The sequence below is a fragment of the Brienomyrus brachyistius genome, chromosome 11, assembly GCF_023856365.1.
Source record: "Brienomyrus brachyistius isolate T26 chromosome 11, BBRACH_0.4, whole genome shotgun sequence".
NCBI lineage: Eukaryota > Metazoa > Chordata > Actinopteri > Osteoglossiformes > Mormyridae > Brienomyrus > Brienomyrus brachyistius.
In genome coordinates this window covers 9,851,101-9,922,373 of record NC_064543.1, presented here as the reverse complement: position 1 = coordinate 9,922,373, position 71,273 = coordinate 9,851,101, and the positions used below count along the sequence as shown (strand labels likewise).

General features: G+C 43.5%; 4 protein-coding genes and 1 long non-coding RNA gene across 12 annotated transcripts in view; 2 read left to right on the top strand and 3 right to left on the bottom strand.

Annotated features, from left to right (window-relative positions):
* Positions 1–31,771: 31,771 nt before the first annotated feature.
* Positions 31,772–33,345, bottom strand: LOC125751832 (uncharacterized). The gene is made up of 2 exons (XR_007400796.1): positions 33,134–33,345; positions 31,772–32,525 (listed from the first exon to the last, which is right to left on the bottom strand). It is a non-coding gene; the product is annotated as an uncharacterized LOC125751832 (long non-coding RNA).
* A 7,193-nt stretch (positions 33,346–40,538) lies between these two features.
* LOC125751944 (interferon regulatory factor 8-like) lies at positions 40,539–46,080 on the bottom strand. Of its 8 annotated transcripts, none has more exons than XR_007400818.1 (11): positions 45,880–46,079; positions 45,352–45,525; positions 43,988–44,171; positions 43,785–43,882; positions 43,543–43,651; positions 42,919–42,966; positions 42,382–42,768; positions 42,088–42,203; positions 41,721–41,951; positions 41,601–41,660; positions 40,539–41,540 (listed from the first exon to the last, which is right to left on the bottom strand). XR_007400818.1 is itself a non-coding variant. In XM_049031396.1 (10 exons), the coding sequence occupies exons 2-9, from the start codon at positions 45,523–45,525 to the stop codon at positions 41,763–41,765; spliced, it is 1,305 nt and encodes a 434-aa protein (XP_048887353.1). In that variant the 5' UTR covers positions 45,880–46,079; the 3' UTR covers positions 40,539–41,660; positions 41,721–41,762. The 8 variants fall into 8 exon arrangements, 4 of the variants coding, with proteins under 4 accessions (XP_048887353.1, XP_048887354.1, XP_048887355.1 ...); XR_007400821.1 differs by having other exon boundaries at positions 40,539–41,300; XR_007400820.1 differs by lacking the exon at positions 41,601–41,660 and having other exon boundaries at positions 40,539–41,360; positions 41,481–41,540.
* A 16,788-nt stretch (positions 46,081–62,868) lies between these two features.
* LOC125704060 (cytochrome c oxidase subunit 4 isoform 1, mitochondrial) lies at positions 62,869–67,216 on the bottom strand. The gene is made up of 5 exons (XM_048969350.1): positions 67,135–67,216; positions 65,490–65,566; positions 64,962–65,126; positions 64,440–64,571; positions 62,869–63,134 (listed from the first exon to the last, which is right to left on the bottom strand). The coding sequence occupies exons 2-5, from the start codon at positions 65,563–65,565 to the stop codon at positions 62,998–63,000; spliced, it is 510 nt and encodes a 169-aa protein (XP_048825307.1). The 5' UTR covers position 65,566; positions 67,135–67,216; the 3' UTR covers positions 62,869–62,997.
* Positions 67,217–68,213: 997 nt separating this feature from the next.
* On the top strand, positions 68,214–70,440 carry emc8 (ER membrane protein complex subunit 8). The gene is made up of 5 exons (XM_048969348.1): positions 68,214–68,735; positions 68,979–69,055; positions 69,139–69,208; positions 69,294–69,388; positions 69,638–70,440. The coding sequence occupies exons 1-5, from the start codon at positions 68,523–68,525 to the stop codon at positions 69,795–69,797; spliced, it is 615 nt and encodes a 204-aa protein (XP_048825305.1). The 5' UTR covers positions 68,214–68,522; the 3' UTR covers positions 69,798–70,440.
* Positions 70,441–71,251: 811 nt separating this feature from the next.
* The window catches only part of gins2 (GINS complex subunit 2), a 2,743-nt gene continuing 2,721 nt past the window's right edge, over positions 71,252–71,273 (top strand). Inside the window, exon 1 of the mRNA XM_048969349.1 lies at positions 71,252–71,273. This exon is cut by the window's right edge and continues 159 nt beyond it. The gene's annotated coding sequence lies outside the window, so the exon portion shown is untranslated.

Below are 71,273 nucleotides of genomic sequence, written 5' to 3'. Positions count from 1 at the left end.
ATGCGTGGAGTCAGTATGAGGCCGTTTGATGGTTCGTTTGGGGCGCGTTGGGGTGCTCTCTCCCAAGGGGGGGGCCGTGAGCTGGGGGGAGGAGAGAAGGATTACTAGGCCTCTGTGAACTTTTCCTCTAAGCGGTTGGGGGAATACAAAATAACGAAGACTCTATCCTGACAAAGTGCCGCTCTGATTGCATTACCATGGTATGATGACCGGACAGGTAGTACCGCTTGTCGAAGGGCAGGGCGCCGCTTACAGGTGGCTCTTTGATCAATGACTTTTCGTGCCAATTCCTCGAGGCTCGGAAAAACGCTTCAGCGTGTTTTTTTGTTTTTTTTTGTTTTCTTTTTAATATTTTGGCTCAATTTCCTTGCGCTTTTCAGTGAAAACCCAGAATTTACGGAGCAGGGGGAGCAGATTGGACCCACACGCACACTCATTTCCATTCAGCCCACCTTCGAAAAATTTGTGATTCATGGAAAGAGAATACGCTGCCTTGAGTCATGTCCTTGATTACCCCTAATTACTTTGGGAAATGGGCAACACGGCCATTACCTCCAAAACGAGCTCTCTGAAATATGGGGGGGTGGGGGTGGGATGAAAGGAGGTGATGAGAGATCGTCAGGCCCGCGGAACGTGCCAGGCAAAATAGAACAAGACTGTTTACATAAGTTCGCGTTTCCTGTCCGTGAGTGTGACGGGATCGTACGCGGGTGAGCACAGGCCGAAGCGTGCCCTAATTGGAAGTTGACTCGAAATTCACGCCGGTCAGTTCCGGCACAGATGTCATGTGACCGTCGTCTTGCGTGTGGTGACGCCGCCTCTGAGCCCCAGCCTGCTCCCCCTCTCACTGGCCTCCACACAGAGGGGAAGTGGTAGGGAGTGAAATCCCCTTTGTCCTGAGTGTTTTGGGGGGTGTCACTGAGAGGCGCAGAGGACACTAATGCCCCACTGAGTCATTTGTGCATCTATGTGTATATAAACAGTATTGGCAGTGAAAAAAAAAACCTTACATCTGTTTATCTGGGCAGTATGTATATATTTGCTCAGAAATAAACACCATTTAACATTAAAACATATGCAAATGCACAGCAACACAATAAAAAACAAACAAGAATTTCTGCCGTTCTCCAAAAAGTTGCTGATATGTTGTTGGATGGCTAGACAAACAGCCTTGGGTCCCAAACCTGGCCTCAGGGGCCCCTCAGCCGGCCTGAGGGGCCCCTCAGCCATTCAACCCAACCAGCTCCATTAATTGATTTAATTAGTTTAAGAAGTCAGTGAGATATTGATGAGCCAAACATGGTGTGCTAGTGGTCGAGTCAACAAATACTTGGATACTGGACAGTTGTTGCAACTGCTGGTGTGAGTTTAGGAGAGGTTACCAAATTGCTGGCACACTTTGACGGACGTAAGAACACAGTTTTACTCCAGCGTGAAGATTATTTAGACATCGTTCTCTTTGACCGTCTGTGTGTGTGAGATGTTGCCCGCTGAGCAATATGGACTCTGCGTCTCTTCACATCCTGAGATGTCAGCTTGCTGTCCTACTCCGGTGCTGCCTGCATTTGTTCTATTTCCATCTTGTTTGTACCTCTTAACTATGCAGGACGGACAGTGGTGGGGGTGGGGGGGGATCTCTGAGGCTGTGTTTGCTGAGCCTCTCCTCATCACGCTCTACCTCACATGTTTTCATTTATAACTATATGACATGGCATCTTGCTGATTACTCGTAAAATTACCTACACTACAGTAATGCAGATTCCCAGGGTATGTATTCATTAACACAGCTATATTATTATGATCAGAAAGTTAAGAAACGAATGGAACTGGGGAATAGTTTCATGCAGGTCACCACTGGTTATTTGCTCACAAGAAAAATGGAATTGTGGGGGGGGGGGGGGGGGGGGGGGGTAGTCGGCTTGATTGGTCCATGGCAGAAGTGGGCGTGAAATAGATCAAGGTGAGGCTGACCCGTATCCCAGTCTGCCACCTGGTCCAGTGGAGACAGGATAAACTGAAGGCGGGTCTGCATTTCGGGCAAAGAGCCCAGCCATCGATCCTAATGCGAACCATGTTGCCACTGGCGACGGAGGGCTAGTCTGTCCCTTCTCTACTTGCTGAGCTCCCAGGAGGCAGCTGGAGATTGGGGCTGAGGAAACAGGAATGGGGGGGGGGGTTATAAAGGAGGGGGGCTCAACACGGAGCATCAGGCGCCCCTCCTCCCACCCGTGGCTAAGACGAGACCTCCTTCAGGTTGGGGGGTCACGGGGTTAACACAAGCCAATTACCCAAACGGTTAAGAAGGAGACAGGAAGCACAATATTTACTCCATGAATGCCAAAATGATATACCACACACGAGAAAAGTCTTGACTTAAAGAGCCATTGTGCTTTCCCTTTCACCGGGTCTGCATTCCCCTACCCTGTTAGGCTATGGTGTAGACGCAGATCGAGACAGATACTAATTTTATTCTCAGTGATATATTTACGTTCAACGGCCAGCCAGTCTTCTGAAGTGCGGCTGTCAATCACTCCGGAGGTCGTCCCTGTTTCCTGTGTATCGTCTAATGGTTTACCCCCACGGAACCCCCTGACCCGGCGGCCGAGTCCGCGTCTTGCCTGTCAGCTGCCATGGGTCGTGATGACACGACCAGTCGTGACCCTCCTCAACCCCGGCTCCGGCTTCCCAAACTAGGAGGTTGTCGTGCACGTGTGCGTTTAGCTGAGGAGGACAGGACCCATCAGAAAGTTAAAATGTGACTGATGAACTAACTCACTAACTCACTAACTCAGTTTGTGTTAATGTTCGACCCGAGATATTGAGCAGATTTCAGTCCCTCATTAAGACTCTTCTCATGTGTGCCGTTTGTTCCTGGACAAACCCCAATTACCATAGGTTATGAGAAAAGAGACAGACGTTTGCAATTAACTTTACATTGACAAGAATAATTATTATTTAACATATGGATAGGGACTGGCATTTAATAGTATTTAGTATTAATCAAACTAACAATTCCCATATATTTATCTACAGTTACTTGTTTTGGAATTTACTCAGTGATATTTGGCAGTATTACGTATTCCTGCACGGATATACGGCATTACAAGAATGTCATTAATCTGTTATCATGCACAAGGGAAATCATGACAGGTAATTTGTACCCTTCTAAAAGAATTAGGCTGGGGTGGCCCTGGATCAGTTGATAGAGACCCTTGCTCTCACGCATCACTGTTTGACCTCCGACCTCTGTTTCCCTGGTCGGCTTGTACGGGTTTAATGGCGGGTGCTTCAGGAGCATGAGAGAAACTGGGGCAATTTGTTCAGCCTGGGAAAAGCTTTAGAGTGGATCTCCTGCTGTCTCTCTGATGTCTCGCAAGCCCCTAAATCACGCTTGTGCATGGAGATAGGGGCGTTGGGGAGGCATGGCTGCGCTGTGCTATCATTAGAGCACTCTGTGGATGACAGTGGGTTAGGGTTTAGATGCAGGGTCATGATGGAGGTTGGGGGGTAGGGGGGTGTTGTTGCTCGTAATAAATGCACTAAATAATGCAACAAAGATTTAGAGCCCATATTGTCTCCAGGCAGCAGTATCTTGTCTCCCGGAATCTGTACGGCCGGCTTTCTTATAGCGTCTGGCAGGTCAGAGCAGTCAGAAGCTGAGCGAGGGACGGCCCAGCACAGGACGAAGCCTCACCCTCAGCGTCTCCCTCTCCCGGGACACAAACCCCCCCCTTTACCTCTGCCATGCTTTTTTCCAGCAGAGGGCTCGGGATGGAGATGAATGCTGTTTAGACAGCCTGGCGGGCGTGGGTGGTCGCCCGGGCCGGAGTGTGCGGCTGCAAAGTTTATAGAGTCTGGGCACAAATGAACTGTTGAAGACCAATGGGAAGCCTGAGCGCAATCACAACACAGGCCCGAAATATGAAAGGCCAGAAAAGGGAATAGGGAGCAGGGGGGGACGCCCCAGAGGGGCCGGGTTCAGGGAACTGTGTCATCAGGACGCATCCCTCCACAAAGCCCCTTATTCAGGAGCAGGACACATACCGGCCCGTTTATGCATTATAAACTTTTAATAGATTTAAATGGTTCCACTCCATGAGCCCCTGCATGCCGCAGAGCTCAGCCAGACGTCTGTCTCCCTGGCACTTCCACAGCATCTTCTGCCGTGTGTCTCCCCCCCCCCCCCCCGTCTCCTCCGAGAATAATGGGCCTCCTCTCGACTTCTCAGAAAAGGGAAAAGTATCACCGTCGACGGGGGGGGGAACTGATTCCAGTATTGTTTTGGCGCCTGGTCACGTGGTTTCTCGTAGCTGTTTGAGATTCCGGTTTGTATCTTCCCCCGGTGCCACCCTCTCTCTTTTGGAGGTTAGATGCCATGTGCCTTGGACACCCACCTGTTCCTCTTCAGGATGGCAGTGACTGGGAGACTGGCAGTGACTGGGAGACTGGCACGCATCTCATTGGCTCACACAGAACCATCGCAGCACCAACATGTGGCCAGCTGACCCGACAGCAGTGTACTTACCAACACTGAGTGACTGGGGTTTCTCACTATGTCACATTGTACTAAATCAGCCCCAGGCAATTTTATACTTCTCATAGGTATCAAGTCTCACACAGTGAGGCCCGGATTAAATGTATTAAGTCACATGATATCATATTAGAAAGGAAAGGAATTGATTGGTAGCTCACAAAATTCAGAAATGTACAAAAAAATTAACATTAGCTTTTCATATTTCATATGTGTGCCATATTAAAAGAACAATATACAGTCAACCCCCCTGCATAGAGATTCCCCCCCCCCCACCCCATTGCAGTTTCAATATATTGCCGAGTCGGCATAAGAAATTAAATGGGATCTTTTTGGTAGTTTTTCAGTGTTTTGCAAAAGCCGCAAATGAAATGCAAAGACCAGCAGACGACACACAAAAAGTCTACTAACTCATAAATGCATAAGATGTGTGGGGCAGTGCTGGTTTGGTGGGTCCCAAGTGTGCTGGTTTGGAGGGTCCCAAGTGTGCTGGTTTGGAGGGTCCCAAGTGAGCTGGTTTGGAGGGTCCCAAGTGAGCTGGTTTGGAGGGTCCCAAGTGAGCTGGTTTGGAGGGTCCCAAGTGTGTTTTTTTTCGGCTTACTGTTGCACTAGTTTTTTAACCACCCATCTCACTGTTTTCATTGCTGCTAGGGTGCCATGCCTGATGTCTCTATCAGTGCCTTGGTAAATGGGATTAATGTCATTTTCCATACGAGGGGAGGCCCCTGGGGAATGTGACGGCCTTATTTGCATCCCCTCTGCTTTCAGGAGCGGTCCCTGCCCAGGACGGTAGGGGCATCGCTGGAAGTGATCACAGCGGTAATCCATCAGCGCGTCTGCAGCGGGTCAAGAGAGGGTTATCTGGACAAGGTACCAACCGAGATGACCCCGTCCTCAAGCCGTGAAATATGAAGTGGCGAGGTGGGTGGGGGGGGGGGGGGGGGCGGTCAGGACAGATAGTAGAGCCCAGGTTCCCAATGGAGAGTCCCGAGCATGGCGCTCAGACGGTGCCGACTGCAATCCCAGAGTCCCATCGCCCAGATAAGGAGGCCAGCCCCGACCCACTCGTCTTTTGACACTGGGGGGCAATCAGAAAAAATTCAAGACATATGGGTATTCTCCCTTCATGTTGGGCTCCTTCTCTATAGATTTCATGTTTATATTTTACAAAGAGAAATTCAATCTATTCTACAGGTTGAGGGTCATTCCTGTGCACCTTGACTTGATATTAAACATTTCTGAAACAGCACGCTGCAAAATCCCCTCATTCCATGTGCTTTTTTTCACTCAAGAAAGTTTGCATACACATTTAATTACAGTCATCATAGGCAGTGCCTGTTTTTTAGTTTACTTAGATCCTGGAGACGACAGACATCAAAACGCTAGCAGTCCAGAGCGGTATCTTCAGGTTTCTTGCTGCCTCTAGGGTTCTGTTAATATGTGCAGCATTTTCTTCCCAATAATTTCACAGGGAAGGTCTCTTCTGTCCTCGCAGTGCCTAGAGCAGCAGCGATAGGCATCTGGCCCCAGTTGTGCAGTTTTCTGTGGGTCAGAGGTAATATGTGTTCATGAGATGGAAAGAAAGGACCAGACAGGACAGGAGCTCTCATCTGCTGAGAGACGGACCACATTCTTTTTAGAGCTGCCGTCCGCCTCAGGGGCAGAAGCAAACGGACTGCTCCTGTGGCCCCCCGGAGGGGTGCTGTGCCTCCCCAACAGAGTCCACAGGAGCACAAGGGCCCTAGTGTTCGGGACCATCGCCATAGTCCATTGAGGAGTCACTGAGCTAGCAAAGCGGGCTATCCCGGACAGGTATGGGTCACGGGTAGCAATCATTCCCATGGCCGCCTTCCGTGTGTCTTATAATGGTTGGTTTGTGATGCCATTGCTGGGAAAACACAAGAGAGACGTAACGCACACTCTTCGAGGGGGGGTGGGGGGGGGTGGGATCCATGTGGAAACAATGGTATCTTACCAGTGAGAAGCATTTGAGGCCTCATTTCTGTAGTGACCATGAAGGTATTTTGAGCTTACATACATCCTCGAAGACTATCAGTGCTGGTATGCAGCACTCCATGGTGGTAAAGTCAAGTGCAAAAAGTAAAAATCCAGACTTGGATTTTTTGGACTATGCTAGCACTCCTCATCCCCTCTCTGACCGTGTTTTTTGGATGTATTTCAAGGCACAGGCATGTTACGCGTAGAGTAAGAGAAAAATGAGAAGGAACAATTCGGGTTTGTGATTCAGTTGGATGTGGCGTCCAAGCAGAACTGGGCCCAGCTCCTTCTCGGAGAAGGTGGCATGGACTCCTGATAAGATCTGTTGATGAAGAGGCATGGCAGTACAAATCTATTTGGATGAAGTGTAACTGCAGAAAAACCAGCTCAGAAGATTTGCAGGTCATCCAGTACTAGATGTTCCCTCTAGAGTTGTTAGAAATAAGTTCTTCGTGTTCATTGAAGACTCATGTTGCAGCTGAACAACGCAGATTAATTTCGCGATTTCTGTCCAGTCCTTGCACCTGACTCTGCCCTACTTATTACAAAATATTAACCTTACCCATCATCAGTGTGTGGTTGGAAATAAACCAGCAGATTGGCAAGGAGAGACAACTACAGAGCCAACCTTCTGTCAGCAGATCTGTGACTGTTTTTTCTGGTTGTGCAACCATGCCAGCGAGGCATGACTATATATTGTTCTGTACTGTGCATTCTAAGAAACTGCATCACATAAACCTGTTTACATGAGAGCAGTTACTACAGAACCAAGAAATGAAACAGCTGGTTTGATTTTTCCTCCCAAAATCCTTATCTCCGCTCCCCTTCTGTGAAGATAGGGTTCGCTGTAGCTATCTGCCAAAGTTGTTTTATGGGGTTTTACTGGATGCTCAGACAGTTAGGATCATTCTGCTCCAGTTTACTAAACACCTTTTACAGAATCTGAATCATTAATTTGCCCTCCGCGGAATGTAAGTTTGGCTGTATCTACTAACCAAATGACTGTGTTGTCTGTCATTTTTTTTGTTTTTGGTCACACTTGAGTAATAAACTAGCAATTATGTTCCCAGACATTTCAAAAGCGCGTCATTCAGAGTGTGTGCAAATAGACGGAAAGCACAGACTTATGTTAACCTGAAGTGCCGTAGATTAACGTCAGCCTCTTTTTACCCATGTCATACTTTCTGTTATCTTTCCGATTCATTGGGGTGAGGAAGTGTGGACAGTTCCACCAATGGGCCACATCACATCTGAGCAGATGTGCCGGCGTCAGTACTGGATGTGAGGGACACTGGTGCGAGAGGTGAAAGTCGGCAATGCTAACCACTGTGCCACCCACAAGTGCCACTTCTCTTATTTTGTAAAAAAATGATTTATGTGAATTTACAATGGTTGCCAAATAGTTTACACTTCTTGCGGTATGTTGTGTGTAGCTAACACGGGATTCGTGAGTTTAAGTTTGTCGCATATTGGTGTGGACTCATTTATTTGTTTGTGGTGTCGCTAAATGCTATTCCAAGGTGGGGTGACGTGTAGGACAATAAAGAAAATGAACAGTATAAATAAAGCAGCTAAATTCAGGATGAAATAACAGCACAGCTCAGCGTGCAGCATACGGTCAGTTTTAGAAGACGGACACAAGTTTTTCTGTCAGTTCAGTCGTACAAGTTCAGAAAACAACTCCAGCCTCGGAACTTGGACTTTTAGCTATTAGTGTTTTGAATCTGGGTCTCAGTCTGTCCTTCTGTTGTCATACTAGACCTCATGTCTCCACTGTGCCCCTCCAATATGAATTGCTTCCTTTGACTTTATGACCGTTTAAGTGTCAAAATTAAAGCCCATTTAGATGATAAAGACTGTCCATGCTAGTCAATAGTTCTTCTTCACTTGTGAGGTTACCAGGATGCACGAGGTATTACAATATATTTCACGGGAGTCTTAAGTAGTCTGTTAAGTCGTCCGCATGCTACCTCCATTGGTGCAGACGTATGTGACATTATCTCGGCCAAGGAGACCACCTGCATGGGGACGGAGGTCAATGTGAGCCCCCTCTGCGAGGTGTCCTGGTGACTCCTGACCTTGCCACTCCATTATCAGCCACCAGATGTTATCTTTCTAACTCCGGGGAGGGTACTCAGGTTTTACATAACATTTTACTCCATCAAATCTGGACCTTAGAGTGATTAACATGGTAAGACCTGAGAGTGGTATCGCTCGACGCTGCATTAAACACATCATTTGTCATTCCTACCCTCCCGGACAGTGTAGGTGGCTAAAAGGAAGACATTTGTCTTTCCTGGCACCCTGGCTCACCCGCACCATCCCTCCATATCCACCCACCCACCCCCCCCTCATACAAGATGGTTTCACCCGCTGCCCTTGCAAGTTCCACAGAAAGGCCCGGTCCAGACCAAACCTCACTGGAGCAGGGAAGCGTGACAAAGGCCAGCTGTGAGGCACAGGGTGACCGTGAGTCATTTCATCCACGGTCCATCCCTGGAACTTCGAGGTGCGCTCCGCAGTCACCGCACCCGCCCCCGGGATCCGGGCGATACATTAAGATGTTTTGACCTCACCCTTATCTGGAATCAATAACTGCTTCACAAAGGACTGTTCTCTGATGCTCTGCATGATTGCCGGAGCTGATGCTGCCTTTGTTTTATAGTGAGGAAATAAATAACCATTAAAAGAGGATTTGTTTTCCATAAGTAAGAAATTCAGTAGATGGGGCATCCCTATGTCACCCATCCGAAGCCCGATCATCAGAGCAGGTGCCTTCTTATTGTGCCATCTAGTATGGCCAGGATCTCAGTGCCCCCATGGTCTCCGTCACCTGAGTGTGATTTTGTGTTCCGCTACGCTTCCTGTCCGGCTGCTGAACGCCTGCATTCTGCATGCCTCCCAGGGATCACGGCTGGGATTCACAAGTACAACGGATGCCTGTTACTCATCTGGCCTCAGATGTTCTGTTCGGTTGAAATTACAGTCAGCAGGAAGTGGATCTTGGGGTTTTTGTCCAGAGCAGGAAAATATAAAAAGGACTGGCTCTGCACCCGCTGTGTTAACAGAGGCCAAGTTGGAGGGGGCGGGGGGCAAGTTTTAATGGAAAATGCAGGGGTCACAAGGCAAGTCGTAATGACAGAAAAAAAATAGGTTATTCCTAAAACACCTATTGAGAAGGTGAAAGACAGCTGGGGGACCTCAGGCAAGGGGTTGGGGGGCACCTCAGACCATCTCATTGTGGCTGTCAGGTTAACTGGACTCCAGGTCCCCCCCCAGCCCCCAATCCTAGCCTGCCTGTGTTGTGGGCTAAGCAGGACATCGTCCCCTCGTTAGAAGAACACCAGCACTTGTGCGGCCGTCTGGTTGTCATTTCGACGCAGCCGCGGTGTGTCATAGCCCCCGAAATAGAGCCAGATTTGTTCCGTCGATTCCTCCAGAAAGGTTCGGTTTTAAAGATGCTCGCTGGTGACCTTTAAATCGCGTACAGCTGCATTATCCAGAGGATGCCAGAAACTCCAGACCTACCCCTTATTTCATGCTGAATGCTGAATAAATACATGCTATAAATACCATTTGTTGAAATGTCTTTTGTACAGTGCTCTACACGTGGGTATATACCTAATAAGAATATTTAGGAGATGCACATAAAATCTATGGCAGGATTGGGTCTGATTTGATTGGCTGGTGCAGCCGGAGGGGAGCTGGGTACCTGGCGGGGAAACTTGGACCACTGGAGCTTTGCGGTCGTCATGGCGATCCAGTATCAGTGGCTGCACCAAGAAAGAGGGGTACCTGTCATCAGTACTGGAGAGACTTAGCATCTATACAGACGTTTTAATTAGCTTCAGTCCTCAGTCACAGACTCGACCTCTGTTTCTCATACTGCAGTGACCATCTACTTTCTAAGTAATTAATGAAAATTCCAAATATTTTGTTTGATAGCAACAGGCTCAGACATGAATATGAAAGTATTCCTTATTTTTTGGCTTTTGTTCATGTAGCAGTCAATGCCTTTTTACAGTAAATATGCAGCCTTCTCAGGCAGTCAATAAACATCACAGATAGAAATATTCGTGTGTGTGTGTGTGTGTGTGTGAGAGAGAGAGAGAGAGAGAGAGAGAAAGAGAGAGAGAGAGAGCGGGTATACCTATCCTTATGGGGACACAATGTCCCCATAACGTGATAAATATCTGTTTTTTTCCCTTATGAGGAGCGGTTTCCTGGTCTCCATAAGGGAAAACTCTATTTTATAAAAATCAGTGACTGCTATGAAAAAGTTAAAAATGCAAAAACTCTTGTACTTTGCTTGGTTACTTATGGTTATAGTTAGGGCAGGGTGGGGGTTAAGGTTGTCATAGTTAGCGTTAGCATTTTTCCCATAGAAGTGAATGATCGGTCCCCATAAGGATAGGTATACCCTACATGTGTGTGTGCGTGTGTGTGTGTGTGTGTGATCATTTTATGATTTTGTATAATGCCTGCAGTGTAAATATTTTAACATTCACAATATCTTTTTCAATGCATGGATATTCTGCCGAATGCCAGTTTATGATGGACTATTGATACACACTTTATTATGTCCAAACTGTCTGTATATAAGTATTTATTACATATTTCATTATTACAAAAATACATCATTTACATAATTTTACAGAATTAAGACATAGAAATACCGTCTTGTGATGTTTTTTCTTAAAATGTTGCATATCACATTTCTTGCTGACTTGTGAGGCTAGACCCCAAGCGTACCTGAGGATGATGATGCCCCCCAATGGACAAAAGTAGCAGTGCACAGATTTATTTCAGCACACGTTTTGCACGCTAAATCACTGACAAACAAGCATAAATCCTTCACCATTTGCACTTTAACCTTGGTGATTTTTATTTTTCCTTTTTTCAGAGAAGGTTCACTTCGTCAGTATTGTGGAAACACAAATACAATCATTATCTTCTGCAAAGTGCCCCCCTGTCCCACCCCCGATACCCACCAGATCAGGTGTGGCATTTCAGATCTGCCACAAACAGGTCAAGACCAGTGGAGGTTCAGTCACTCTGAGGTTAGAGAAACCAGCAACAGACCACCAAACACTATGGTTCGACACAAGGCCTTGGCTTCCCTTCTCTTGTTTTCCGGATCTCACCAGAGAGATCTCTCACTTTCGATCCTTAACTTCTGCTAGCAAAACTTGTCCAAGAAGGGCTCGGTGTTTGTTGTAGTTTTGCGATTGCGCATGCTTTACTCGGTCAGTTCAAATCAATTTATTTTTATATAGCTGATATCACAACAGAGTCGCCCCAAGGCACTTGACAAGAGTGTGTGGCAATCCATTGCTACATCATTTACACAAAATGGTGCATGAAACAGGGAGAAGCTGCTACGTCGGTAAAATAAAGATTTGGGCGTCCTCTGCTCTTTCTCCCTGTCTCTCTCTCTCAGGATGGGGTGGAGGCCGTGTGGCTAGAATAGAACACAGACCTTCATCAGTCTCCCAGACACACCCTTTTAATCAGTTTTTATCGGCTAGGTGGCTTATGTTGTCTCCAGAATGCCGAGCAGACCCATCTTCTGAGTCCACTGCTCTCCATCTCTGCTGGAAGAGGATGCTTTCTTCTCTCTCAGCTTTTTTTACGGTATTACAGGGTAATGTTTCCATAATTAACTTTATAATGCAATAATGAAAGAGGCTGCAAGTAAAAAAGAAGAACTGGTCAAGAAGGAAGAGTCATGTTACACCTACATGCACAAGGTGAACGAAACAAACAACCAGTTTCAAATCACCCTTTTTGTCTATTAAGGGCTAATCTAAAGATTACTGTACGAAAATGTGCTTCTGCACATTTACAGTCATTATTGTGTCCTGGGTGGTTCCTGTTTCATAAGCCATGGAAAATTTGTTTCTAATTTCCCGAAAGAAATTCTCAGCTAGCTCTGACGGGCAACGGGATTCTCTTTGTTTAAATATCCCTCTGTAGTTTTCTGCTAATAATCAACGTCTTGAGAATATGAAACGTGCCTGATGAAAAACCATATGATAAGAGCAGAGAATTATGATCGGTGGTCTCAATGCAATTTTGTGCATTTTAACGTTTCATTAAGACGCTGTCGTATTTCCTGCAGAGGATGGCAGCTTTAACCTTGTCTGCCAGATCTCTCCTTTCTGCTCACGTCATGTGACCCACGCGGGCCATTATCCGCTGTTATCAACCCCCCATCTCGGCAGGCAGCGGTCCCTGTCCTCCACTGAGTCGCGCGTTGGGAAGTTTGACAGGGGAACAAACGCAAAGACACAATTTGGGGAAGCGAAGTTCTTACAGGCTAACAGAGCTTCGTTACAAATGGAGAATAAGAGCAGGAAGCCTGGAGTTCCCCCCTGTCTCTATCCCCTTCATTTATCACAGAGTCACCCACGCCCCTGCCCCCCTCTACTCACCTCTCCCATGTAAATCACTGACGTGCTAAAGACCCAACTGGCTGCTGCGTGTTGTTCCACTGTTCTAATTTGGTCCCTCGTCGCGGTTCTTGTGGCCAGCTCCCCGGCTCCCCAGGAGGAAACGGTTCCTGCCTCCGACTGCACGCGATCCTGTGCCTAAATGTTTTTTTCCTGTTAACTTCAGCGGCTCCCTGCATCACCCTGCTGGGCTCGGCTGCTGTTCCCAGGCTTGTGGAGACAGATGGGACTTAACCTGGATCCTCTTGTGTCTCACTCACTCCCACTGGGATGGTGGTGCAGGTGTTTATACTGTGATGGTGTCGCATGTGTTTTACACTGGGATGATTTTGCAGGTGTTTACACTGGGATGGTGGTGCATGTGTTTACACTGGGATGGTGGTGCATGTGTTTACACTGGGATGGTGGTGCAGGTGTTTACACTGGGATGATTTTGCAGGTGTTTACACTGGGATGGTGGTGCATGTGTTTACACTGGGATGGTGGTGCAGGTGTTTACACTGGGATGGTGGTGCATGTGTTTACACTGGGATGGTGTTGCATGTGTTTACACTGGGATGGTGGTGCAGGTGTTTACACTGGGATGGTGGTGCATGTGTTTACACTGGGATGGTGGTGCAGGTGTTTACACTGGGATGCTGCTCAGGGTTACTTACACATACAGCAGGCCTGTAGCCAGAAATAAATTTCCGGATGAGTCCGGCAACCCTACCGACAGGTTTCGAGGGAGGAACAAACTCGTAGGTTTGCTACCTGGCTATGTGCCTGGCTAGTAGCGAATAATAAATATTGGGGGTGGGGGGTTCAGACTCATTATTTTACTATATGGCCACATGCCTGACATTCAGGTGCAGTACAACATATCCTAGAGTGCATGCATGTATTTTTTACTGTGATCTTACGTACATAACAAAAATTGAGTAAGGAATCAGTACTACTCCTTACCACACAATAAATAACTAAAAAACACACAGCTGTGGTAGGAAAATGTAGGACATCACTGGTTTGTGGTACACTGATCTTTCAATTAATTATCCATGACTGGGACTATTCAAATAACAGTTCAAATCATCTCACAAGGTACATTGAGGTCCTGCTACTAAAGTAAAATGTTCCATAAAACATATTTTAAAAACAAACATGTCTACATTTACATTTATTTAGTTGCCGCTTCAACCCAAAGCGAAATACATTTCTGAGAAAGTAGCGTCTCTGAAGCAATTGAGGCTTAAGGGTCTTACTCAAAGGCCCAATGGTGAAATCACACCGCTAACCCAGGAATCTGAACTGGTACCCCTCCACACAAACACAGCAACCTAATCTGCTGATTTTTTTGATTATATATTCTATTTACATGAATGATCCCTTCAGATAACTGTTTAAGGGACACAAAAAGACATAACCAACTAATCAGTAATATTTAATACCATAATACGAGTATTTCTTCCATCTGCTGACCCGGGAGAGGAGCAGGATGAGGCCCGGAGCCCATCCCTGGGCGGAGAGGATGCCCTGGGTGGTTGGAATGCTGGTCCATCACAGGGTATACACCAATGGCAATTTAGAGACACCAGTTTTTACAATTGCCTGAGGAAAAGCAGAACACTGAGAGTAAGCCTACCTGACCCAAGGAGAACATATTAATGGTGGGATATCAACCTTGTTCTTGTTGTTATTGCTTAGTCATTCAGTCGTGTTGGCTCTTCACGACTCCATGGACCACAGCACACCAGGCCGCCCTGTACTCCACCGCCTCTAGAAGCTTCCCCAAACTCATGCCCATTGCTTCCACTACGCTGTCTATCCATCTCATCTTCTGCCTTCCCCTCTTCCTTTTGCCTTCAACCTTCAACATTAGCGTCTTCTCTAGTAACTCCTGTCTTCTCATTGTGTGTCCAAAACATTCAAGCTTTATCGTCATTATTTGTCTCTCAAATGTCTTGTCCAGCACCATAGCTCAAAGGCATCAATTCTTTGGCGTTCACCCTTCCTCATGGTCCCGTTCTCACACCCATGCATGACTACTGGGAAAACCTTAGCTTTGAAAATACGGACCTTGGTTGTCGGGGTGACGTCTCTGCTTTCTAATATGCTGTCCAGATTTGATTTATGAACATACATCCACTTGAAGGTGTAAAACAACAGTGCAAGGTAACAGTGCAACACACAAAATCAGACTGCCATGCAATGAATGTTTAATTATTAACCATACATTTTATAGGGAACACCCAAATATTTAGAAATGGCCAGTTAATTTGAACACATTGGTCTTCAATTTAAAATGTTGCCTTTAATTGAATTCAATCAACAGCTCAGGGAAGCCTAATTAAATAGGAAGTAAAGTCACACTGGAAAAGTATCTCAGCATGGTGTGAAATGGGGTGGAGGGAAACCACGGTAATTTACATGCGCACTCTGTACACCCCAGGGAACGATTCCTCAAAGTGTAGATGGCAGACTGCAGTAGAAATACAAGAGCAATGGTCAGGGGCTTGCCTGAGGCTTCCTGCTGACCGGAGCTGCGAGGAAGGGAACTGCATGGGGTCGGGGGGGGGGGCAATACGGAAGCTCAGTCCCGGCATTTCCCCCCGATCTAGACTCTGTATATTTAAATTTAACGTAGATACCATGTATTGGGATTTGTGAAACGCATATACATATAGTGGTCCCATTTCACGCTGCGATAATGCAAATATTTAACCCAATGGATCCAAACACAGCTGCAGGCCCAGATGTGGTAGGGGGCGGTTCAGGTACAGAAATATCTATATTCCTTATTGCGGTTAATCTATCGGAATAAGACGGGGCTTTTTAGGGTTACAAGAAACGTGGGTAGCCCCCACTCAGAGACACATTGCATTACTATTATTACAATCACAATTAAACGCTCCTCTTATTATGATGACAAAAAAAATGAAAGTTGCAGACCCTAACAGATTACCGTCACCCCTCCCCCATCTCTGATTTGAACCCTGCCAGCTAGTCTTCACTTCTGGCCAATCCTGGTCCTATGCTAAAGCTTATGTGTTTTCTGGTGTGTGTTCTGTGGCTCAGTGTAGCTATCATTACACGAAATTGACCACCAGGTCACAGAAACTGAATTCTGATAACATCCTGTGCCCCCTCCCTCATTTTGTCGCTGCCTGACAGAAACCACATCCCTCTACGACTACTAATGACCTCTGCAGCCTGGCAGGAAAGTACCTGGTGGGGTGATCCCTTAAGTTAAAGGCCCAAGATGAGGGGAGAGAGAGGGGAAGACCTACACAAAGTGCTTCCTGAAAACATTCTGTGTTGGGAGCGCGGGTGGCCTTCTGCCAAAGATTTATGGGTGTAGGGAAAAAAGGTGGGCAGGGGTGGTTACTTTAGGGGAGCGGGGTTTAGAGCAATGACAGAGCGAGAAGCCAGACCTACCCCAGGATTAGAGAGTCCCCTCCCTTTACAATAACTAAGCCAGACTGACAACAGCAAACTCTAAAACAGATTTCAAACAATAGAGATAGCAGTTGGGGGAATTCTAAGGAACTCACAAGTGTATCCTTTCTCGGGGTTTGCTGTACGATGTATTTTCAATCCATTATGTTCCCTTTTGGATTCCATGCAGCACCCTGACAAACATATTCCTTATCAATCAGTCAGTCCGTGACTAAGTGACTACATAGTAATTCATTCATTGCTCTAACGCACTATAACTATAATTGCATTTCGTAACTGCAGAAGTATAGAAATGTTGCAGTCAGTAAAACAAAATTGCACGGGGTGACTCTTTGGTGCTTTGGCAAGAAGGGTGAAACTGTTTTCTCCTTTGAGTAGCATTTCAAAAATCATTTGAAAGGTTTTGGTCATAGGGGATCAGCTCTCCGTTTAGCGCGACCTCCACACTTCGCTGAAAATCAAAGCGAGGATCTTATAAACTCAAGATTCCCTGACTCTGCCTTCAGTGTTTGATTAGACCATCCTGTAGAACATCGGTCACTCGAGTGTTTATGTTACTATGTCCTTCAATGCATTTACTCATTCAGTTCATTATGAGACGGCCATTACGTCAAATTCCTACATAAATACATGTGGAGGTGACTTTGCTGGGTATTTACTGCCTCTGTTCTGTCATATTCTGGTTTCATACTTCGTGTAAGTCCTGCAGGAATCCCACTTGCTCTCCACCTCCCACAAAACACACAAACAGGAAGTTTGGAAGAATATGGACAGTCACCGTGAGGTAAAGGTCAGGGTATATTATGTGTTTATACTGCGGTGCGCTGTAGCTAAGTAATGCCTGAAAGGACCTTTTGGATCCATACCAGCAAACAGTGGATGTGCATGATGGAGGCACCAAACATAAACTCTCACTTCTGCTTGCACGCACAGCCCATAGATATTTTGGTCTCCTAGGGCACAGGTGCAGGCTGGTACTGAGGTGTCCTGCCAGACAGCACTGGTCGTTTTTACGTTCACTGTTCCAACCTCTCGGACCAAAGACCTGCATGTTCCTGTTCTGAGGTGAGCAAACTTCACAACTTGGATTCAATCAGTAAATTTTAACCTTCAAGTTCAAGATTGTTTAGGCTCAGTGAAATGGCCCAGGATGAAGGCAGGCTAACCCCCAAAGAAGGGATTAACACACGTTCAACACAAACTGCTTCGAATGTCGTGGTTCTTCCAGAAACACTGAAATACCATAAAAGTCTGTAAGCCATCAAATCCACTCTGTGAGACTTGGAACCTTTCTCTCAAAAACCAAAAAACCTCAAAATCTGACCATAAAGAAAAGCAATTTCTTTTGCAAACACACACGTTACCACTAAGAGGAAACCATTTCTTTTTTCAAACAAAAATAATATGTACATTTGGCTGATTTGGAAAAACACACACATTTTAACGAAGGGCAATATTCGATTTTGTCTCTTCCTGCCTTCCTTCATTTTTCTATTCAGTTTTCTGAGTTTTTCCCAAAGCTTCCCTCCCCTTTTCACTTCAGTACTGACAGACAAACGCAGTGGAGAGTCATTTTGAATTCATCCTTAGACTCATTATATAGAGTAGAGGCCCTTGAATGAATTACTGCTTTTTTTCATGATAGATTGGATTTCTGTGTCAGAAAAATGACAGTCGGTTTATATTATGTTCCCTCGGGAAAAAGTTTTTCAGGATGTGAATATAGCAGTTTGACATCAACAGACCTCATAGCTGATCTGGTCTGTGACACCTCTAGCAGGCATCACACAGGAACCTTAGTCTGATCCAAAAAGATCCAGCAAGCCACATTAGCCACGTTAGCTATATTAGCTATTTTAGCCACATTAGCCATATTAGCTATATTAGCTACATTAGCACATTTGTACATGCACCATTCTTACAGCACCTGTTTCTATAATACTGGCCTGAGCTGATGGGAAGAGTTCCACCTTGTCTACCCCGCTGAAACAACAGCTCCACCATTTTAAGATGGTTAAATTGGTTGGCCAGTTTATGACCAGCTTAAGGTATGTTTTCGCATGACAGTGTGATGGTTTAGCTCAGGGGTAGGGAACCTGATCCATGGAGAGCCGGTGTGGGTGCAGGTTTTTGGGATGGCCTCTCAATCAGCCAATAATAGTGGATTCCAAGGACTGGAGTTGAGAATCGCTGCTTTATTATTGGCTGATTGAGAGGCCATCCCAAAAACCCGCACCGGCTCTCCATGGATCAGGTTCCCTACCTCTGGTTTAGCTGTTCATACATGATCACTGTAACTGGTTTAGCGGGTCACACCACCATGACGAACTGGTGACCCACCCAGCTAAACTATCAAAGAGCAGCGAGAGCTGGGACAACACCATCTTAGACCAGCTAAAACGAGACATTGTCTGGAATCCCTCAGGAGTCTCCAAACGATCTCTATCTTGCCACAGAGGTAGTGCTCTACAGATCTTTCTCTCTGTCAGTAAGCCAAGTTCTTGGGCTAACACTTCCAGACTGCTTCTGGCTGAGAGCACCAGGTACCTGGGCCATCATGCTTTTCACTTGATTTTTTTAATAGTTTTTTCTTACGATTTGCTTTTATCCGAACTGACTTGGATAGGTGTTTGTGGGTTACAGAAATTTATGTTAAGGGTACATCAGCAGGGCCTATCATGTCACTTGTTCTAGGGACCTTTTTGATCACAAGTTCAGTGCTGTGGTCTTAGACGTGCTTGTCCGCCAACAGCACGCACTTCCAAAATAGCTCTTGCTTGGGGAAGCTTGAGTATTGGCTAAGAGTCTTTTTTTAATACGTGTGGATAAAGCTCTCTACAGACTCCTAGGCTATCCAGCACTTCACTTATAGAAATATTTAGCAGTTGAGACATGCAATAAACGTCTCCCCAGCCGAAACTGGCGACTCATTTAGAACTGGACTGCTGCCAATGATGGAGTCAGTTTGCCTGGAGTCCTGTGCGGAGAGCCTCCATAGCTGTGAGCGATGTAATGCACTGAAAGTAAACAAACAACGGCTGCAGCGATCATCTGCAGCCGCTAAGAGGCTCGATGGAAAATAACAGTGGACTTTAGCGAAACAGCGTGACGTTCAGTTTAAACTACGCGAGCCAGGGCTACCTTTGCCAGCTCTTCAATTAAGAGGCTTGACTAATTGGGTGACGGGGACTAACGAGGGCCCACTTGGGCCACGTGTGGAAAGTATTGCGAAACCTCTCGGTGCCTCAGTGCTGCCACGTCCATTACGACTTGCAGGGAGAAGCATTCTGAAATAACGCATAAACAAACATGGCCGAGCACGAAACTAGGCCGCCACCATCGCCAGAGGTCAGGGGTCCATCGGCGGTTCTACGCTCATCTGCGCAGAATCCACCATATGCAGCTGCAGATTTATACTCGAAGTTAGTCATGCGGTGAGTGATATGGACATGGCAGCTTGATAGGTCATTTCCGCCAAATGACCTGTTCAGGTTCAGTTGCGTGCTAATGCGAGAATGTACCCACCACAAAGGCTGCGAGACCTTTATGGAAATCCGACACGCATCGAAGGTCGCACTGACCATAGACTTACATTGATGATGATTCTTTTATTTATAAACAGATGTAAAGGTCAATACAGACATGCAGATGTCACTCAGGGGTCTTGTTCGTAGAGTATATATTTGTTCTTTTCAACGACATTTCACTAGAGATGACTAAAATGTACTGAATGGCCTTCCAGCACTTTCCAGATGACTCTGTGACTCTTTCTCACGTAGTTTTTCTGCTCATCATCACAGGTCTGGAGACCCCATACCCTGGTGTCCACGTGCCTGGCCGCCCTGAGCTCGGCCTTCACTCTCCACATCCGAAGCTGGAAGGGCTTCTCATGTTCACCATGGCATGAACAAACCCCTGGAGATCGCCTCTGGCAGCAGTCCACTTCTCAGCAGCATGGACCCCTAGGCATTCTTTTCTTATCTTCTTTAATTGTTCCTGTTTATGTTTCCTGTCAGATTACTGTAATTGTTATAATAACAGTCTGCAGTGACGGCAGACTGGGCAGTTGCTGCACAATGGGGGAATGCCCAGTGATTGCACAGGGCTAAGGGTGGCTTCTGTTTTGGCTCCTGACCCTACTGCTATTCCGAATGCATTTTTAGTGCAAAAACGTCGTGTTCATTTTCCTTCGACACGAAAATACGAGATGAAAATACCATACAAGAGAACCATGTATCTTCAGATTGAGGCTGATCGCTTGCAAACAGAAAGTCTCATCTAGGCTGAATATTCAGCGGTTAGAGTGCAAGCAGACAATGTGAATTCCAGTAGAAAATGCTTGCGTTTTGTGTGCACTGCAATTAATTCATTCTACACATGCCTTTCTTGGCAGATAGGACATCCTGCCACGAGGATGGCTGTGGGGGATGGGGGGGGGGAGTGACCAAAGTGGAGGCACCCATGTCAGCTCAACTGGACTGTGTGACGCTTGTCGCTGGAGGCCGCAACACACTCCCCACACCATTCGTGTCAGGTGATTAGCACTGGGAAAAATAAAACACATATGTAGAGGTTTAGGTCCAAGAAGCATTTGCCCTAGTGCATTGTGGGTAGGAGGTGTGTGAAATGGCTCACAGCTCACTTGGCCGGTACTTAAAGGAAAATCAAACATCTGCATTAATCGCTGAGACCACTGATGACAGACTCTGGCATGAGCTCCCCGAAAACTCAGCATTGCACTAAAGATCTAGCAGAACAACGTCAATTTTGGCAATAACGCATAACTGGGTTTGTTTCACAAACCCAAACATTCAACCACATTATTATTCTGTTCTCTGTTTTCAGAGAGGAATGACTTGTCAGTTATCATATACACTATATGGACAAAAGTATTGGGACACCTGGCCATTGCACCTACAGGAACTTTTATGATGTCCCATTCTAAATCCATAGGCATCAATGTGGAGTTGGTCCCCCCCCCCCTTTGCAGCTGTGACAGCTGCCACACTCCTGGGAAGGCTTTATGTAAGACTTTGGAGTGTGTCTGTGGGAATTTTTTCCCATTCATCCAGAAGAGCATCTGTGAGGTCAGACTCTGATGTTGTCCATCAGACTGCCAGACAGAGAAGCGTGATTTGTCACTCCACAGAACACGCTTCCACTGCTCCAGACTCCAGTGGCAGCGTGCTTTACAGCACTCCATCCTTGGCGTTGCGCTTGGTGATGTGAGGCTTGCATGCAGCTGCTCGGCCATGGAAGCCCACGTCTGAAGCTCCCAGCATGCAGCGGGTTCGTGCTGGGGTTAATGGCAGAGGAAGTTTGGACTTCTGCACTTATTGAGTCAACAGAGTGTTGGTGAGTTTTACACGCCATGCGCCTCAGCACTCAGAGACCCCCCTCTCTTGCTTTTTGTGGTCTGGCACTTTGTGGCTGAGTTTCTGTTGTTCCTGAATGCTTCCACTTTGCAGTAATACCACTTACAGTCTACCGTGGGAGATCTAGCAGGGAAGAAATTTCACAGACTTTCTTATTGCAAAGGTGGCATCATATGACAGGACCACGCTTAAACTCACCGAGCTCTTCAGAACGGCCCATTCCTTCACAAATGTTTGTAAACCTGACTGCAGAGCTTGGTGCTTCATTTTATATACCTGTAGCAATGAGTCTGAATGAAATACCTGAATTCAATGATTGAGAGGTGTGTCCCAATTCTTTTGTCCATAAGGTGTAAATCCATCTAATGTATATTTATAGCGTAAATTGATAATTTAATGACGTATAATGCAACCTGAAAATACATGCATGTGACATGAATCCACTTTTTTTGGTGAGAAAAATGCCTTGTCACGTTACATGGTGTAAGAGAACAATCAACTACAAACACAGCAGGCTTCTCCGGTTGCAGCCTTTCGGGGGAAACCTGGCAAGACGCTGTTGAATCCGTCAATAATCTTTCATTTCATTAATCACATTAAGGAAAGTGTCAACATGTCAGGAGCTGCTAACCACCAACAGCAAGTGTATAAGAAGAAACAGTTCATCCCAAAACACTAGGAAACTCATGTGGATAAATAGTGCATTCCATGAAATGGTAGGTGAAGGCTCTGTAATATGTATAAGCGTCATATAATAAATTAAACAAGAATTACATAACAAGTACTGTACAATATGGACTAATCAGAGTTACACAAATAAGCAGTTGAGTCACATTTTGTTTTCCGACAAGATATGTGTCTGAGAAATCATCTAAACATCACAGAGAAATGTCTTCAAATGAGCCAATGCCCCAACCCACAGGCCGGCCTTCACATTGCAACGAGGTTGTGGACGGAAACTAATATAAACAGGCACACATTACTCAGCACATCTCTTCAGTGTCTTCCGTCATAAAATAGTATTTATAATATTTAACTGTGTAGATTAGACAAATTTTTACAATACCGGAATAACCCAGTCATTCCATGCTTTGTAACTGCAAATCTTTGGTGAAAATTACGATTTGTCACAAAGCCCTTGGCCACGAGGGGGCACTAATGTCACAAAAGACTGGCAAGTTAGATATGATCGGTCACCTGTCTGAAATCCCTATGAAGCTACGCAGCGGGGGTAATGTGTTTTAATTTGTTTGTCGTTTGCATTTTTGCTAATTCATGGTTAATGAGAGGAAAATATTTTAACTACCCTTGAAATTTTGCTCTCATAATTTTACGTAATGTTTTCTTTGAATGATTTTATCAGGCATGATATGTAAATCTCTGGTAATTCAGATGTATTCTATTTTTAAACATTCAAATAATTATTTCCTGTATTCAAAACATTGCATTTATTATTATATTATATATCTTTGTATAATCCATGTGTTAGGTATTAGGGAAAAAAATTACTAATTAATATGGTAAATTCAAAAATTAAGAAGTGATTTATTACTTAAGAAATACTTGGTTAGGGTTGTGTTTGTGGATGTGAAGAGAGAAGAAATCATTAAAAGCATGGATTTTTTTATGGTTACATTGCATGAAAGCATGTGGAAGATTACCATATGATGGTGTTTAAGTTCATCCATGTTACAGTAAGGATTGAAGACCCCCACACAAATAACAGGGAAGGTAAAGCTTCCAGGAACCTGAATAGGCATTTTGGATATGAATTATGGAATCTATGTTTCAAGATCCTCCTCTTCTTTAACACATGGCACGAATGGCTATGCCTTTGTTTTTTAGCAATGTTCAGCTGGCTTCTGTTTTTTAAACGTTGTAGTTTTCTTAAAAGTATGTAGTTTCACCTAGATAAACTTCAGAATAGCATACTTTTAATAAAAAAAAAAAAAAAGACAATATAATCGAATTCTGAGTTTGGACCTGTGGACATTATTGGGTGAAGAGGGCTGTTATGTGCTTGCTGGCCCTTTAATAGCGGCATCCCCCCCCCCCCCCCTGCGCTGTAATGTGACATGTGACAGATTCAAACTCCCCGTCAAGGTGCTGGATGGATGCTTGGTGTATTTTTAGCGTTTGTCTTCCAGTCGGTCGGCCCCCAATTTTTCTGTCACCTGCTTGCTGGATATATATGAGCAATCATCTCTGGGTCTGGGCAGGAATCCCCCCCACCCCCCACGAGGCCTCTGTGCCTTTGATGTGCACCTTTTCTCCAGGGACAGCTCTGTCATGTGCTGTCTGTCCCCCCCCACCCCACATGCCCTTCTCTGTGCGCCTCCTGGCATGACAAGTTTCGTTTCAGCTGAATGTAAGTGAGAACAGAGAGCGCTTGGCCCCTGCGGCCCCCCCCGAATTCCTCCCCTCTTCCTCCCATATAAGCATCAAGGCTGGCTCTGTGCATTATCGATTAGCTCCGGTATTAGTATTAGCCGAGCTGTGCGCTCAGAATGTGGTCACGTTGTGCCGATTTGGCTTTAGAGATTCTCACCAGAAGACCATAGGTTCGGACAGCCAAGCAGGTCCTGGCTCTCTTTAGATCCACACCAGTGTCCGTGAGAATCTCCTCACACATATGGTTTGTAAGCAGCACAAATGTTTTTGCTCGTATGTGCAGTGCGATCCCCGTGCTGCTCTCCCCAGATTTAGGCCCTGACAGTGAGGGATTGTCAGGCCTGTTTTCATGCTCGCGGCCCACTGCTCTGCTGCTACGGTCGCAGCTTCCAAATTACTCTGGCGTGCTTCTCCTGTCTACATGTCGGGTCAAGAGCTTTTAATGACAAGGTAGTTTATTTCATCGGTTAGTCATAGGAAGGTTGCTCTGCTTTGTGAAGGTGCCACAGAAATGGGTCAACAGATCTAGAATCAGCTGAGAGACCGCTAGTTCCCCGATGAGCTTCAGTCATCGGTCATGACATTACACACTTTACAAAGCGTGGCTTTAAAATCCTTTACCCTGTGTACACACCTTCAATAGCTTAGCCTGTTTTATGCTTATTTTATTGTGTGTTTGTTAAAATATCCTGCTGTAATATAATCATTCCTCAGCTAGCTGTTATTCAAAAACCACATTCTGCATAATCTGCTGTATCCTCTACCTTTAATTATGATTTAATTTAATGTGCTTTTAATGCGTTTGTATGATATTTACAATTCCGCACACGCATGCATTTGTGCCCTTCCTGTTCCCCTACACATTGATTGGTATATATAAATCTCTTGGCTTTGCCCTCTAATACCTGCCATCTTTGTTTAAACTGAATGTAACCATGATATGTAATTTATTTTGCAGAAATACTTCTGTAAATCAGACACCGATCAAAATTATTTACAGCATGGTTTTGCAGCAGAGGTTCAGCTAGCAGGGAGTGTGGAGGATCAGTGTCTGCAGGTGTGCAGCCTGTGTTCTCGCGTTCCTGTGGGTTTCCTCTCTGTGCCTAAAGCTGTGGATAAGTTGAAGTGGCACCTCTAAACTGTTTGTAGCAGTTTTGTTCGTGCTGCATTAATAATTACCCTTTGTAATAATGAGCATTTCAATTCTAGTTCTCTAATTCCACATTTAGTATTACTAGTTATGTATGTTATTTCATATATAGCATATTCCTATTGACTGGTATAGAATTTTGACTATATACTAATTCTTTATGTTGAATGTGACACTTTGCTTGATGGGACACAAATACTTAGCAGTAACTCAGTTACTACTTAAGTACAAATATAGTCGGTACTTGAGGCAAACGATGCATCGCGATTCATTAATGATGAACTAACATGAGATCAGTATTTCATTTGTGTTACTCATTAATTGTCCCTTCAGTAGTTTACAGAATTAACACATATAATAACAAATATAGTAACTGTTTAAGATAAAATATGTATCACAAATCATTAATGATTAATTAATATGAGATCGGTATCGGAGTTAGTTTTTTGTTAATTAACACGTAAGTAAGATGAGGCGTTCAGTATTCGTGGAATGTTAAAGAAAGTGATGAATGAGGACATGAAGGATTCCCTCTCTGTTAGAGAACAGCGTGGGGTATCTGGCTTCTACTGAGAAGCTGTCTACAATTCAGTGGTGCTTGATAGACACAGTGAGCAGACGCGGTAGATGTGTGTCATCCAGAGACAAGCACTGCATAGTTTCCTGATTTCGGTAGCCGTAACTTTTCACCTGGAATAGACCAGGAAACTCTTGCGGCTCTCGAAAACTGCTGCGGGGTGGCAGTCAGGAGTGCTGCGGGAGATTTCCGGCCCCATGAATGCATATCATACTGGACCCCTAACCCAAACCAGTCCCACAATGCTCCAGTTTTTCAAAGGCCCCTTGTCACTAACTTTTCAAGCCATTAAAAATGTTTCCTTGTTCCTCACGTACCGTCAGGCTGCTTAATCCAGCCTCCAGGTGTCCCCAGCCCATTTTGGTGTCTGAGATCATGAGGGTCCCCTTGTGTAGCATGGATTCAAAGGATGGACATAATAGGGCGTGATGGAAGGAGGACACTGGTGTCTTGGCAACGCCCTGCTGGTCACCCCTCAGCCAAACAGTTGAAAAACAGAGAAATGATTGGAGCTGGGCTGCTGCTAGGAAGCCGTGAGTGATTTACAGAAGGTGTCACGCCAACTGTAGAGCTGTCATACACACTTTAAGGTATTTGTCACACGACTTTAGCTTTTTACCCTGCGGACACACCTGCAATAGGTTAGCCTGTTTTATGCATATTTTATTGGGTGTTTATTCAAATGTGCTGCTGGAATGTAATCTGTCCACAGTTAGCTGTGATGCAAAAACCACATTGTGCATTATCTGCTATATCCTGTAACTTTAATTATCGTTTAATTTAATGTGATTTTGTTTTAAGCTTGTTTCAGTGGTATTGACTGCGCACATGCATTCATATCCTTCCTGTTCCCCTGCATGTTTTTTCGGTAGCACTTTACTTCACGGGGCATAAATAATATAGTATTATACTATTGCTTATATATTATTAATTAACCATAAGTACTATATTTGTTACTTTATCTGCTAATTCTGTAAACCTTTGTGAACTACCGAAGGAACAAGTAATAAATAACACAAGTGAAATACTGAACTCGTTTTTGTTCGTCATCAAAGAATCGTAACATCTTATGTCAAGTAGCAACTATATTTGTTCATGATTTATTCAGAATTCGTACTTTAGTAGTAACCGAGTTATTACTAAATACTTGTGCCACATCAACTAATCGCATTTTTTTCTCTCTGACTCTCCTTGCTTTGTCCTTTTATACACACTTATAGCCGTCTTTGTTAAAACTGAAGGAAAATGTAAAGTGTTTTTTGTTTCGTTTTTTTGCAAGAACATTCCTGTAAATCTAAAGTGATCAGAACGATTTGCAACATGAGATGGTTTCGTTAGGAGAGTGTGAGGACTCAGTGGATTGTCGATTTTATGCCCATCAGCAGAATACAGTTTACTAACTTTTATACAATGCAGACGATTCCTCTGAGATGCTTAGTGACTAATTCGAAAGTCCCTCCTGAAATGCTATTGGTTACTGTCCTATAGAATCTACATAAAGATCATGTACCTAAGAATCTCTGTTGTAATAGTTATAGTAATGTGTATTTACAATAACATGTGACGTATCCTGCCTTGCGTTTCGCTCAGAGCCGCACGGCTGAAGCTTTCGCTCTGTCTGTCATGATAACAGCCTGGAGCCTCTCGCTCCAAGGTGCACATCTCTGGCAGCATGACAGCGGCTGGGGCTGGGAGAGTCAGCATCAGAAGCCTGGGCATTGCTCAACTGCAGTCCGCCGTTGGGCATAACGGTCAGGCTGGTTGGCTCCTGTGGGCTATCCTTCTGCTGCTCTTTAAATAACTTAAGGGAAGTTGTGTGCGTGCTGGAAAGGTCCTCGCTCCACAGTATTTTTCCTGTGTCAGGTCAGGTGACGCAGTAAGGGATAGGCCCTGAGGGTTCGGTGACCCGGAGCATGCAGTGCAATCGCGCTAACGTCTTATGCAACTCTGGCTTCCTGTTTGCCTCCATCCCTCCTTCGTGCTCGATTCGCTCGCTTCGGCTTGCATTGTGTTTTTTTTTTTTCTCCAGCGTTCCGGGTGAGCAGTAGGGTAGCTCTGTGAATCCCCTTCAGTCACTCTGTTGCATGTGTGGCTGGTGTGCAGGACGTTTTCCACGAAAGAGCCCGGCGCGATCGGCCATCCGTTCCTGACGGGTCTTCTTGTCCAGAACGCGCATAGTCATTCGCTGGTAGGGCGGAAAGATGGAGAAGGTGTGTAGGCATCTTTCGAGCTGCCGAAGGCGGGGGTCATAAGCGGTTGAGTGAACTGATACCAATAAACCCAGGATGTGGCCTGTCGCTCCACCTGTGTCCACATACCCTTAATAATCCACCCCTTTTCAAGTTCCTCTCATGCTATTTTCATCACACGCAGCAGTACAAGTACAAACCCCAGGTCTCCCTAGAGACATGATTCAAATCCCCTACTCTCATTTTGATTGCATAATAAGAATAATGGTTTGTGCACTGGGAAACTATAGATTCATGTAGTGATTTTAGACTCAGAGCAAGATTTCTGCACGATGGAAAATCTCCGTCACTGTGATGTATTTTTCAGACGGCGTCAGTTTAGTGTGTCCTACCTCACACCTTGTAGTAAATGTCCCAGGGCTCCAGCCTGAAAGCCAGGTGGTGTTTTGAAAATGGACATAAAATAATACTAATTGAATGAGTAGAGCAGGGGTGGCCAATCTTACCCATAAGGGTCCGGTGGGTATGCAGGTCTAATTAGAAGATTGATTGGTCCTCACACCTGAGTTTGAACAGCTGACCTAAACCCTGAAAACAACCTGCCCTTTGCACATGTGTTTGCCGACTCCTGGTGTATAATCTCTGAATAGTTCCTGTTAGGTTACAAATTGTATTACACTACCTAAAGTTTACAAAAAATAATGGGTCAAAGTAGTAAAATATGAAATGCATCAACTGATTAATTAATAACTAATGCTTTTGATTTTTTTTATTTTGTTTTTGGAGGGAGGGGGTTCAGTCTTTGTCCAACATAAATCCTTGTTAATAATGTGGCAATTAATGGCTTTAGCAGGAAAATACATATTTCTTCATCAGTCACCAGTGATTCAGTGGTTTATGTCCACCAGTGTCAGGTCCTCTTTCAACTAGTAGTGAGAATTCTGCATCTGCAGAATCTACCATCTAAGTGCAGAGATGGCTGATCTATCATCATCCTTCTGGGAGAAGGTATTTTTGGAGTTTCCCTGAACTTCGCTTCAAGAGTAAAAATAAAACTCTGAAACCTAGGCCAGAAGACCTCGCGTCAAGAGGAACTCGCTCTGTCCTGCATGTGCTCCATGCTGTAGAATGAGACTTACTTCCTTCTGCTTTGTGTTCTATAATATAGATCATGATGCTTGAGTCGGTTAAAAGGCTAAATCCTACACAGCGTGATGTTAAATGTCTTTAACATTTCAATTTTGCTTTTTTTTTACCCTAAAGGTTAAAATTACACAAGTCATCGGAAACATTTATAAATAGGTGCCATTTAATGAGAATGTGTTACAGCCCAATTTAGGGTCAGGTGTGGGGGAAAGGGAAAACTGGCAAAAGGAAATGGAGGAACATAAATTAGCGAACTGCAAAACATTATGTTTTCTCCAACGTATATTTAACACTTAATACAGAGACACCAATGTGAACTTCAAATGTGTAGAAGGATTCAATGCAATATTTTGCATTGATTTTATTTAGATTGTCGACTGAACAACAGGAAAACAACTTCGAGATGTTAAAGAGCATAAAATCTATGTAAAAATCCATACCGATGATTCAAAATAGACAAAATAATAAACAGAGCCGAAGTGACGCACGCGGACGAATTAGTGCAGGTGTAGTTTCCATTTAAAGCAAGTATAATGAAATTTTGTGAATAAATATCTCAAATGAACCGACATTTGCTGAACGTTCCATTTTGTTCAGGTTTCTTTAGTGTACTGAAAGTACACCTTTATTTCACATTCACTTCACTTCTTAAGACAAGAGCTTTATATTACTTCATGTCTGTCTTTATTGTGCAAAAAGTCCAACCTGCTTTTTATTGTATTTATATATAGTTAAATTCATATTTGTTTTAATTAATGTTAACCAAGTTTATTATAAACTGTTATATAACATTTTTGAAGTGCTTAATTAGCTTCTGGATTTAAGTTACATTGGTATAGCTTTAGAATATCTGAGTGTAATTTCTGCATATTAGCTATCTTTCTGAATTCTCTTTCTGTATAGCTATTCATCTGAGTACTCTTTCTGCGTAGTTGCTACTTGTCACGATCGCCGTTAATTAAGTGGGCGATCGCTCGGGCAAGCGAGCAAACAGGAAGCAGGCAGGCAGAATAAGGGGTAAACGGGATTTAATCAGAAGACGGGGACCAGGATACATCAGACGCCAACTAACATCAATGACAGACAATGGAAACAGGTAAGACCAGGACTTAAATAGGACGGGACTAATCAAAGTAAGTGGACAAAGCTGGAGACGTTCAGGGAAGCACACGTGGGTAATCAGGGGGCGTGGCACACACGAGGAGCGGACGAGCCGGGCATGACACTACTTATCTGAGTAATCTTTCTGCATAGTTGCTACTTATCTCAGTACTCTTTCTGCATAGTTGCTATTTATCTGAGTACTCTTTCTGCATAGTTGCTACTTATCTGAGTACTCTTTCTGCATAGTTACTATTTATCTGCGTACTCTTTCTGCATAGTTGCTACTTAACCGAGTACTCTTTCTGCATAGTTGCTATTTATCTGAATACTCTCAGATAAATAGCAACAGATAGAAACAGAGGAAATCATCCAGTAAGAATGTTACGTAAGACAAGTCAATACAAAGGGGCCAAAGAAATCAAAGCAGGCACCAGAAGGCATGGTAGAAATTGCAGAGAGGAGCTAAAATGAAGAAAGAAATTGCTTCAGAAGGAACAAATAATATAATATTATGATCTTACTTTGTATTAATTTGCTACACTCTTCCTGATCTCATGTGTGGTCATCGTTAATGAATCATGACTCCTTTATCACAAGCAGTTACTTTATTTGTTACTATATCAATTAATTCTGCAAACCAACGTCAGCTATTGAAAGAACTACTGCAGGAACAAATAATGAATAACACAAGTGAAATACTATCATTTTTTTCATCATTAAAGAACCATGACGCATCTTCCATCTCAAGTAGCTATTGTATTTGTTCCTGATTTCTACTGCAGTAGTAACTGAGTTACTACAAACTATTGGTACCCCCTCAGGTTACCAAGATGTGAATTCCAGGCTAACTAAAAAGACAAAGACCAATATTATCACATGTGCAATGTAAAGAGGAACCCAACATGGAAAGCATGGGCTGCGGTTCTGTGAGATTAATCTGTGAGATTAATCTGTGAGATTAAAAAGATTTCCCAACGTCAATGAGGTACGCTTTAAGACAGAGTTCCCAAAATGCAGTCATGGAGGGCCAGAATCCAACACAGTTTGCAGATTTCCCTGCTCAAACACACTTCCTAAACCTGGTAAACTGAGGTGTGTTTGAGCAGGGAAATCTACAAACTGTGTTGGATTCTGGCCCTCCATGACTGCAACTGGGGGACACTGCTTTAAGACATCAATCAGCAAATAATACCCAAAAGAACTGAACCTTCAGTAACGGAAAAAGAGACCCGAAAGAGTCCTGAGATTATCCTGACCACATGGACAGATGGCATCCCATTACGAGCAAGATTACAAGGTTACAAGCAGCCAATGTACAATAAAATGACCAAACAATGCTAACAAATCTGGGAAACAACTGACAAACAGCACATCAAATTACAGGAAAGGTCAAAAAAATCTAATAACCAACATACTCAATGAATACGAGGAAGAGGTAATATGTATTTTCCTGATTGCAACAAAGTCTTTGATTGTACTGGTTATGTAAAGTACGGAATATTCTCAGAAAAATGTGTACTGGAGAATTTCAGTACTTGAAGTGTCTGGTGATAGCAGGAGATAGCAGATTTCATGAAAATTAATACCCAGGGGTATTAATAATACACACAAACAGAATCGTGGAATCAGTCATAGTTACTGACTCAGACCATGATAGTCAGTGGTGTGGGACTGGTGTCATTCCAGGAATCTCTATGGGCTGAATTTGCTTCTAACGTCATCTGCCTTCTATTGAACCGTTCCTGTTCATCACTGGAATGCAGACAAAATGCAACAGTATGCAGTGGCCGCATTATTTAGAGGAAGACATTCGCTCTGTAGTGTCCTTCTTTTTTGTTTGTGGGCATTGCACTGCGCAATTTGGTAAGGGAATTCACAAGCAGTGCGTGAGCATCAGGGGGAACTCTGTGCTAACTCAGCAGCTGCGTCCAGCATCCTTTCTCAGAAGAACAGCAGTGTCAGCACTCTGAGCCACGGACCTGCGGCCGTCTCCGGCTGGGCCGAAAGCCGCAGCCTTGCGAAGCCTGCCCCCCTGCAGCGCGCCTCCGGCAGCCATCAATGCGCAAAACCTTTGATTTCATGCAACTGCTCCTGAAGCAGCATCTGTCCAGGGAATCAAAGCTGCAACTGATGGACTATCTGCTCTGCAACACGGGTGTCTGATTTTCCTAGGAAAACTGCGAAAAATAAACGTAGCCTTAATTAGATGTAGCCGAACGGATAGGCAGCCAGTGAATCTGTGCTGTGCTAAAATAAAACATGACAGAAAATATGTGAAATAACTGTGGTAGATTTACGAAACAGGAAATGCTCTGACAATGGACTGTCCCACCTGCATTTAACCAAACTGCAGACTGCAAACACACCCCCACATGCATATCAAGTAATTTAAGTGAAAACAGTAGATGTCGTTGATATATCTACCATTGCTAAAGCTGTAATCAGTCATGGAACCCAAAATAAATCAGATTTTATAAATACTACAATTTATTACTGCAATTTTACAACTCGTTAGGCGACACTTATTACCTCAGGCTCGATTTCTTAACGTAAAAGGGGGCACAAGAATATTCTGGGATGGCGTGAGATCAGGCAAAAAGAACATTAATTGATCGTGAGCTCCCCCCACCCCAGTTACTTGTGGGGTGAAACCTGTCAGAGGCTTTCCCCAGACTGGACGCCTTCCTGTCCCTTTCCTTGTGCTGATGATGAAATGCTATCTTGTTTGTCAAGCTGTTTATTGTCGTTCTTCCTGTCCGCTGTTTTATTTTTATTTAAAACCTACCTCCACTTCTGTATCAGATTACAGCCTCCATTTTTTCCTTGTGTCCAACGGTTCAGTTTGCAATAGCAGATAATGCTTATGGCTGTGTTTATACCATACATAGTTCGATATACTTCGTTATGTTAAGAACAATCACTAACTGAAACTCGGGAAAATAATGAGTATTAAACTTTGCCTCGGTTGTGATTTTCCAGGAGGCAGACTAGACTTCCGGAGCTCCAATTCAGAGGTCTGCAGTTAGTTCCTGTTCTACGAAGGTTTTTTTTTATTATTAAAGACACACAGAACCGTAATCTGCTGTTTACTGTGTCACCTTCATAAACTGTCAGATAAATCAGCAGACTTCTGACACATCTAACCACCTGAAGCGGAGGTGGGAACTCGAGTCACTGACTAGTAACTTGACTTTGATTTAAGTCACAAATTCGATGACTTGTGACTCGACTTTGCAAAACTGATGAAAAAACTTGGACTCGACTTGGACATGAGGGCAATGACTCTATGGGTGCTATGACTCAAGAAGACTCTCTCTGCAAACCACAGCGTTAATTTAACCATTTCAGCGAGACTTGACTCAAATATGCAATGTTTTCACTTGACTCGTACTCACCAAAGAGTGACTTGTTCCCGTCCCAGGTATTAAATACTAAGTAGCCAGTAAATTAGTAAAGCAGCTGATTTAACACACACTTTGTGTGCTTATCATTTGTTCTGTTCCTGGCCACAGCATTAAATTACATTTGTTCTGTTCCTGCCCACAGCATTAAATTACATTTGTTTTGCTCCTGCCCACAGCATTAAATTACATTTGTTCTGTTCCTGCCCACAGCATTAAATTACATTTGTTTTGCTCCTGCCCACGGCATTAAATTACATTTGTTCTGTTCCTGGCCACAGCATTAAATTACATTTGTTCTGTTCCTGCCCAGGGCATTAAATTACATTTGTTCTGTTCCTGCCCACAGCTTTAAATTACATTTGTTCTGTTCCTGCCCACAGCATTAAATTACATTTGTTCTGTTCCTGGCCACAGCATTAAATTACATTTGTTTTGTTCCTGCCCACAGCATTAATTACATTTGTTATGTTCCTGGCCACAGCATTAAATTACATTTGTTCTGTTCCTGCCCACAGCATTAAATTACATTTATTCTGTTCCTGTCCACAGCATTAAATTACATTTATTCTGTTCCTGTCCACACCATTAAACCTTAACTGCACTTTAAACAAACTACACACATGTCTGCAAGTCTAAAAGTGATGGGAAAGCAGTGAGAAAATCTGAGCTATTGCAGTAACGACGGCTGAGTCATTTCGGAACATGTTGAAACACTATTACATGCCGTTGCACGCTGTGCAGGTGATGTTTCCCTGGGGGGGATATCTTTCGCCAAGGTTTGAGATTAATCAGTGCTCTCAGGAGTTACTAAATTTCCCCACGGCAACAGAAAATATGACCTCCCCAGGGAATAAGAATGGGAAGTTTTTAAAAATCACAGCCGACAATAAAAATAACAATAATCACCAGTTAATAATAATATTATATTAGTATATTATTATATAGTACATTATTGCTCATTATTATACTTCCTGACAGTTATTACAAATAGCTAAACTTTATATTTCTAATGGATTGTCGTGAAACCTCTGTTTAAAAAGCCAAACCTAAATCCATCAGGTAAATATCTATATAAAACCCCCGCCCTCATTCAGTCATGCTTCAAATTAATAAAATTAATCCATATCCAAGATATGTTTCCTCCTGCCCCAAAAATATTACAAACTAATATAACACCTGCAAAGAGCCGAACTGACATACAGCCACACCCAGTCTGGGAATGCTCCGCCTCTCTCGTGACACACCCGTGACTGATTGGTGGTGTATATTTGGGCCTTGTTTTCAGTTGGGTGTCCTGGATAGCTGGTATATGACTTCTGCCTTACCTGCTGGTTCTCTAGCCCAGCTCCGGTTCTGGAGACCCACAACTCCTGTTATTTTCTTGAGAACAGGTGTGGCTCATCTGAAGCTCATCAGGTAGGATAGAAAACCTACTGGACAGTAGCTCCCCAGGACTGGAACTGGAGACCCCTGCCATAAATGATCTGTAAAAAAATACAAACAGAAAACATCTGTTCATAGTTTACAGTTGAATTTAAAACTTCACTGTCAGAATGATGAATCACTATGAGGTGGCCATAACATCCAAAGTAAAACAGGAGTTAACAATTCTACTGTGAAACATTAATAGTTGAAACTGTAAACTTTATAGTAGATCTATAAATGATTAAGGTTTAGCAATTTTATTATGAACTTTCACAGTGCATTTTTCCTAGGTTACTTCAACTCTGGACGCCAGTTGTTCTATTAGGAAGGGAAGCATTTGATTGTAATGTCCTCCAAGAATCACTCACAGTAGATTGCTGGCATTCGGAAGTAAAAGACCATTTTGAAAACTGATGTTTATTTATGCAGTGCTTTGCAGTCACATTTTACGTCTTCATTATTTTTTTCTATCATTAACTTTGCGTTTCACCAGCGATTCGACCACCCAGCGCACCCACATTAAGAATCCATCAAGAAAACATGCTGACGTTTCTTCCCAGTACACAACGTTGTGGCCCACATATAATAATGTAACTTATAATAATAGTAATAATAATAATACAAGTGGCATGTATTTAAGGGAGTCACTGTGCCCCTCCTTCAAGAAACGTCCCTGAAGTTAACCCAGCTAACTGAGAAATCTGGAACACCCCCTGGTCTTGCTTCTCTTGTCTGGCTTCCCATTACGTTCAGGATGGACTTTTGATTTTTCCCCCTAAGGTACTGAAAGCTCAGCACCTCACTTGCCATCTTGAGATGATTACAATGGACAGTCTGAGATCGCAGGATGCAGGCCTCTTAGTAAGTCATCAAGTCCTCAGTTGCTGGGCCACAGAAGAGGAAAGTAATGGATGCCCCCAGTTTCCATATTTAATCCAGAATGAATGTCTGTTATCTTAGTCTAACTCCCCAGCCTGTTTAGTTCTGCCTGTAGCACTGAATAAGCTGCTATACATATTGAGGTAAATCCCTGTGAATACCAGTCATTAGACGGGATCTTCATTGCCCCTTTGGGTTCCCTTGCTCTCTGGCGAAGCCTGGGTGTTACCTGGAAACTACCACAGGCTGCCCTGCTGAGTCTTACCGGCAGAAAACCACCATGCTAATTACGTTCTAGCAGCACCTATATATACTGTCAGGAAAAAAAGGCAAAACCCTGCTAGAGTTTTATTCCCCAAGACACCAGTGGTGTCAAGATATGCTGATATTGACAATAACTGTTATATTTAAAAAATGAATTATTAATGGTATGTGGAGGTGTTGCTCCTTAACTCTGGTTTCCTCCAGTGTTTCATTTGTAAACTCTGACGTACTTCAATTAATAACTGGCACTGAGGCCAATTGCAACCATCAATATATGGAGGCAGAATGATGTCACACACATGCAACAAAAATGCAATATTTACTATGGACACCCATTAGTTATATCAAGCTGAAAGACAGACTTACCCTGGCAGAGCGTCATGTGGGGAGTATGTCTATGTATGCTGTGCGAATGGTCAGTACCTTGAAAAGGGTAACTTCATCTATTCTGCTGGGCAAAATTGGATCTTTCTGTGTGTGTGTGGTGTGTTTTTCCCCTTAAATACACAAAACATACTATAAAAATATCCTGCCATTTTAAGGAAAACCATGTTCTTTACATTTACAACAAACTACAGCGATCACTTTACCGTTCAGCGAGAACTGGTGTTAATGATTCCACTGACTGAAAAACATCGGTTTTTTTTTGCTTGTCATTTTAAGTTTTCACCCCAGACATCCATTTCCAGCTACCTAAACATCCAATTTGTTAAATATTACTTTATTTTGTCATCAGTTTAAATTGCTGCAATCCAGCAACATGGATCCTTGATGAGTGCCGACTTATAGCTTTGGTTCACTCTGCCCTGAAATATTAAGTTTGTCGTATTTTGCATTTGTTGCAGCCGTATTCATATCACTCCAAATCAGTGGGATCAGAAAAAATAAATAAGATTCATGCGCTCAGAGGACAGGGCAGATTATTAAACAAGCAGAAAAGACAAAGAATCCCAAATCGGAATATCTGCCTGAGTATCCCATTTGGGGCTGGTGGAGATTGATTACATGCAGGAAGTGTCGAGCAACAGTAAGCTGAAAGGGGGGGTGCCGTAGCCCTGGGTGTCTTTTCCCTGTCTATAGCATAATTGCTCATTTCCTTTGCTTTTATACAGTTAGGGTTACAGACTCTCCACCTCACTACACTCACATTTGGCCAAAAAAGAGAGAAAAAACACACGACAAACACATTTAAAGATTAACCTGATCGGCATCATTATCATAATCGTTTCATTCAAATTTTCTACAGATACATTGATAATATTGTTACCGTTAATTCTTTTGGCCTGAAAATCATGTAAAATCATGACTTACATCACGACTGCTTGAGTATAAACACCATTAATGTACCACCAGTGGTACAAACACCATTAATGTACCCCCAACGGTACAAACACCATTAATGTACCCCCAACGGTACAAACACACTCCATTTCTGTACCTTGAAAGGTACATTCACATACTGCTAGGGTAGAACTGGCAGACCCTTGAGGGCTGAAACGCAGGGGCAAAAATAATTGTACCCTCAAAGGTATTTCTATATAATGTTAGCAGGGGTTAAGTAAAGATTTTGATCATCTGTGATGCAGTTTTGTCGGGTGCTTTGGAGAAGCAATGCTAGGAAGGAAAATACATCAAAATTAAATTAAATTAACTGAACTAAACAAAACTGAAACAAACTGATTACAATAGAATAGAACAGAATAGAATAGAATAGAATAGAATAGAATAGAATAGAATAGTACAGCAGTCACAAAGGCAAAGCCTACAGGCAAACCATATTAACTTCTGCACGACTTTTCGTTTACTAGACTCTGACAGGACACTGCTCCTTTCAGCTTTCAGTTTGTTCAGTAAATGTTCTGCTCCACGACTTTTCGTTTACTAGACTCTGACAGGACACTGCTCCTTTCAGCTTTCAGTTTGTTCAGTAAATGTTCTGCTCCACGACTTTTCGTTTACTAGACTCTGACAGGACACTGCTCCTTTCAGCTTTCAGTTTGTTCAGTAAATGTTCTGCTCCGCGACTTTTCGTTTACTAGACTCTGACAGGACACTGCTCCTTTCAGCTTAGCTGGCTTCATTTATGTTTCATTACACCACAATCTTAAATGAGGAACACAGTGATATATGTCTTAACCCTGGAATTAGACGTTTCAATGCACGAAGATATTCGTCATCTAACATTGTGCATTCCCTGCCTCAAAGTTACAGGTGCTGCCCAGATACAGGTCAGTCTACTAACTGCTGTTTTCTTGTTGTCATCATAGATGGCGGTTATATCTCAGCATAAGTACAGAGTGACAAGCACGGGCAGCCGCTCGTGTCAGCCGTCGCGCCTTGCTGCTATGGTCACGGCCACAGGCTACGACACACGCCCTTCCTCCAGGCCGCTGAGGCGTGCTTGGCATGGGACATGCTCTCACATCAGATCAGAAATATCTACAGCCCCTGTATTTTAGGCAACATGAAATGTCTGCCCTGTTCACGTCAGCAGGCTGATGAACTATTTGTGACACAGCATTCACACCTCCTTATTCACACAAGGCGTATTTTGGTCAAGATGCAAGAATCACACTAATTTTACTCTTTCTTTGGACTGTCAGGGCATGGGGGGTGCAGTGGTTAGCACTGTTGCCTCGTACCTTTGGGACCTGGGTTCGAGTCTCTGCCTGGGTCCCATGTGTGTGGATTTTGCATGTTCTCCCCATGTTGTCGTGGGGTTTTCTCCGGGTACTCCGGTTTCCCCCCACAGTCCAAAAACATACTGAGGCTAATTGGAGTTCCTAAATTGCCCATAGGTGTGCCTGTGTGAGTGAATGGTGTGCCCTGCGATGGGCTGGCCCCCCATCCTGGGTTGTTCCCTACCTCGAGCCCACTGCTTCCGGGATAGGCTCCAGACCCCCTGCGACCCAGTAGGATAAGCGGTTTGGAAAATGGATGTATGGATGGACTGTCAGACCCTACAATCCAGTGCTATTTGCCTCATTAGTAAATTGTTTTGGAGACAAGCGTCTGCTAAACACGTCAACTTAAATGTGAATCATATCTCATAATAAAATAAAAATATATTTGATTTCCTGTGGGAGATATAGTACACTTGCACCGTGTGGATTCTGAGGCTTAGACCCCAGTGTGTACAGTACTGTGGTACATTACACTGCATTTAACTGCATTTCTTAGTAGCGGGGTTTGTGTTTTACAAACAAAGGCCCTTTGGATTATTTAACCCTCACTTCTGCCCCTCCTTCCAGTCCCTGTGATCCCCTTACAGCACCTTGCCTCTTTACATGCATTATTACTAGGTAAATTACTATTTCAGGTTAAACATACAATTCAAGCAAGGTAGTAGCTTAGCATCAAGGGCTGGATTCATGGGGGGTGCTGGGGGGAGGGTGTTACAGGTGACAGTCCTCTGAGGTGGTCTGTGTGTAGGGGCGGAGTCAGAGAGAGGAACAGGGCATTACATATGGTGAGTGTGAAACTGTAACACATGCAGGCTGGACGCTGTCTTATGAAAAATAGCTAATTATACCTTGACCTTTTCTCTCACTTCTCCCTTCACCTGCTGAGGACTTGAGGGCTGTTTTTACCGCTTACCGCTGTTTTTACCAGTGAATCCGGTCCCTTCCAACAAAATGCATGTTACTGTTCTTCTCTAGGAGCCCGGCCAGCTGATAATATCACGTAATTACCTCTTCATTTTCTAGAATAAATTTTAAAAAAATAACAGAGCTATTTCAGCATTTCCTCATCCTCCCATTCGCATCTGCGTCTTATAGCTGGATAGATGCACAGATTTGCCTTGCAGCATTAAACAGGTCTCACTGTCTAATTGCCATCTTTTTTGCCAATGCATTTTGGAACAGGTATGTTCAAATCACGGTCCTCAAGGCCAAGCACTGTTGATTTTCCAGCCTTCTGTTACCTGTCAGTCAAGCATGAAGCCTCTGTGGCCAATCAGAATCAGTAATTATTAAACTGCCTGGGAGAAGTGAAAACAAGACCTGGATTTGGAATCCAGGGCCACATGGGAACAGGCCGTTTTAGATGATGAGCATTTAGTTATTTTGCATTTAGTCAAGCCATAATAGCGACTATGTGATTTCCTTTGTTGCCCAGTTCGCAATGATAATACTGTACTGTACCCATGTCAAATTAGTTCAGAAGAAGAAGCAGAATGGATGTGTTAATAATGACACTAAACTATGTGACCACAGGTGCTTTAAGAAAGACTTTATTAATGCAGATTTTTTTTCCATTTCAATTTCATTTAGTTTGCAAAACAGTTTATTACAAAACTACAAATGCTCATTTAAGAAAGGAAGTACACAATCAGACAAACAGAAAGATGTATTGTGCTAATTCAGTTTGAATGGCTACTGGAAGGATCATTAGAGCAAAGTCCCGGATGCTCAAAGGGCAAGCAAAAGTCTGCAGACTTTTTTCATCACTTCATGACTTTTTTTGTCAACATATGATAAAGAACAACTCAGGTAATTTTTCTGAACGCTGATGGGTGCATCATCCTGGGGGCTGGGCAGTTATATAACCAATGGCAGGTTTACTGTCCTGTCCAAGACAAGCAAGGGGGATTGGTGACTCAGACAATGATTGGCAGGTTCTCTGTCCTATCTGAGGAAGGCAGTGGAGGGAATGGTGACTCAGACAATGATTGGCAGGTTTCTTATTCTCTCCAAAGTGGGTAAGGAAGGATTAGTGCCTCAGATGGTGACTGGCAGACTCTTTTTCCTGTTTGAGGCAGGCAGCGACAGAATTGGTGCTTAAAATGGTGATTGGCAGGTTCATTGTCCTGTTCGAGGCAGGCAGTGGGGGATTGGTGCCTCAGATTGTGATTGGCAGGATCCTTGTCCTGTTCGAGGCAGGCAGAGGGGGACTGGTGCCTCAGATTGTGATTGGCAGGCTCTTTGTCCTGTTCGAGGCAGGCAGAGGGGGACTGGTGCCTCAGATTGTGATTGGCAGGTTCCTTGTCCTGTTTGAGGCAGGCAGTGGGGGATTGATGCCTCAGATTGTGATTGGCAGGTTCCTTGTCCTGTTCGAGGCAGGCAGTGGGGGATTGGTGCCTCAGATTGTGATTGGCAGGCTCTTTGTCCTGTTCGAGGCAGGCAGAGGGGGACTGGTGCCTCAGATTGTGATTGGCAGGTTCCTTGTCCTGTTTGAGGCAGGCAGTGGGGGATTGGTGCCTCAGATTGTGATTGGCAGGTTCCTTGTCCTGTTTGAGGCAGGCAGTGGGGGATTGATGCCTCAGATTGTGATTGGCAGGTTCCTTGTCCTGTTTGAGGCAGGCAGTGGGGGATTGGTGCCTCAGATTGTGATTGGCAGGTTCCTTGTCCTGTTTGAGGCAGGCAGTGGGGGATTGATGCCTCAGATTGTGATTGGCAGGTTCCTTGTCCTGTTCGAGGCAGGCAGAGGGGGACTGGTGCCTCAGACGGTGATTGGCATGTTCTCTCTGAAGCCGAGGCGCTGTGGCATGGAGTAGCTGCAGAGCTCCTGGAAAATACGTGCCACTTGCTCGTTCTGCGACTCATCTGCCATGTCCATATTCCCACTGCTGTATGGGGACCGATGGATATTAACCTCTTCCAGCAGCTGCTGGCAGGTGAGTGGGGTGATCTGCAAAGACCAGAAAGGGATCAGCACCATGTGGCTAAAGTGACACCCCATTCGGGCATGAAGTTCTTATATCTAGTTATATGGAAACCGTGGTCATCCGACGAAAGTGCCTGATAGCTGTCCCTCACTGGCTTACCTGAACGATTATCAGCTTGTTCTTGGCAGCGCTGATGTCGTGGAACTCTTCCCCGAAGCAGAGGGTGACGTTGGGGTCAGGTGCCGGATAGTGGCCATCCCGGTACATCTGCAGAGCTGGATATAACAAATACGCTCACAATACAAGCACTGGAATGACGTTAATTCGCCACTGCACAGGTGGCATTAGAGATTGCCAGTGCAGCGGTGTCAAGGCCATAAACCATTTTGTTAAGGCCTGCATGCTGATGTCATGTGATCTTTGGGAACCACGGGGCTTTGATGACCAACCCACCTTGCAGGAACCTGCCGACGTCAAAGATCTTGACGACGGCGTCCCTCTCCAGCTTGCAGGGCCCGGGGTTGTACTGCGAACCCTGGCTGCTCCAGAAGACGCGGCTCTGACACAGACGCTTGACGAAGACGCCCTCGCGGTTGGCGCGCACCAGCACGCCGCGCTCCAGGTGTCCGAAGAGCTTGCGGGTCACGTGGCGCTGCCGCTCATGCTCGATCAGCTCCACCGATGGGAAGCGAATGTTCTGCAGACTCTCAGGCCCGTACAGCGCCTCCACGGCCATTGCGGGCGGCGGCAGCGAGATGCGGCAGCCCTCGGGGTGAGTGCTCAGCGTGCTGCCGACCAGCTTGCCTCCGTAGAAGAAGGTGACCATCATTTGGGAGAAGGCTGCGGAAGAGAGAAGCAGGAACCGTCTTTATCTGTCCAGGAAGTTCTCAGAATTTCTCAGAAGCGGGGAACGAATGAATGCTGTACAGACCAGTTTCCCCAGTATCATTGATCGTGCTGTCAAAACACACACGACGTGAACATACAAACCTGCACTAAAGTTCCCAGTTGGGGGAGGGTCCTGGCTCACTGGGATGGCTGTGAAATGGAAATGACACGATTCCTTAGACCGTACACATATTCAGATGTAAGAAAAAAAAACGTTAATTTCATCAAATCCACTTCTGTAGCTGTCTGACTACCAGCAGTGCGGCCAAAAACCAAGAGAGAAAATCTAGACAGAAGTGACCTTTAAATATCTTCTGTGTGTTCATCAAAAATTCAGCTGCCCCAGCAAAAAGAAAAACCATCTTCTGGCCAAAATCCAGACCGGCAGTCAGCAAAGTGACAGAAAATTAGCTGATCCTCACCTCAAAAATATATAGAGCTAGTCAACACAAAGTTATTTATGGTTTATGCGTTTGGCTAAAATGGTTTTAAAATGGCATGCAAACATAAGATCAGCTCTATACTTGTTAAACGGGTAAATATTCTGGAGAACACAAATCATGGTAAAGTGTCAAGTTCATACAACTGTGAAGGTGCAAATTACACTATTTAAAACTGCTTTTAGAGTATGAGAACTGTCCTGTATTTTGACTGAGGTAGTGCAGTTACGTCAGTGTCAACGTTTACTGTCCAGGCTGAAGGATTGTCTGGTGTGAGGAAGCTTACAGCGCAGGTTACTGTGTGACCACCACTCCTGGGCTGGGGGGGTGGGTCTGGGGGCCTCCTCTGGGGAGTGGCTCTTCTTGATGATGCTCAGGTATTCATCATGTGAGGACTGAATGGGTCAAAGAGAGTCATCATTCACACAACGAGCCTGGACCCCAAAGACCAGCCTGGGCAGGCATATATGTTTCCAGAGGACGCCTGTTTGTGAGACGGCTGAGCCGCCGGAAAATGAAGACACTCACTTCCTTGATGAGCTCCTCCAGTTCGGCAGTGCTGCAGTCCATGCTGTGGACGTCGCTGGAGCCCCCGCCTCCGTGAATCACCACAGCCCCTCTGCCTGCTGGGATCGAGTCTTTGGTTTGTTCGGTCCACATACCGCGAACTTTATAATCCTTCGTAATGCTCACAATAGCTTTTAGCATCAGGTAGCAATTGGGAAACTCACTCTTTTGCTCCTCTTCTGGGACGATGCGGTAGACCTTGTAAGGCTCAGAGATGTCCAGCTGGGACCGGTCGGTCACCTCCTCGAAGTCCGGGCTTTTGTTCAGAGCGCAGCGGAGCCGGGTTTTCCAGGTGGCCGGCTCAGCCCTGTCCCCCTCCTTAAACTTCCCTTTAAACACAGCCCAGGCCTGGAAAAAAGAAAAGTGGGGGTCAGTCAGTCACTGGCTCAGAGGCTTGTGATGCTCTCAGACTTCATGGGCATTTTAAATCTTCTGCTCCTCTCTGAGGTGCTCAACACTAATTTCTTAAATGCAATAATTACTTGCAGAGTTGCACTTCGAAACACGTCATATGGTTCGCCCGTGACAAACTGTCAGGTAAGCAGATTGAGCAAAGGCATTATAACATAGGAAGGACCCCGCGTGCTGCAGAATTTCGGTAAAACGTCCATGTATCTCCAGCTTATAATATCAGATAAAAGATAGTGTTGGGTAACGCTATCGCTAAACTAACCGTCCAGTTCTTCCGTCGTCAGTCGTGGCTGGACCTTGTAATTACAATAGTATTGTTGACACGTTCATGACTTTAATTCTCATGATGTTGTTGAAATTCCCCCAATTTAAAATATTAAAATAACATAAATTACGTTAATCCATCACTTAAGAGTGATAAAGATACATTATGTAACGAATCCATTTTTATATTTCGGGCTGTTTAAAATCTCGTTTAGAGGCTACATTACGAGCGCTGTTTGTAATAACTAAAGCGTGCATCCTGGATTCTCAGTTAAGTGGATTTTTTCCTGAATTAAGCCCTTTGTACAAAACAAACTTCTTACTGCAAATAAATAAATAACACACCACACTACATATGGTATGTTGATTAAACAAACTTAACTATAGTAACTAAATGTGCTTTAACAGTTAATCTGTCCCTTACTCTCATACCCTTTGGTAGGCTAATTCGACAAAATGTCCTATTTTAAGGCGACACGTGCCTCTAAGAAAACCAGTATTTCTGGCAATATGCATTTTATGTTTCAGGAGATACATATGCTAAAACTCAAACACAGCACAACAGGTTTGGGGAAACACTTAGGTTTTACTGCAATCTGGCATCGCACTACTCCTGACAGCTTGCGCCATTTATGCGCGAAATGTAACTGTATCGTCTGCTTCTTTAATCTTAAAGAAAATAAATAAGGATAAATGCGTATTTGCGTTTGCGTATGTATGACAGCCGGAAACTTCTACTTCGAGACGCAGCTGAGTTACTTCAACGTACACACATACGGACTGGCAAATTACATCCGAGAAAAGATTTTTACAACACGTGCGAACGTACATCACAAGCAAAGGTAAGACTTACTTTGAAAATTGACGCATCGATTTCTTGGTTGTAGTCCTGTTTCCCCGCGTGTTTCCATGGAATTCGGAACATGGTCCGATCCTCATCTTCCCACAACAGTCCCGGGTACCGGTTGCTGTGAATCTGCTCTATCAGCCACTGCCTCAGTCTCCGTCCGCTGGGGTTTACGGTCATCTAAAACAAAGCGTGTACATTTTTAATTTTACGATTTCATGTCATATCCCACTTATATCTACGAATGTCACGCGTGCAGAAAAAGAATCCCCCACTAGTGCAAATGTTTGAAATGCTAATTTTTTTTTATATAGAACAAAGATCAAAGATATGTATTTAAAGAAAAATAAATATTTAAATGTGAAATTATCTATAAATAATACAGATGATACAATAAATATAATAAACTTTCAAGAAATAATGTTATATCACAAAATAAGTATGTGCAAATTGTATTTTATATAAAGTGTATCATGTATAAAGTTGTGTATGCAGCGGTCTAAAAAATATTTGAAAAAGTAGTCGACAATTTACCTTAGTGGCAGGAATTTGGATCTCAGCGATACGCAAATTGACACCAAGCAGATTTTCACGATCTAACAGACGCGCAAATATAAATCAATCTCAGCCCGGTACCCTAAGTTTATCGGTTCATTCACAAGAAGCTAATTGGAGTGTCGTGTTACGTCGCCGCTGTGACGCTGGCCAATCAGCTGCTCCCGCGGCTCTGCCTGTTCTTCGAACCAGAGAGTCTTCCGAGAAATGATGCGCTGAGACGTCGTGTCTCAGGTTTAGTTGTTTTTTCTTTCATTGAGCCGTGCGAGGTGCGGACGGGCGTCTCAAGACGTTTCCGCGTGCACGCCACAGTATCGGAATATAATGGTAATTCGTTTCGCAGGATATCATCATAATTTTCATAAGTGCGGAAGGCTTCTCGCTTGTTTTTCTTCTTTTTTCCATCTTTGTAGGTCACAGAATCAATGTGTAAAAGAAAAACACTGTACAATCGACAATATTTATGATTTAAATTTTGTTTTCAAAATCCAATGACTCATGTTCTGCCCAAAGGACCACGTATCATTTATTTATTGTTGTTTGGCGTTTGCTCCTGGTATGACACGTTGTTTCTGTCTTATTTTTAATATTTAATTTCGTACTCGTACTCGTGGTTTTCATACATGTCAACTTAGCTGCAGTTAAAACGGTGAGATGGGTGATGAAGCAAAACCTGTAAAACAAATCATGACACCTTTCACCGAGTTGGTGGATGTCTCTGAGATGAAATTTGGCGCATGACAACCCGCCAGATTTGCATCTCAAGCGTGAGTCTTAATATCTGTGGGTGTTACGTTTGTGTTGTGAAGAATGACTAATAAACGAATGTAGGAATTTGTAATTTTGATTATCATCTTTCCTCCAAAACGAGTTATAGTGTTTTAAGTAATGCATATAATATATCTAATATGCATGCAATACACATGTATCTGTATAAAATTTGACAATTCAAATTAGTATCGAACAGTCTAGCTGGCATAAAGGCTCAGTGGTTTGCATTATTGCCTCACACTTACAGGGACATGTGGTTCAAATCGCCTCTGCTTTGTTTGTGAAGTTTGCATCTTCTCAAGACATGTGAGTTTCCTCCAGCTACCCTCATTTTGTACCATAATCTGGGGCAATTTGATGTCTGTAAACTGCCTATACTGTGTGTGCACTCTACAATGGACTGGCATCCCACCCAGGGTGCACCCCGGCCTTATATCCTGTGCTATGTAGGAAAGACTTCAGCACCCCCACCCCCACCCCCAAATACCTCATATGACCCTGAACAGGATAAGCAGTTGTAAGATGCCAACCTGAGCTATAAATTGTCAGGTGGTTACACTCACAAAACAAAGGGTAAAACGTTGTACCTTCGCTTGTCACTGATGCTGTACCCTTGTATTTGTACCTTTTAATGTATAGAAATGGACTCTGAGGAACATCCCAAAGGTACAAAGACCATTAATGTGCCATCTATGGTACAGAACTGTTCCTCAGAGTCCATTTATGTACCTTAAAAGGTACAATTACCTACAGCTCAGGTTACAATTAGCAGACCCTTGAGGGTACGGCGCCAGTGACAAGCAAAGGTACACATTTTTACCCTGTTTTCTGAGGGTGTAGGTCAGAACCCAGCAGGCAGGAGCTGTATGTGGCCCCAGTGCAGTTTGCCCTGCACAAGTATTTACCTTATGGGATTTGCTTAATGCGGTTCCCTCTACCTCCTGCAGAAGAAAGTGTGCAACTGGATATACAGTTGCCCATGGAATCTCACTTCTTTTTCCACGCAGTAGTGCTTCCTTTTCCTGTGCAGTACTTCCCCTTTCTTACTGAGGTAGCCCTCCAAGCACACAGCCATCGGCATTCTCACCTACACAGCTGTCCAGAAAGTCAGAGCGGCGAACCCCATCTTCTTCTGCCAAGTGTTCTTCTTGTCCCTTTGTCTTCGGGTAGCATTTAGCTGACTTGCTAACAGCATAACACCAGCTCTGCATGTGTTACCTGCATGGTGCTTGATGTAGTTGACATTAACAGCCATGCGTTTAAAAGTATATAGGTTGCGTGGGTTAAAACCATCTGCACAGGGGATTTTGGAATCGACAATTGAGATTTTGCTTTTTAAGAAGCATGTTTCCCTACAGCCATTCATTAAGAGGGCTTCTCTGCATTTATAAGCACAGGAAACATATAATCTAATATTATACGACCAAAATTCAATATCCAGTCCTATACCTCCCTTATACCCACTGCCCCTGTCACTCTCTATTTTATAATATCGTGTATGAATTGGGGGCGGCATGGTGGTGCAGTGGTTAGCACTGTCGCCTCACACCTCTGGGACCCGGGTTCGAGTCTCCGCCTGGGTCACATGTGTGCGGAGTTTGCATGTTCTCCCCGTGTCGTCGTGGGGTTTCCCCCGGGTACTCCGGTTTCCCCCCACAGTCCAAAAATATGCTGAGGCTAATTGGAGTTGCTGAATTGCCTGTAGGTGTGCATGTGTGAGTGAATGGTGTGTGAGTGTGCCCTGCGATGGGCTGGCCCCCCATCCTGGGTTGTTCCCTGCCTCGTGCCCATTGCTTCTGGGATAGGCTCCGAACCCCCCGCGACCCAATAGGATAAGCGGTTTGGAAAATGGATGGATGGGTGTATGAATTGTCCTCATACCACTTTTCCTTAAGATAAAGGAGTCTGCTGTTCCCTTCTTTGAACAACTATTCTGTCACTCATGAGACTGTAGTAGTTTCATCCCCCCTCCCTTTGCTTCTCATATAATGTAATGTGCTTCGAAATTGAATTACGGCGTCAGTAATTTAGAAGCCTGTCACGGAGGCTGGCCGATGGCAGTTACATTGTGCGTCAGGCTGCAGCTTTCTTAGGCAGGTCCTAGGTCTGAATGTTCTGTTCCTCACTGATTCCGACCCATTGCTCCTCTCTGTCTTTCCTGCACAGGTTGTCATATACAAGTTGCCATATTGATGTCATGCGGATGAACATACATCCTGCTGTGTCCACACATACGTATCTGTACATGATGGTCACTAGATGTAGGTGAACTGAAGCTTTATTTGCTATTTGCACAAATGCGAGTACAAGTGCATTATGATGCTTCTTTTCGCCTGTCCCATCATGCTCTGCTTTGAGACACATATACATGCAAGCCTGAGCTCCAAGCGCAGGGTCAGACCATGTATGTGGCCCACCGCGAGCACTTCGGACGGTTAGGCACCTCGCTGAAGGACCCACTAGAGATGTGATTATTCTGCTATGGCTGGGACCTTCCAGCAACCTTCCGGAACCAGCGATCTTTCAATCATAGGCAGAGCGTTTTAACCAACATCGTCTCATTCGTCGTAGCTGTATTGGCTCAAGCTATGTCTGTAAAAACGTTAATGTTCGTAATAAAGTATTAAAGTCCCTCTATGGAGTGTTTCAGGCAACGAGCCCCAAATTCACTGATAGCTGATTAATTATTATTAGCTAGGGATAAAAAAGAACTCATTGGGTGTGAGAGACCGGGAACTATGTTGCAACTCCACCAGTTGTTAGAACCAAAAAAGCTTTCCTGGATATTTGCTTAACTTGTCCCGCCCCTCGTATCCTGTTTGTGCTATTAAACGGCCGCTTCCATCCTCTGATCCCTTTCTATGGTCTATGTACCATCCCAACAGATGCAAAGCCGTAGTCTGATATCTCCTGCTTCTGGCGTGTCAGTGAGGAATCCACTAAAAATTGCAAAAGCCTTTTTGTGCCTTTTCCGGAGTCCCTGCATTTTTTTTACTGTAAATAAGAACCGTCTTAATTTCCACTGCTGCACCAGCAATATGAAAGTGTAGGTACCAGATGCATCAGGTTGGGGTTGGAAGTCTGGTTTAGGATGCTAATCAAAAATTTCTTCTATACCTAGAACCCAGATACAGCTGTGGTGTGGAACTGAGGACTGCGTGAGAGCTCATCTACCAGGGTTTTTAAAAAAACGATCAACCACAAACACATTAACAACAACAGTTACTTTCCTTAGTGCAGATGATCAGTAAAGACATAAAAGAGAGAAGCCTCATGGTGTCTTAGTCTTGAGCTTTGCAGATGGTTCAGGAAACTGGAGGCACAACTTTTATGATAGGGGCCCAGGGCAGTATTTCATCGGGCTGCTGAACTCGGGTCGGGGGGGCGGAGGAGGGGTGGGGTGGTGGTTGCGGGGGGGTTGGTTAATTTCTGCGGTCTGTTCGCAGCTGATGAAAATGGAAACCGATAAACTTATGAAATCCCCTCCCCCCTCCCAGGCTGTGTTAATTAGTAGTCCATGACTTTTTTGTACGATGGTGACCATTCCAGAAGGTTAGGAACCTCTACTTTAGAAAATGCCCAAGAGACATAGATGCATGTAGAGTCTTTAAAAGCAGGTGAAAAAGCTTTCAATTTCCCTTCCTATTTTTTTCCCATCCTTTTTCATCTTTTTTTACCCTGTTAAAGTCTTTCCAAGTCTGGACATTTTCTTTTTTTTAAGTCTGATAATGTCACCCTACACCCTTAAGCACTTCCTGTCTGTCACAGACTGCTGTCGGTTCTGGTGCATGCCTTCGGAGCCCTCTGTACTCTGGCCAAATGTCATGCCCATCCAGTCACTTCTTTCCACCTCTTGGTGACATACTTCTTGAGAAGTAATTAGAATCGTGTGCTACACTCGAATACACCCTGTACATTAGCTATTCCTAAAGCTCCCCTGGTTGCCCAATCCTGCACGTCAATTAAGCTAATTTTCAAGACTGAAATGCATTCTGTCACTTAAGAATTGCATTTTTTTTTTTTTGTGCTCTATGGTTGGCGTGACATAGGCTCGGTGTGTTGGATCGGCATTGAGATTATACATGTTAACAGGGTGTTAGAACCTATGATCATATCACATGGTACTGTCGTGTCAGTGTACATTGACAGGATAGCCCATGTGAGAGTCCAGTATTAAAAGTGTTGGGGCTGTTTGCTTCATTTTCTATTCCACACACACACACACACACACACACACACTAAGCATGTAAGGCTATGTAAGCCGTTGTGCTATTAAGGCCCTTGTTCATACATGCTTATGTTTGCTGACGAAATGACAGCACACTGGAATGTTTTCAGCCGGAAATGGTTAATTCTCCACATCAATAGCATAGTAAACTTCATACAGAAACTTTGAAATGCGGATGCATGAAACCAGGGTCACGTGACACTGGGCTTGATTTAGGATGTGAGCATTTATGGTTTAGTGTTAACCTTTTGATGCTGATGTGATGCGCATCCTGGCCATCAATACACATGCTGTGTAAACAGATAAGCTGCTCATTTGGCTAAGTGATGCGAAATCGGCGCTTGCAGTCACCAGCGACTGGAGTATCTACTGTGGACAGCTGGGTCGGTGATATGTTAGACCTCCATGTTGTGGGCCTAGAGCTAATGGAATGCTCTGTTAAGCAAAGCAGGGCCTGTAGTGTGTGGGGTCTTCGGCTACAGGTGGAGCTGAGAGAACTTCAGGGATACAGAGGATGGCTGATTTCCCTGATAGTCCCACGATGCTACATGCACTGTCCTAACACTGTGCCCCCTCCCCCTGCAGTGGACCCTGTGTTCCTTTGGGGTGTGGCCTAATGGCTGCTTTGAGGAAATAGCTGTGAGAAACGTATGCCCTGGCACCTGCCACACCAGAGTGGCAAACAAGCCACACTAAGGGACATGCCATGGTTTCGCTAGCACTGGACCTGACTCCTCTTCTCCTTTGAGGTTCTGTTCTGTGAAGACCATTGTCTTTTAGAGGAACAGGAATTGAACTGAAATTCAATTTCATCTAAAAGACAATGATATATTCAGAAAAAAAATGTTGGTATTTTATTTTAACTAGTAAAGTATAATGAATGTCCTTAACAAATTCTTCGTTATACTTCCATGATTTTTTTTCTCTTGGTGATCATTAGAATGAGATGGGGATGAGGTTGATACCCCCATTTTAAAGCCCATACAGGTACCTGTGTAGCGTTTGCAAACAATATCGTATTAGAGAAAAACATAACAGACCTCTCCATGCCATTTAGTTTAATTACTCATCTCATGGACGGGCTAAGCCCCTGCGCCTGTGATCCGAAAGTTGAACCCAGTTGGAACTCAGCCTCGGCATGTCCTTGAGTAAGGCCCTTAAACCCCCCCTACTCCCAGAGTACTGCTATGGTTGGCTGTTCTTTGCGGCCAAGCTTGCTCTCATGGAGAGCAAAATGAAAAGAGGATTTACCCATGGAAATCATTGAAGTATCAACTATTATTATGAAGGTGACTAAAATTAATATGTATTGCAGAGTTCTATCAGAGGCAGGGATGGACTGATGGACTGATGGACTGATGGACTGATGCCCCAGGGTCCAGCTCCCCCCCCCCTTCCACACAACTGCAAATCTCACATGTATGCAAAACATTTGTAATAGTTTGTAATGCATTATAGTCTGTTGTCGAGGTGTGTATTTAATGAAACAAGCATGGGTACGATATTTGGAGACTATCATCTGCAATTGCTGTAACTGGCATAAGCAGACCCTAGGTATGAATTTGGAAAGGGGGGGGGCATGGTCTATTTTTGCCCCAGGGTCCAGTGTACAGTTGTACCATCACTGAACAGAGGACTGGAAAAATGGGATTGACGTGCAGTAAATTTTAAAATGATAAACAGCAACACATATAGCGGTATTTCGTATTCATGCAGTCCAGTGTATGAATAAAGCACAGGGATGTACCTGCTGTCTTTCAGATAACTGGCAAAGTAAAACATTAAGTTCTGAAGTCGAAACTTCTATCATATCAGTTTTAAAATTGTACCATTTGGTTTTTGGTTGAAGTGATGTCATAGCTGGAGTGGACCTTAGCTGAATCTGCTGTCTCTCCCATGTAAGTCGATCGTCAGTGAAGCAGATGTTTGTTTGTCACTTTTTTAATCTTGGTCTTTGTCATCACTGAAGGCAGGAGGAAGTGAAGAGTGACGGTCGAGGGTCAAGGAGACCCTTAAGGCCTTTGCTCTACTCCGGTAGAAGAAGGGAAATCGGACAGTGAGCCGTCTGGACCACAACGCACAGCTACATTTGGATGTTTCCACAGGGCTTCCTAACTACCAGACATGTGGGGGAGATCAAGGCCCTGCGTTGCTGCAATATTTACATTTCTGAATGACATTCAGTTATAATTATTTCTCGCCATTCACCTTCATGCCATGTGAGTGTCCCTTGAACCAATGTACTGCTCTTCCCTGTCTGTGGAATCAGCACGACGTTAGGAGAATCTGAAGCAGTATTACAAAGCGTAAATCACATATGATCGGCAGCGCAACTTTCATCAGCGAAACTAAAACGGGAAATCGGGTGTAGTGGCCCTTTGATGTTGGTGGCAGATCGACGTGTTGCAAAACACGGCCGAACTGAAAGCATTCCTGAAAAATATGGCAAGCTGAGGGCTTGCGTAACATGTTCCAGTAAAACAGCCTCACAATATCTAAATGCAAAGGGAAAGGATGCCAGAATGGGGAAAATAAATGTAGCGAAATTGTTGCCAAAAAACTACATTGTTAGTAGAAATTACAGAACATCCATCTAAAAGACAGACAGTATGATTCTTGTTTTCAGCCTTAACTGGGGTGTTGACTCGCCATCGCTCTCCTGCCCACCCACACATAAAACATTTTTTACAGTGAACAGTAATCTAACAACACGCTAATTCATACACAGGCTGGCGTAGGTGTTTTTATGATTGATACACCTTTGGAATACAAGTTTAACAGCCGGAGTTTTAAGACACATTAACAGAATGATTGATCTTTTTTCACATAGGTCGCAGGTCTGAACGCTGACCATAACTGACATTTTAAACAATGGTAAATGTGACCACATTCCATTTTTATCTCCTGTTTCTGTTTAACCATTTAAATCATGCTAATTAATTCTTTATTGTATGTAAACAAAGGATATTTCTGCGTGGCTGGTTTTCATTGTGTTGAGGTAAATAATACTTATCGAGAGTTATTTGCCGCTTGAAAACATACTTGAAGACTAAAGTAGCAAATATTGCTGTCTTTATATAATGCTGCCCTTCAAGTTATAGAAGTTACTGTATAGTTCTACACTGGCACCAGTGTCTGTGAGACCATTTCAATTAGGACTAGTTGTGTAGCTCCAAATGCAATATAAGCTGCACATTTGATGGCAAAATGAATTACGAGAATCAGGCCTTACGCCCCCTGGGCCATGTTGGTGGCAACATGATCCACCCTGTTGAGATTTGGCCACCGAAAGAGAAGAGTCGTGTTTTCTTTGCAGGCCGACGTCACACGGGATCATTTTCGGTGCCTTTTGAGCATCGTGTCGCAAGACGCTGGGAGTGAGGGCTGCCCACGTGACAAACTGTAGCTCTGCAATTTCAGCATGCCCCTTGAATTCCCCTAATCACTTACAAAGTGCACGCGCAGAGCTGTCGCTGTTTTCTCTACCCCCCCCCCCTCCCCCCTACCCACGGATTCACCCAATCTGAGAGTTTTTAGCTTTGTGTGGCATGAGCCTGGGCTCTGCTCTGGTGAGGCCTCGCAGGAACTGCGTTTTCACACCTTCCGATAGCGAGCGCGACCGAGGCGCTACGTGCACCTTAAACAGGTGCAGAGTTCATCACTCAGACCCCAGAGGAACATCTGCCAGTCACACTCTCAGCTTCAGCTACATGTCACACTAGCGAGAGTCTTGTGGAGAATAACTGGCATTTGTGTCCGCTGACAGTAACACTCAGATGCACTGGTACATATAAATATTTAGCACATTTACATTCAAAATAAAATAAACATTCAAAATGAATGAAACAAAGCAGGGTCCACCAGTCCTTGCAGTAATAGGGGGTTTAAGTGTTCTGGAGGAATGTTACAAACAGTATAATACTACTACTACTACTAATAATAAATATTTACAATTTCTGTAGAAGTTCATGATACCTGTTGTCTCTCACATCACCACAGACTTATAACAGCTTGTGTACACACTTCCTCCCACGCTGCATCCCGGATGGCATCACCTTGCAGATACCCAGTCCCCACTCCCTGACCTCTCAGAATGCTGCATGCATTTCAGTGTTCAGGACGTCTGTGTGCCTCATGTTGTTCATTAAGGGCGGAGGTATCACAGCTGTATGTCATTTAGATGACAGAACAGTTACGAGTTTTCCTCCCTGCCTTTGCAAATAACAGTAACGCCTCCTAGTGAAGGTGCGAATGGTGCAGCTCAAGGAAGGTTTTTTTTTTTTTTAATTTTAATACTTTTTCCAGCCTGACAGAGACACCACTCGATTGACCACTAACATTGTTTGGTGCTGCGATGAGTTTTAATTTCCAGGGCTCCACAGGCAGCAAGCTGGTCATATTAATACAAAAAGACTGCGGTAAATACAGACAGTAGGATATTTTTTTTTTGCCTGCTGGGCAGGAAGCAGCCTGATTTTACTGAGAGATCACTGTGTATGACTCCATCAAGTATAATGTGAAACCTTCTGGAATCATTACAAAGAATGATATTGGATGCCATCAGGTCCCTCGTGAGAAGAACGCTCTGTGTTCTCCTGTGGTAGGTCCCGGAGATAATATCTTGCAGACTGGTCATCCAATTATTTTGATTTTGGGGGCACAGCAGTAGCCAAGGAGCCACCTCAGTGCTGGGGGGGGGGGGGGGCGGGGGGCTGCCCTGGGAAATGCTGCCTTCTCTCCAGCTTGCTTTGTGTTCTGTGGCTCCCAACCCAGAATACTTCTGATTTTATTTTTGTATGTGAAATATGAACGATTGCTTCTTCCTTCTGCTTATTTTTGCGGCCAGATGCTTCTGATCAGGCATTTTGAAACTCCAAAGGGCCTCTGTGGGAAAAATAGATCTTTAAGTGCAGAAAGTCGACTTAAGGGCAGATTCCACTGCTTAACATAGCAAAGCAGTTTCACCCAATTTATTTAAGTGATACTGTATTTTATGCTCAGGTTTGTGGATTTAATTATTTTTACTTACAATAATTTTTATGTCTGTCTATGCTTTGATAAACATAGAAACAGAAAAAAGTAACTTCACTTTTCAGAGCTGACTGTAATTTACACCCTTTTCTGCGGTACTTTCTCATTACTGTACCATAAATATAGCAATGAAAAGTAAAAGAGGCTTCATCTATTGTCCTATTGATTTTTCTGAATGCTTGTCAGACAGAATTTGCTGTGGTTAGTGTTAGGTAAACATTGTCACTGAGACAAAGAAATGAGCAGATCAGTGTATCGGTTTGTGATATTTTTATTCCTGTGAGCACATTAACCAGTTTCCCCCTGCTATGGAAAAATCGTTTCGGTCTGATAACAGAAGCCACGCCTCCACATCAGGAATTCCTGGAGAATCGCTCAGGTTTTTTGTCGACAGCATTATCAGGAGCAGATGGCGCAGACCCCAGTGGGAGCCTGTATATCAGGTGTTAAAACACGGGATTAACTGGAAGTGCAAGAAGGTGCCATTTAGGGAGCAGGAAAAGGCATGCGGTCTGTGATTCGATGTACGACTGCGCTCCTTTGATTATTTGATGATATACTGACATCCATCCACTGTTCATAACCAAACCAAACATGCAGACACAGGGAAAGCAAGTCAGTGGGAAACAGACCCACACGCTAGTTGGCGTGAGGCCGCGGTGCTGATCACCTTGTGCTCCCAATGCTGCGCTGACATTGTACGCGTCCTTGATTTCATTGGGCTTCCAGTTCTTGCTGTTTAGCCTATGGGAAGCGATCATTGGAGTTTTACTTGCGCAAAAGGCAGGGTACACCATGTCCCAGGTGACCGTCCATTGCAGGACATACTCACTCAATCACGTGGCATGGCCAGGCAGTTCCCCTAGCTGCCCGCTTCAGACTGTATGAAGAAACCAGAGGTCCCGCTCTGTAAATAAGCACGTCTTGACAATTAGCTGATCATCAGCTAATTAAAGTCTCGCACAGAAATAACAGCACAGCCTCGCAACATCTTACTTTTTTTTCGGCTGATTGAAACCGCTGTATAGTCCAGTCAAGAGATATTTTTTGTTTTTATAATTCTTTTTTTTTTTTTTTCTGAAGAGCCAACCATTTTGAAAAAGTGTAACATAAGCATTTACTTGATCTTCCTGACTAGCATTTCCGGCTGCATGCAGTATGTGTAGATCTGTACCGTGTGGCTGCAGTTTGTGGTTTCATGTGTCTTTTATACACATGCCACAAAGAATAGAGTCATTGCTTATTTTTGCCCACTTGATGTTGCGTAGCAGGCTGAAAGAATGGAACTACTTCTGTATAATATGCATTTTTGCTCCATCCCAGCCCCCTGGTAGGAAACATGGATTGTCTGTGGGTCCCCAAAGACCGGGTTGTGAAACACTGATCTAAGGTGTGCTGCAGGTCTGGGTTTGCCAAGGAGCAGCCTTCAGACTGCATGTACCTCCCATAGTTTTGGTAGGTGCTGGAGGAATCTCTTAAAAACAGTGTTTCCCAACTCGGTCTTCAGGGACAACCAGACTGTCCACATTTTTGCTTCCTCCCAGCTCCCTGCCAGACAGTCCAACACCCAGCAGGGACACAAACCCACAGCCTGGTTGGCGAGATGCTGCTGTGCTGCCCACCCTGTGGGCCCAAGGTTACTCTGGCATTTTACGTGCCGCTGAACTTCATTGGTCTCTCAGTTCCTGCTGTTCAGCCTGATCCGTTGTACTCATGGGGGGAGGGGGAGTTCAGAAAGGCAGGTCATGTTATTTGTGTTTTGGTCACACGCTGGTTTTATGCTAAACAAGACAGAAACAGTTGCATTTGTTTTCTGACTAAAATATCGGTTTTGGCTTAATTTAGTTAATCCTTACCATACATTTGTGACAGAGCACCATAGTTTCACAGAAACAGAAAATAGTTTTTTTTTTTATTATAATGTAATAATGTAAGCTAATAAGTGTATACATTTCCAACTAGCCTCTTTTAAAAAATTTTTATTAAGGAGATAATGGTCCTAAAATATGACATTATCAGGGTCGAAGAGACATGTTTGTCACAGCTTCTAGAAAGAGGAAGGAAGTTAAAGCAGAGTCCATGGAACATGGACTGAACAAAATAAGCACACAGGCAATCGAAGCCACATTTTCAGACGCTGGTGTGTGGTAAACATGAGGCCGGCTATAACAGCAGATTCTGCAGCCCTGCCATACATATATACATACATACATGCATACATACATATATTACGGGATGTTTAATCTGCTAGTCATTGGCAAGAGAAAGACCACGCAGCAGGAGAGCTGCAGATGGAAAAACCAAACTCCGGATGCGTCTAGGGTTTAGCTTCTATATAAAAATGTTCCTTTTTTATTATGTTGCACTGATAAATGATGTTATATGCATGAGTCATTTAGGGTGAGCAAAACAGGAATGCCTTGGTGGCATGGGGTTCTCTGATTTGGGCTGACAGGTGTGGTCACTGTCCTGCAGTGAGTGGTGTAACCAAAAGGCTGACCGTTAGCTGCATTCTTATCCCCCGCAGATTGTGACAGTGCAGTGCCCACTGGGGCAGGCCTCACTGGCTGTTGAAGCACAGTTTCCTTCCTCTGTAGTCTGCAAGCTCCAGGATTGCATCACGGACATGGGAGCAGGCGTCCGGCACGCTGAAGGGGAGTGCCGGCCCCATCAGGGCACTCAGCAACTCTGCGCACATTCTGGCTGCTGCAGGGGTGGCCTGCACCCCCCTCCCCCCATTTGATGTATTATTCATTAGCTTAATTAAACTGGAATGGGGTTTTGTTTAGTCAAGCTCCCCAGATAAATGGGGAATGCTGTCCACCAGCAGTCAAATCTTTCTTGAGGTTCAAGATCAGATTTACATCCATCCACACATATAAAGACACACTGTGGGCAATATAGAGACACCTACATTAGGCTAACTGCATGTGTTTGGACTACAGGAGGACACGAGTCTACCCAGAGAAACTGCATGTGGCATGGAGAGAACATGCAAACACACAGACATACACACACACACACACACACACACGGAACAGAGGAGGAATTCATCCCCCAACCACAACAAGTATTACAACCTAGCAGGTCACAAAAACCAGCATTCTGTCAATTATCTATTTGGAAAATATCGATCTCCAATTCAACATGGTTCCCGAATGTGATCGACGAAATCTACAGATGGCTGCTTTTGGATGGTATCCCACAGATGACTGAAACTCAGTTCAAAACGCAAAAACAAGGACCTTTGTCAGCATTGTGACTTTCTTGTCAGACCTTGGAAAGGTGCAGCAGGACAGTGGAGGCAACAGAGAGACAAAGTCAGAGACCATGCTCAAAATCCAGCATGCCGAGAATTCATGAAGCCAATGACTACACAGGACCATGCAAGAATTTTCTTCTATTTCAATCCTTCCTGATATCAGGCACGGAAGGATGAATGAGTAATGGACAAAAATCTTACCCAAACTGATCAGACAAAGTCTAGAAACTGAAAAAAAAAACGCTTGCTTCCTGAAGTTTATGCTAGTTCATTTTGATTAGAGCTGTCAATAAAATATATTAATTGCAATGATATCGCCACTGTGGAATGCAGTACTATATCAAATATGTAAGTAAAGTAAACAGGGGGTAGAGATATTCGTAGTCAATGTACAGCATATATATTTTTCCTAGCGTGACCTCACCAGCAGCACCACTCCCTAGTAATGCCTATTTACCAGTACAAAGCGATAGTGTACACCATTTAGTCTAAATGCATGCATGCGCTAGTTAAAATTGTCTAATTCCACTGAGTGACTGTACATTAAAGGATTAGGAGAATATGCTAGTTGATCAGCATGAACAACAAAGAACAATGATGTCAGGACTGAGAAGCACTATCCAGAAATAAGACATTCGCAACAAATTGGGAAATCCAGAGACACTGGTGGCGAGCGCAGAGAATGCCAAGCATATGCAAAGGAGCTGCGCAGAGATCCCGCTTGTAACACTCTGTGATGTCGGCTCGTGATTCTCAAAGTGTTCAAGCAGACTGAGCACAACCACTGAGAAAATCCCCCACCTGTGCATGTGACCATGGCAGTGGGAGGAGCTGCGAGTGTCACAGCGTGTCACGGCTCTGCCTTTCTTGCTGCCGCCCTTTGAGACACTCACACGCCCACAGCACTTTGCAGGGACTGTACCCACCCGTGTAACCCTCAGCCACAAGGGAGCGTGTGACTCGGGGTTAGGGAATTTCATCAGTTAAGTTACTATGGGACACATTGCAAAAAAATAATATCAAAACCTAGTCTTATAAACTATAATCTATATTTCATCATTTTGATCTTCTATGACACTGATTTTTAAGGCCTAACAAAGTCCTTTTTTTCTTGTGTTGCAGCATTTCTGGGATGTTTTTTCAGTGTTTCAGGCTGCTAACTGCTTTGTGTAACCTCAACATCAAACTCTCAAATGTGGCACCTTTTATGTACCTCTGCTTAGAGACACATTCAATTAGATTCTCACATTACAGTGTTAGTTTGTAACTTTAAGGCAGCCCCCCCCCCCCCCCCCGCACCCCCTCCATGGTGTCTTCCCTAATAAACTGAGATGCCGGGGAGCATTATTTTCTCAGACTTTTTTTTTGTCACCTTTCAAGAATTTCTGATACTACTCACATCACACGTTTAATGAGTCCTTAAAAACATCACACTTCGCAATCATTTGGGTCCAGTTGATACTATTGAGATAAGCCAAGTTAGCCTCCTTTCGGTCACACACAGGTCAGAACAAAGCAACAAGATCATTTTATCACCATGGGTGCCATGGGGGTGGTGGTTTTCTGACACCCCCACTTTTGCTGAAACACAATTACCCCCCCCCCCCCCCCCCACTTTTTTCTGTTGGACTAAACAAGTACTTAATAGTGGGATGTGCAGATTAATTTAGCACGTTCTGGTGTGATACCACATTTTACATTAAAACATTACATACTATTATTGTAGAGGAAATGTAGAAATGCAGGAAGTCTGTTTTGACTTTAATTTTTTTTCATGGGGAATTACACATCTCCCTCTCCCATTTAAAAAGATTGATGCGTTTTGATATCAGCTTTACACACCCAACGGCACAACTTTCAGTAATTAAAATGACTGCAGGGAATTATATCTGATTTTAACGTGTAGGTGTCTAGAAGGTTTAATGACACAAACGGTGTCTGTTCCTATGTAATCCATGGAACACGCATGTCCGTAACACTGAAACTGTGGACGGCAGTTCGGTAGAAGTTGGAAAGTGATTCTTGCTGTTTCTGTGATGACTTACTGCCCCCATGTGGACAACAGCTATAGCAAACATTTAAAAAGCCCCTTTCGATCCACTTCACATATCTGCTCAGTCAATGCAGGGTCATTTTAATCTTGGATCCATTCTAGAAAGATCCATAATACTAATCAGATACTATATATTATTTCTCACACACACACTTATGCTGTATTTGTAAGTGTACAGTGGCATTTTAGGCAATTCTGTTAAAACTAGAAATGACCCAGATGCTGTCAGTTCCAGCGTATTTCTGCAGGCTGCATGAAATCCTGCTTACGCAGCAGTTTGGCTCGATATCATAAAGCACTGAAGAGGATGAGGTAGACAGCTGCCAGTAATTAAGGACATAAACACGACACAAAGTCCTAGACAGATAGACAGCATCATAAATGTTACTAGTGACTCGGCAATGCCAGAAAATAAGCATTTAGAGCGCAAGATCTACAGAGGCACATTTCACAACTGTGGACAATTAGGTTCCTCAACAGATACTAATTAGTCACCAAAATTATTTCTGCTGCTACAATCTGACAAATTTTCCCAGATTCTGCTACTGCCTTTGCTCATGAAAGTGCAGTGATTTCTGCAGTGGTGCCATCACAACCGCTCACTGTTATTGCCATTCTTATTGGCTTACATTTATGGTGTGCATCAATCAGACTTGTACCAAGTGAAATTTCCTTGTACGCATAACACCATCCGTGACACTTGATATGAGGTAATTAAAATGTTGTGATGTTTTGAAAAATAGGAATTTATAAACATAAACATTCAGTCAGACAAGTTACTGGTTGAAAAGCACATCCTTCTGCACGGGCTGTTATGGTAAAAGTTTATATTAACATGTAAATACATGCACATAACGCGTTCCCTTCACTTACGTTCAACTACTAACTCCAAAAAATCCAATTCCGTTATTTTAAAATGGAAAATATAATGCATTTCCAGCTAAAACCAAAACCACTATTTTTCCCCCCAAGAACTTTTTACTTAAAATTTTGCATGATCATAGGGGATTGGAAAAGATTTTCTCTCCATCATCATTTAGCTTTGATTGAGTTTCACCATTAATACCATAAAGTGCTGATTGCCAATAACAGTGATTTTTTTTCTTAGTTGAAAAGAATAAGCCTGAAAGAAACAACTGTCTACTACAGGAGTAGGCAACCCTCACCCTGGAGCGCTGGTATCCAGCAGGTTCTCCTACCTGATAAGTTACTATCTGCTCGAGACCAAATGTGGTTCATCAGAGACCAGCTAGGACTCCAGGACCAGGATTCCCTACCCATGGCCAACTACATGGGTTTAAATATGGAGAAGAATTACATATATTCAGGGCAAAAACACCTATTTAGCTATTCAGGTTTATGGACTGGTAGTGCTGAATTTCTTCATGGGAAAAAGCAATTGTTAAACAGGACTGAAGAATCAAAATGAGCGAGAGCAAAAATGAATGAAAAAAGGCAACTAATTCAAGTGTCCATGTGCAGACCTTTGAGAGGGTGTGAAATTCCATCTGCAACGATGATTCCAAAACCTAGAAACAAGGGCCCCTACAGCCGTGTAAAGAAAACTGTGTGCTAAGAGGAAATCTCTTACCCATTTAACACAGATAAAGATCAAGCATGTCATTCAGGGCAACACAGAAATTTTATTTGCTTTAAGTTACACGTGAACCTTAAGAGGAAGAAATCTTCCAGAATGTATCTGACTGAGGTAACTTTGAGAAATGATAACACAAATTAACTGATCCAAGTGCTTCACTTCTTCCACTGCTTGTTCTCGTAATCCCAGTTGGAGGAGAAACCCTCGACGGGGTTGATCCTCATGTCCAGCATGCGCTGTACCTCAGCCTGCTTCCAGTCGTCACTGAAGGTGTGGGGAACGTCGCCGTACACTGAGCGCAGACACAGAGAGCAATGAGCGGTCATTGGGCATTACACAGGGAAAACGCGTCAGAATACAGATAAGCAATGTACACTGGGACAATCTGCAAGAAGTGTCCTGTAATAAGCAGGAACATAATTATTCAGATTGATATTCTGCTACTATACCAGCAAGTAAACAGCCATCAAAATCACAACATCTTGTTCATCAGTAGAATTTTCCATAACGATTAGAGATTACAACACCCTTTGATTTAAGGAAAGCAAAAGCCGTCCCTGGAAGCTCTGGCAGCACAGCATTCCTTTCCGCCCAGTGGCCCTGTACCAAGCTGTACCACGCATTTCCAGTATAGTATCTGCATACGGTATGACGCCCTGGGGCAGGTTAAACCCAAGGACTGGAAAGGCCAGACAGCTCTGCTAGTTTCCTGTAAATATGCAAAGCAGAATTTTTGCAGGAACTTCTCCTGTTCCACCATTTTATATGTAACGCTTTACATTAACTGCACCTTCAGAACGCCTCTATAATGCTTTCTTAGAACATTCAGTACACCCCCATAATGCCTTCATAATGTATACATACATCCTGCTTATTAATGTTCCAAGAGTGCATTATGAAGGTGCACTGATTGTTCCATGAATGCATTATGAAGGTGCTAATGTAAAGTGTTAACTTTTTTCTCTTCCAAGCTAATGCTAGTTCAGTTGCCATTTTGAATGAATCATTTTAAATCAAACATTGGCGATTTTAACCCTCAGGGGTCTAGGGGTAGGAGACACACTTTCACTGACGGGGGCACAATCACACATTTCTTCAGATATCATAAACTTAATTCATGGCAAATAAATTATTATATGTTTGTTTTGCCATTGCCCTCCCATGCAAATGCGATTTGAATACGCAGAAATGTAGCTATTTAGAAGGTGAATAGCGATCTTGAGATGAGGACGGCACTACACGCCCCCCCCCACGCAGGTAAAACAAAAGTAAGGTGACACAGTTTACTTTTTTGCCGACTTAACCTAATTTTAAAAACTTAACACTTCTGACAATGGACGTTTTGAAAATAAGACCGATTACGGATTTAGTCGGCGAGATATAAACTGAAATAGACGCGAAAAATACGCTGCATCCTCCACGATGCAGGAGGGATAAGACCCCATGTCACAAGTTCACACTGGACATTTGGTCCAAACCTGAAGAGGGTTCAACTTTGGTTACACTCAGTGTAATATTCAAAAAGATTTATACATATAGATTTCTTCCAGCATGCCGTCTAATCACTTAAAAATCAATGTAAAAAAATAACACCTACCAAACTTCCTCTGCCAGGCGACAAGCAGGCCGGTGAAACCAAGAAAGAAGAGAACCCCAGCCAGGACACTCTTCCACTCGCCTGATCCCTTGTTCATTTCAGCATAGCTGTGGTTGAAACTAATGCGGTACACTGTCAGGAAGAGAACAGATAAAAGATAAACGCGGAAAGCAGAGAAAACCAGCCCACACAAATAAATACACAAATCACAACTGATTAGTGGCTGATGTCAATTTCCAAGAAACAGTCATTTGGATGGGATGAGGAACGGGAAAGAAAGTCATACACAACAAGGGTACGAGGGATAGTATTTGCCAATTTAATGTCATAAAACCAGGGAGAAAGAATTTGCAGGAGCATGGTGAAAAATAAATGCCGACATATCCCACCCAATATTATTCACATCACCAAAAACTCCGGCATCAAGACACGCCAGACTAAATGTTTTTTTCCACATGAACCATGTTAAATTTACACCGCGTACAACCACCCGACCCCATATACAGTGGCACGGACACATACATGCTATCTTCTCCTCGCTGGAGAGCTTGGCCCAGGATCCCTTCTCCTTCTCCTTCAGAGCCTTCTGCTCTGCACTCAGACTGGTCACGTACTTGACTTCAGGAAGGGGTGCATCCAGTCTATCGAAGTACGCCGGAAGCGAGTACTCTTCCACCTTGGCAACTCCTGAGGAAATGCACAGAGCACTTTTAATAAGGTTTTCTTATAAAGAAAGACAGCCATTAGACTCTGGAACGTACATTATCCCCCCACAATTTGTTTTAACAAATATATTCAGCCAAGAGTTTCATTTCTCCAATAAATGTTAATTGAAATGTCTTCCCAGAAAGCTGGGTGTTCAACACAGCTTAGCATTTATATTCAACAGCTTTTAATAGTTGCATGGGGATCCTTCCGTTCCAGGCGCAGCTACAGGAAAATTCACAAATCAGCCCCTTACAGCACTACTTGTCCCTGTAATACAAGAGTGGGGGAGGAAGAAGAGAGAGACTCAAACTACAGGGCAAACTCAGCGGCTGCAGAGCTTACCATGACTACCGCGCAGGCAAACGGATGTCGAGAGGGCCCGTTTTCCCACGAGTGAAAATACCCTGGACGCCAACATTCTGGGGAAAAAATATCAGAGGAATTAATTGGGACTATCATCCAGTCTAGGGCTGCACGATACATCATTTTAGCATCGTAATCGCGATGTGCGCATGCACAATAATCACAACTGAGGATGTACATTGTCAAAGCAAATTAAACCAAGCATGTATTGCTAAAACTCTCTTTTGCTGCTTGATACAGAAGGAATTTTTCGCACAGTTCTCGTTTTCCATGACTAATCTACAAGTCTGTCTGATACAATTTACTGCAATTTAAAGGTTTTTGCAGTTTGCAGATAGTGAATGACAAGGAGGCTTGCCTAAGGGGGTTAAGATAAGTCACAATAACTAAAAACATTTGACTATTATAGGGAAAAAACTTAAGCCCAACGATCATTACAATATAAATGGAGTATGTCTTTTTTTAAAAAAAAAAAAAAAATCTGTTTTAAGTTTTACTGCCTTCTTTGACATGAGCTCTGAATGCATGCGGTCTTCCAGGCAGTCAATCATGTCTGTCTTCCCTATTAGACTGTGTGACGGGGATATTTAGCAAAGACTGAGTGAGGACGAGAAAACCGAGTAAGAACTAGACACCAAAATGCATTTGTCTTGTGCTGTATGTAAATATTTTGTATTCCAGAGACGACATTCAGCAAAACCAAAGGACTTCTCGGCGTTGGTTTGTGCGTGTCGGCACCACCAACCTATTTGACACTTTGTTGGTAGATAACAAGTAGCAGTTGGCTACAGTTTATTTCCAGTATATTTCATCTTTATGTTTTATAAATATCGCAATATTAATCACAAAAACTTCAAATACAGCAACGTGTTTTTCAATATCATGGAGGACTAATCTAGCCTCGTTTAAATAACATTAAAAAAAAACAAATTATCGAATCGACATAAAAAGTTAATTGAAAATCGGCACTAAGATTGAGCTTATGTTACAGATTCCTCTTTATTGCCACCGAGATATTATTTCACCCTCCCATAACTTAAAGGTCTGTTAAAAGTCAACGCAATAGGCAATCGCACTTATATAAAGGAACACACTTACTTAACTACTGGGTAATTACAATATCCGTTCGAGCTACACGAATAGGGCTTTCTATTGGTTTTGAAGAAAAGAAATCTAAAAGCAGGCTTTGCGGTTAGCACTAGGCAAAGGTTAGCGCAAGCTGCCTCTAGACTTCCAGCCGGCGAATCACAAGGTCACATTCGACCACACAAATTACCTCCTAAATATAAGCAAATCTAATCAATATCCAATTACCTAATTAAATCTACATTACAAAAACACCAACGGCAAACAGATATTGACGAATACTAGGGTTCATTCAGATAAACTGGTGTTTCGTTTCCTTTGCTAGTTCGCTAATATCATCCTGCCTTCTCAATGTCACTAACCGCACGCTACGCGGATAAGAAAAATTAACGGTTTTGTGCGAAACATACTAAACAAAAGCAACTTTTCTACTAAACATATCTAAAATAGAGCACTGAGTAATTAATCATTGTTAATATCAAGCACTACTCTAAATTTTGAACAAACAGGAACATTAAACGACTGCACAGCACCCCACCTCTTGTCGTTCCGGGAATCGTAAAGAAAGCGCACAACGGAAGTTACTCTTCAAAGCACTGGCATGAAAAGTGGAACTTACGTCACACTTCGTGTCGGGGTGCAAGCAAACTTTGGTTCTCGGTAGGAAACTCCATGCGGACCTTCAGTTCCGATGCCTTGTCCTACTCAAAGACCCCTTCTGTATAATTCCCGATAATATTTTAAAATATTGTTTGTTTTAATAGGAGAGCAACGTATGCAGCTGTAAATGTACATGTAAATTTAAAAGTCTATGTGAATGTATGTATAACTGCATGAAATAGCTATAACAGTGTATTTTAATTTTTTTTTAGCAATCATTTACAATACATATCTTCTGAATGGGATGCCAGTCCATCACAGAATACAGGTACATACTTGCTCTCATAATGTAGAGCCACCATTTAACCTCACTGCATATTTTTGGATAGAGGGAGAACCTGGAGTACTCAGTGGAAAGCTATGCAACACAGGAAGAACATGCAAACGTCATAAAAGGAGGGAATTGCAATAAAGCAAAAAAATAAATTCTAAAAACTGCAATATAATATTTCCAAAGAAATGGCCTGTTATATAACGCATACCGAAACACGATTATGATAGTAAATTCACTTCACTGAATCCTTTATGCGGATCCTTTGTACGGACATGTGTTTAAAAAATAAAATAAAGGTTCTAAAACTTATCCGATTAAAAAAAAGTAATGGGCACTGCCATTTTTTATTTGTATATCCGACTATTATTTCGTAAGCATACTGAGCTTAAGTTGACATGTGAGCAATTTTTAAACAGTACAACAATAAAGTGAAACGATGACGTAATTTAACGCAGAAGGTCAGCTGGTTATACGATTAAACTTCTGTTTTCCTGAAAATTGCTTTTTAAGGAAAATATAGTAACCATCTTCGGAATTATTTTAAATATAATGTTTGGAATAAAATGGATATTTGAAAAAATGGTAGAAAATAATATTTTACGACATGGCTCCGTGATGAAACTCATTCCATAAGAAACCATGTTGGCTCCGCTTTTCTCTTTGACGGGGCACCTTGAGCCGTAATGGCGGATCTCCGCTGTTTCACAATGCGCCATGCTTTACGGTACCGGTGTGAATGACTAGCGAGAAAATAGCGGATGGCTGATTAGGTCGTTTTATTAGCGCGTCGTTTTTAAACAGTAGAGTTTAACAACTAACGCTTGCAAAGATCTCAGATATTTATATAAACACAGTATATAGGTGCATAGTTAATAGTGTCTGCCAGGTTTCCCGTGTCGGTATGACAGCTAGTTCGCTGGGGAGCTGAAGTTTCTTTACGATAACTTGATAGAAGTTATTAGCGAAAGCGACGGGCAGGCATAGCTCCAGCCATGACCGTGAAGCTAACCACCCAGGCGTACTGCAAGATGCTGTTGCACGCCGCCAAGTACCCGCACTGTGCGGTCAACGGGCTCCTGGTGGCCGAGAAGCAGAAGGAGCGCAGGAGGGACGGCCAGCCGGCACCGGTGCTCTACGTAGACTGCGTCCCTCTCTTCCACGGAACGCTCGCCTTAGCGCCCATGCTGGAGGTGGCACTCAATCTGGTGAGAGCATTTTCAGTGCCTTTGCATGAGTAGCGATGCCATCTCATCGCTTCTGTGGCATGACTGTGTTGGACCCTTTGCAATGAACTGCAGACGGATTTACTAAGTGAATCTGCGTTGTTAGATGAAATTGCACACTTAAGTGAAATTGCACACTTAAGTTGGGTGAAGTTGCCTGCGTATGTGTTATATTCAATCGGCCTTACTACACAGACATAAATATAATACTCTATTGCCTTCCAGATCGATACCTGGTGCAAGGAAAACAGATATGTGATCGCAGGGTATTACCAAGCTAACGAGCGGATCAAAGATTTCAGGTACGCTGCATATACGGACCTGGACAGGACATTCTTATTGCTTTCATTGACCGATTTAACAGGTTTCGATATTTCCCTTTCAGGCCTAACCAGGTTGCTGAGAAAGTAGCGGCCAGGATCTCGGAGAACTTCAGTGAAGCGGCTTTAATAGTGGTACGCGGTTTTGTTAACTATTTGCCAATTTGGGGAAAAACCGAAACATTTCACAAAGGATTGTTTGCATCTTGCTCTCTTTTAGGTGGATAACAGCAGATTTACCATGGACTGCTATGAACCTATACTTACTATTTTTGAACATCATGAAAACAAATGGAAATGTCGGGATGCTGATGTGTAAGTACATTTTTTTATATTGTCATTGAAGTATAGATTGTATTTACCATAAATATAACCGTTTTGATAATTCTGTTTTATTGGTAACCTTGAATATATTTGGGTTTGTGTCATTGATGTCTGTAGCTCCAGTAGTGTATGAGTTGCACTAAATATTGCCGTGTTTAACTCTTCAGTTAGTGATATTATGATATACATTTTCCACCGGACATGACCTCCTGTAAGGAATCAATGTAACTTGCTGTACAGAGACTGCTGTGAGGACTGGGCGGAGGCTCGGAAGATTACATCGGCACTCTTGGAGAGTAGATCTTATGAGAACCTGATAGACTTTGACAACCATCTGGATGACCTACGAAATGACTGGACAAATCCAGAGATCAACAAGTCTGTGCTGCATCTGTGCTAAACATAAGGGCTCAGTGTCCCTCTTCAAAGCCATGTCTGCCAAAACAGGACTTTTTGTCTCCAGTGAATTGCCTTCATAAAATGGCCTAATGCACAACCCTAGGTATAATTTCAAAAGTACCTACAGGTTATAAAAATAGATCTGTGTATTTTTGGAATCAGTTGACAAGCAAGACATTAGTGACCTAATTAAACTAAAAATGGTTAACAACCCCCCCTGGGATAGGTGGTGGTACGTGGGCTTAGTTAAACATAAATTATTGCATTATAAATTTTAACTTTTCTTTGAGTTGCTTACATTTATACTGTAGCCATATAAAAAAGTATATAGGTCAAAACTAAACTTAGGTTGAAGTGTTAAATTATTGTGTGGGAAAAAATGTTTAAATGCATTTAATTATGTTCTTTATTTAGTCTTAATATTTATATCCTAGGAGAATGGATCTCCTGACCAATGTTTGGTATTAATGGTAGATTGTGTTAAAGATTAGAAAGCTATGATAATAGTTTAATTATTTAAGTATTTCACTGGCTAAATTAAAACTAATATTGGATTAAAACATCAATTTTAAGAAGTCATTTAAGGCTGCATGTAAATGCAACTTTAAAGACTTAGAATTTGCAAATAAATACTTTTGTGAACAGCTGTTCCCACGATCTTTTCACTAGCCAATATTTGTCTGTAATAAGCAATATGGTCTGCGTTATCTTGTCTCTTATCCAAGTTCATGTGCACGATTTACTATTTATAATGTAATACACGTTCTGCAGAAATGTCCTTAAAGGTATCGGCATCTGAGAAAAGATTATTCAAGAACATGATGGAAGGACCACACTGGTTTTGATGAGAAAATCATTCGTCCACAGTTGATTTTTTTTAGGGAACTTTGACTTTAGAATTAGTGTTATGGTTAAGGGAGAAGGAAGTAAGTAGTATGAATGACGTTAGTAATTATACAAGGTTAGTAATCCTACGTACTGTACCTAAACTAAAAGTGTCACAACGAGAAGGGAGCCTGCGTATCTCAGGGTTGTCAACTCCCACTGAAATCTTAGGGCTAATCTATATTGTTCTGTTATAATCCTTTAATTAGCTACATCAAACGCGTTGGGGTGGCTTGCAAACTCTACAGACGATGTGCAAGGTATTTAAACTGCTATATACATCTAAATGCGCGTGCATGTGCGTGCAGACTTGTCTTGAATTGAAAATCTCACTCCAGCCAGTTGACCAAAGTTGGACACCTTGGTATGTGGCGATCGCCCTAAACAGAGGTTCCACGAAATGGGCCATTTTATTTTTTAGGAAATCGGAACATTTTATATTACATTTTATTTTTTATCTTTTTACTGTGTAAAAAGGAAGCAGAATAATATCAGATCTGATATCAAATCTATGCGAATGTCCCGGTTTTACTTCCGGGTGAGAAGAGGACACTCTGATATCACTTCCGGGTGAGAGGGCACACTATAAATA

Excerpts from the sequence above, each read along its gene's own strand:
- emc8 (XM_048969348.1), top strand. The coding sequence starts at position 68,523 with ATGACCGTGAAGCTAACCACCCAGGCGTACTGCAAGATGCTGTTGCAC. Across the intron at positions 68,736-68,978 it reads TGGAGGTGGCACTCAATCTG|ATCGATACCTGGTGCAAGGA; the intron begins GTGAGAGCATTT and ends ATTGCCTTCCAG. Across the intron at positions 69,056-69,138 it reads GAGCGGATCAAAGATTTCAG|GCCTAACCAGGTTGCTGAGA; the intron begins GTACGCTGCATA and ends TTTCCCTTTCAG.
- LOC125751944 (XM_049031396.1), bottom strand. The coding sequence starts at position 45,525 with ATGACCGTAAACCCCAGCGGACGGAGACTGAGGCAGTGGCTGATAGAG. Across the intron at positions 44,172-45,351 it reads TCGATGCGTCAATTTTCAAA|GCCTGGGCTGTGTTTAAAGG; the intron begins GTAAGTCTTACC and ends TCTTTTTTCCAG. Across the intron at positions 42,967-43,542 it reads GTCACACAGTAACCTGCGCT|CCATCCCAGTGAGCCAGGAC; the intron begins GTAAGCTTCCTC and ends TCCATTTCACAG.
- LOC125704060 (XM_048969350.1), bottom strand. The coding sequence starts at position 65,565 with ATGTTGGCGTCCAGGGTATTTTCACTCGTGGGAAAACGGGCCCTCTCG. Across the intron at positions 65,127-65,489 it reads TTGCCTGCGCGGTAGTCATG|GAGTTGCCAAGGTGGAAGAG; the intron begins GTAAGCTCTGCA and ends GCATTTCCTCAG. Across the intron at positions 63,135-64,439 it reads CGCCTGGCAGAGGAAGTTTG|TGTACGGCGACGTTCCCCAC; the intron begins GTAGGTGTTATT and ends GTCTGCGCTCAG.